We start from the raw sequence: 62,060 nt of genomic DNA, 5'->3' as shown, positions 1-62,060 counted from the left end.
CTATGTTTCGCACCACTTCCCCGCAACAGTCGGACTCCTAAGGAGTCTGGTCTCTTGACCCAAAAGCAGGACAAGAGTTAACTTTTGTGTAAGGAATGTCCTAGGAGTCTCTTCCGATGTAGGATGGGCCTATTGAGATGGTTATCAGGCTTCGGAAATGCAAATTTCTTGAGAAAATAAACTACCCATTAAATTCCCATTGTCTTATCTTGCGGGACCTTAGGATTGTTTCCTCTATAGCCCAACCGGTTGCCGCCTGGGAGACCCAGAGGAAGGGATATAAACAGAATGGTACTGAATTCTCCTAGCCGGATGACCCGTGCCCAGCTGGCACCAAGTGTCTCTAAATTTGTGCAGGAAAGGGAGGACACCACCATACTCGATGCGAGTCTTTGAGAGAGCAACCCCATGAAGGCAGTGCTAAGGAGGAAAGGAAAGCAGGTCTCTGGGGCAGGTGGCAGAAAGACCTGGTGCTTCGTGCTCAGTGGCAGTTTGCTATTCAGGGCTGGGGAAAGGGGGATAAGGGGTGCAGGGGAGAGCACCAAAGCCAGGCCAGATTGTTCCCCTCACCCTGGAAGAAAGTAGCTGGGCCCTGGGTTTTTCTAAAATTCCAGCATCCTCACCCTGTAATTAGTGTTCCAGCTGGTAATGGGGAGAGCCATGATACTGAATTCTCATTTATTTTCCAAGTCATTTTGAGGTAATAATATCTTTTGAGAGTTTTCTCTAGAGCCCCTTCATCTCGTAATAACCCTTTATATGTGTATTATTTAGTTAAACTCACTGTTTTTCAGACATTATGTCATCACTTAGCCTCTAATCCCAAGTGCAATGGACTGGGGCTGTCAGAAAAGGTCAGTCCCTACAAGGCCTGTCCTCAAAATACTGGAAAAAGAATGGGAAACCCACCCAAACAAAAAGTAAAACAAAATACTCAAACACAAGCCCATAAACACCTATTCCAAAGGAGTGCTAATCTCTTCTTAAAACAAGCAGTCCAGTGGTTTTCCAGGCCAGGTGTCAATACTATGCCTGAGAGAGTAAGGATCTGTCAGAGACGCCTCAAAAGTGCAAATGGAGAGGGGAGGAAGGAGGAGACACCCACTACAGGACCTATCCTGGCATTCTCACCTGTTTGCAGTCAGACTAAAGGTGGAGCTGTCAAAGTCCTCACAGGCATAACCAAGGCTGATAAGCTATCAGTAATCCCTGAAAGGACTTCAATTAATTATTAACACAGCTAGAATCAAAGTCTCCAAATTCACTCCCCTACCCCACACAAAATTCTTGCCCTACCCCTACCGTGACTAGAGTCTACCTTGTTACTGATAGTTCGGTCCCCTCACGGGTAGTGCTAGTTAGAGCCCCAGTTCTTTTTCCCCTCCCATTACCCCATATTCACTTATAAGAATTCTAGCTATTCCTCCTCCCTTCCCCAGCAAGCTTCTCTATTGTTCTGAAGTACATGTGATCTACCCTTTCAATTTTTAATTTTTTTTTTTTTTTTTTTTTTTGGAGACAGGATCTCACTTTGTAGCCCAGGCTAGCCTCAAACTTGACATCCTCATACCTCAGTCTCCAGAGTGCTGAGATTGCAGACATGATCTACCACACCAGGCTGCTTTCAATTTTTTTTGACTGTAACCTACATTAAAATATATGTAACACCACAACTGTAATATAAACAATATAGCAAGCAACATTTTCACAAAATAGGGTAGGGGATGTAGCTCAATGATAGAGTGCTTGCCTAGTATTCATGATTGTCTGGATTTGATCCCAACACAAAAGAAGAAAAAAAACCAAAAACACCCACAAAATGCCCTTAATGTATGCAATGCACTGATGGGTTTATGCTACTTTAAAAAGTAGTGACAAACTCACTAAATTGATTTCATGTCTATTACTGGGCTGTGATCTGTAGAATTAATAGGTTTATGGTACTTATTTTTCCTTTCAAAGTATTTCATTTCTATCCCTAACCTTATCAGACCTCAATCTGCATGATTACAAGAAATTTCTGTATGTAGCTGTTTTCCCTAATGTGACATCTTGCACATAACAGAACCTCGATAAATATTTGCTGGATGAATGAAAGGCCAGCTCACTAAAAGTTTGATATTGGGTAATATTTAAGGGAACTGAGCACCAGAAACTGACATTGCTGTTACTGTTTCCCATCCGACACCACACCCAAGTGCCAAAGGTATGTAGACAGATTTCCCTTAGGTGAAGTGAGGGGAACAGCCTTAGGCAGAAGCCAGAGAAATGAAACCCTACCCCCACCCCCTGGAGACTCAGAAAACCACAGCCCCCAGAGTGGTATGTGTTGACAGGGGATGAGCAGGGTGGGCCAACACCCTTCCACTTCTTGGCTGACTGTCAGCTCTAGGCCACACTGGGTTTGGCCAAGTCCATAGCTTTTCTACAGCCTGTCAGGTTAATGACCAATTTCTCTGGAGAAAAATGATTTAAAAAAAAAAAAGTTTTAGCATAGCTTAACAAATTTAAGAGGACTGGCGGGAAGGGGAAGGTGTCCTTCAACCCACAGTCAGGTCCAAGGCTCATGTGGTAGCACCCTATACTGTAAGACAAGGGGTCCTTTAGAACATCCTCAGACACCTCAGTTGAGATTCATTAGTAGGCAGACAACTGAGGAAAAGAACACTTGGCTGGGTAGCAAGTAATCTGTAGGAATGTGTCCATTTTATCTATGTTGTTTAATACATAGCATATAGTTGCTCACAGTGGTCGCCAATAATCCCCTTTCCCCCAGTTTTCATAATTTGAGTCTGTTTATTACTCCCCAGTCTAGTTAAAGGTCTGCCCATTCTGTTAATCTTCTCAAACAGCCAACTTATGGTTTTGTTGATTTGTCTCCACTGTTTTTCTGTTCTCTGTTCCATTAATTTCTTCTGTGATCTTTTTGTTTCTTTTGAGATGGGGCTTCCAATTTGTGGGCCTCCTGCCTCAGCCTCCCAAGTGCTAGGATTACAGGCCTGGGTGAACAGGCCTGGCTTCTAATCATTATTTTAAAAGGATTAGTTAGGTACCATGGTACATACCTAGTCCAGTTATTCAGGAGGCTGGCTCTGGAGGATCACATAAGCCCAGGAAGTCAATAACAGTCTGGGAAACATAAATGACCCACTTCAAAACAATAAAAAACAACAATGCAACTGTGTTGGCTAACATTTCTTTGTCAGAATAGTCAGCTTAGTCTGCCATATTGCAAGAAGTCTCCCTACGTTCCTGTTAAAAAATATTTTATTTTTTAGAGGAGTTTTAGGGTCACAGCAAAACTGAGCAGAATGTACCCATACACCAGGCTCTCCCATATATACAACCTACCCCGCTATCAACTGAAGAACCTACACCAACACATCATTATCACTATCACCCAAGATCCAGGTGTTGGGCATTTTATGGGTTTTGACAAATTCATGACACATATCTGTTATTACACTATCAAAATGAAATTTTATTGCCCTAAAAATCCTCTATGCTCTGCCTATTCATCCTTTACCACCCCAACCTCGGATTCTTACTCCCACACTTTTGCCTTTCCCAAAATGTCATCATACATTATGCAGCCTCTTCAGATTCAATTCTTTCACTCAGTAATATGCAACTAAGCTCCTCCATGTCTTCTCATGACTTCACACCTCATTCCTTGATCAGATACCTGATGTTTAGCTACCATAGGACATCTTGTTGCTTCCAAGTTTTTGGAATTATGAATAAAACTGCTATAAGCATCTGTGAACAGCTGGACTCTGGTGGCTCATGCTTATAATCCTAGCTACTTGGGAGGCAGAAATCAGGAGGATCACAGTCAAGGCTAGTCTGGACAAATAGTTCTCAAGACCCTATCTTGAAAATAACCAATACAAACAAGGGATCACATTTGTAGAGTGGGCTCAAGTGGTAGAGCGCCTGATTAACAAGTGTGAGGCCCTGAATTCAAACCCCAGTATGGCAAAATGAGTAAATAAATAAATAAATAAATCTGTGTACAGACGTTTGTGCAGTTTAAGTTTACACTTCCTATGGGTAAATGTCAAGAAGTATGACGGCTGGGTTGGATTATAAGATTGTGTTAGGTTGGGGTTTTTTAGCTGGTTGTTTTGGTTTGGTTGGAGTTTTTGGTGCTGCAGACTCAATCCAGTACTTAGCTCATGCTAAGTATATACTTTCCATGGAGTTACATTCCCAGCCCTTGTTCCTATTTTTGAGGTAGGGGGAGAGGTACTAAACTCAGGGCCCCATGCTTGCAAGGAAGGTACTCTACCACTTGAGCATTCCACCAGATTTGTTGTTGTTTTGTTTTTTGTTCTGTGCTGAGGATGGGACACCAAGCTACTCGTGCATGACAGGAACATGCTATCACTGAGTTGTATTGTTTGGTGGTGGTTGGGGTTTCTTTTGTGGGACTGGGGTTTGAACTCAGGGCTTTGTGCTTACGCTACCACTCTACCACTTGAGCCACACCTCCATTCCACTTTGCTCTGGTTATTTTGGAGAATGGTGTATTGAGAACTATTTGCTGAGGCTGGCCTCGGAACTGCACTCCTCTTGATCGCAGCCTCCCAAGCTAGGATTACAGAAGTGAGCCACTGGAGCCCGGCTTATGGTTACATTTAAGATTTCTTTGTATTATTTTGGATATGTAGTACTTTATCAGAAATATGTTTTCTAAGTATTTTCTCCAAGTCTGTGGCTTGTCTTCTCAGTCTCTTGATTTTCTTCACTTTTTAAAAAAATAAGGTAAGTACAGACAGACAAAGTTACTAAGAAACTCAGATAAAGCTAGGCATAGAGCCAGAAAAAGAAAATAAGATCTTCTTGAATAATTCCAAATCTGAGAATTTAACTTCAGGCCCCAAACTTTGAAGTGTTCAATATAAAGAGCTAGACATTTCTAAAATTTCTTCACTTTTCACATCACTCACAAAATGCTGCCCAAATAAAAAAAAACAAAAAGGACCCTATACCACACTGTAAGATGAAGTTGTTTCTAGAATGAGTTCAAGAAGCAGAACATCATCTTTGAACAGGTTTCTGAGTAAATACTTCAAAAGAAATACAGTGGTGAAGCCAGCAGCCAGGAGCTTCGGAGGGTGTGTTCAAGGGTTATAAACACACCAGAAAAAAGTATTTAATAAGGTGGAGAAGCTGGGTGCCGGTGGCTCACTTCTGTAATCCTAGCTACTCAGGAGGCAAAGATCACTAGGATTGCAGTTCAAAGCCAGCCCAGGCAAATGGTTCACGAGACCCTATCTTGAAAAACCCTTCACAAAAATAAGGCTAGTGGAGCAGCTCAAGGTGAAGTCCCTGAGTTCAAAGCCCCAGTACTGATAAATAAATAAATAAATAAAGTGTGGAGAGGCCACCGCGGAAGCAAGCTCTCTGGTTCTCTCTCAGGCTACCAGAAACTGGTGGGAAAAGAGACCTAAACACACACACACACACGTCAAGTGCCTCACTTGTACCAGAAGTGAGACTGTCAGCTTCTTCCAGTTAGTCTTCTTGCCATGCTCAGGGCTACTATCAGGACGCTGCATCGTGCATGCAAAAAAATAAATAATTCTAAGTGTCTCAGCTCTCTGAAGAAGACTTATGTCCATATGTCCATCAATGACACTCTTCCAATCACAATTGCACATTTATACAAATATGTTTTTATTTCCCACTATGACCCAATCATTCGGCATTGAAACTGAACAACAAACTTAGAACACCAGGAATAGAAAGGGAAGACATTATGGTATTATAGTCAAGTATTCTGATTATCTAAGAGAAAAAAAGAGTATTTGCAAATTCAACTTCAAAAGGGAAATTCAAAATGCTTCCAAAGAAAATCAGAAAATGGCTCTGTCCAGCCAGAGACCAATGGTTCAATCTGTTTGATTCTGAGGCTTTCAAATTCCAGTTCTTAGCTCCGCCTGTGTCACAGACTCCAAGTCCACACGCTGCACTTGAAGACTATCGACACTTATCTCTCCCCAGCCTCTGGACATTGTAACAAACTAAAAGGTTTTTTTTTTTTTTTTTTTTTTTGGCAGTGCTGGGGATAAAACCCAGGACCTTGCACATGCTGGGCAAGTGCTCTACCACTGAGCTTCCCTCTTCAGAAGAGCTTTAGGCTCTATTCGTCTTCTCACACACATGCATTTAAAGTGAGCCTTCTGCTCTATCTTCTCCCTTCCAGCACACCAAAACATAAATAAATACAAATTTTAAAAGGTTAAATAAAATTGGCTTTTAAAACCCAGTAAAGCAGGATATGATAGAATAAAGCCTGAAAGGACTGGAAGATGTTGAAACAGGAAGGAAAAACCACATAGAAAACCAGTGCTTCCCCAAAACACTGAAATTCACAGGCCTAGTGACAACTTCCTAAAATGTAGTCTGGACTTTGGTGGGAGTGTCAAGTTTTCTCAAGCCAACTTCTGGAAACATTAGCTGGATTCCGAAAACTTCCTGGCTAAGTGAGTCCACAGGGCCAGTGGGCTCAAGAGCCAGAAGAGGTTCTTGTGCAACAGAAATGAGCAATCTCACTTACAGACAGACAACACAGAAGCAAAGGCCAGGCACCTGAAAGGAGGGTCAATAAAAGCACACACCCATCCTGAACTTTCCTAACTGGTGAACTCTTTCCATGTGTTGACTGGTACTTTAAAAAGTGTGTTGTGTGTGTGTATACACATGTGGGCATATGGAGGGGAGAAGAAAAGCAACATGTATACTATAAAGTAACTGAAAGGTACAGAAAAAACTTCAGCTAGACTCTCAAGAAGCCAAGGAATAACTGCAAGCTACTTTTAAGCCAACTCAAGTGACAAGCCTCACACACTCTCTCCCCAGGGACAGTTAGGCAGCAAGGGCCTGCCTATGCTACAAGCTATTTTACTGCATGCCTTCCACAGCTGCCAGAAACAGCAGTATCCTGAAAAACTTTGCTTCACAGGCCTTTAACCTTTTCCAGTTGTCTAAATAAACTAACTCTACTTTAAGACACTTGCAATGACTTTATCACCACCTCTGGCGCCAGAAATGGGTATAGCTCTGTAAGCACAGCTTCTAGGTGTAACTGCTGCTTCTGCAGACTTCTACAGCTCACGTTAGCTTGAGAGGCTCTTTATTTATATATATATATATTCTGGGGGGTGGTGCTAGGGATTGAACTCAGGGTCTTGCATATGCTAAGCACATGCTTATCCCTAGCCTCTTGGGGGGTCTCTTAGTGACTCTCCTGCATTCATCCACTCAGTGCAGCTGCAGTTCTACCACCATTTGCTCTACAAAGGCAGCAAGGCTATTTCAGCTGGGACTTAGAAACCTGCTTCTTGGTGACATCAGGTTTAAAAGAAAAAAAAAAAGAAATCTTATCCTATAGGGTTGGAGAAAGGGAAAATGCCGACACACGAAACCCCACTTCAGTCTATTGATTCTGTGTCACTAAGTTGGAAGTCCAATTTCTCCTCACCAGCCTATGCCCAGGCCCCCAGTCACAGGAAGAACAGGTTCTCACAAAGCTGGATGGCTGGTTCGTGATGCAAGATCTGTCCTGACAGGAAAGCCAGCTTGTGGGCATACTTGCAAGGAGCTGGAACTCTGATGGTTCCAGGCCAATTCCAGTACATGTGGCACAGTTTGAAAGTCAACCTGTAGGACAAGAAGAAAGTGGGATCCTTAACCCTCTCTGCCTCTATTGTGGGATGGGACAACACTCTATGGGGTATGACACGCAGCATACTCACCAGCAAACTGGGGAACTCAGGAATATATGATGCCGCTTTCGGGAATCATTGTTTTTAAGTGGAATTTTCTATTTCCACAATTTGTAAGTCAGAGGAGGGGTATATCCTCTCATTTTAGGCATCCCCCTGTTAATTATTAAAATACGAGGAACAACATGCAGAGAAAACTTTTTTTTTTTTTGGTGGTGCTCAGGTTTGAACTCAGGCCTTGTGTTTGCTAGGCAGGCACCTTATCACTTTGAGCCACACACCAGCCACTTTTTTTATTTTATTTTTGGGACAGAGTCTCACATTTATGGCCAGACCAGCCTGGACCACAATCCTCCTATTTATGCTGCCCATGTAGCTGGGATGACAGGAGAGTACCACCATGCCCAGCTTTTACTGATTGAGATGGGCCCAGGCTGGCCTTGAACCATGATCCTCCCCATCTCCACTTCCTGAGTAGCTAGGATCGAAGGTGTGAAACCAGCATGCCTGGCTAAGACAGAACCTTTTCTGTTCACAGGAAAAGGCTGCAGAAAAGCAGTACCTCAGCGCAGTGCTCATATGATCTGAGCTCAAGGGCAGTGGGTCTCAAACCAGGCTGTACTCTGATCATCTAGAGCTGTTTAAAATAACACAAGTGCTGTTGGGCACAGCAATATGCACCTGCAGTCCAAGCTAAGGGGAACCTAATGAGGGAAGCCTGTACCCTGGGCAACATAGCAAGAAATAAATAGGACTGAGGAAGGCATGACTCAAGTGGTTCAGCATCTGCCTAGCAAATGTTGGGCCCTAAGTTCAAATCCCATTATTGTCAAAAATTAAATAAAATAAAGAAATAAACACAAATGCCTTAGAATGCTCAGGTATGAAATCTAGCATCAGCATTTTTTTCTAAAGCTCTTCAATTAATTTTAATGTAAAATCAGAATTAGCAATCACTCTTCAGAAAACACCATTATTATCAAAGTCTTGAGAAAAGTCAAGGGGTAAATTTATCTTGGGGAGGCAGTTAACCTACCTTAGCTAGCTGGTCCGAATTAATAGTGAGAAAGAGAAAGTTCCTGGTAAACTCACCTCTGCATATGATCGGGGCTCAGATTTGCAGTGTTGAGAACACAGACATAATGGGTAGGAATGCCACAGCCCTGCCGTACATGATGGGCAAGAAGGTAGAAGTCCACCCTGCCAGAAAAACCCCAGTTAGTCAATTACTGAGATAGCTGGATTTGACAAGAGGGAGCAGAAATCTTGGAGATCATTATAGCTCCTTCGCCTAAGGTCAGGAAGGTACAAGCCTGGATTAAGGGCACACAAGAGCCAAGGCAAGATTAAGATTTGGGCTTATTAGGCTATTGAGAAATGATGGTAAGGGAAAGAATGCATATTCAATATTTCATACTGAGCTGGGCATGGTGGTGCGTGACCGTAATTCCAACCACTGGGGAAGCTGAGTGAGCAGCATTCTACCACGGGCTACATCCACAGCCCAAGTTTTACTTCTTCGACAGCAGAATCTCTGAGATTCCATTCCACAGCTAGCCAGGCAATACTCATGAAGCAGGGAACTTCTCCGACCTAATCTTCCTCAAATAAGGAATCACTTACCATTCACAGCTTGTTATCGTATGATCAACCACAGTTCCAGGGGAAGGGGTCACAAAATGCTCAGTGGCAGCAAGGTACAGATTGGTGCTGATTTTCTTCTGAACTACAAACACCACCATCTTGGGCTGGTAATTCTCAAAAGCTTCAAAGCACTTCTGCAGCTGAGGAATCTCGTAGTTGGCAACCGTCTTTAGCTGGCCATCAGACACTCCATCACGATACATCACGATCTTCTCTGGTAGACAGTGGTTCACCTGAAATGACACCTAGATGAGATGACTCATGGGTGAAGGACCCCAGGAGAGATCCACTTAAGAGACCTACCAGTAGGTCCCTCTGACAGTTGGCCCAAGAGCTATGTGTCTGACATGCAGGGAATGAAGCATCTAATAACTTCTAGACTTTGTCAGGATAGCAAAACAGGCCTGGTTCAGCAAGGTGTTATAAAATATGAAAGCAAAACAGGCATGTTATCAGCCGCATGCACAGCTTATCCCCAGAGTGAACAAAGTTAAAAGGAATTGCAGAAAAATTATAGGCTGAGTCAGTCTTCCTTTTACTGAGACTTAATATTAATAACCATCTAGGCAAAGAGCATGGTGAAGTATTCAAGAAATTCTAACAAATGAACACACATGCCACAGATCTACCACCTCAGACTCTGTCATACTTGCAATACCCAAAGCTATTGACAAGTGAGAGGATTCTTTACTAAATGTTATCCTACAATGTGATACAATGTGAAATGTTTTTACTAAAACTAATAAATTAAATGTTGGCTTGAATCAGTTTGAAGGATAACTGTTTCCCCATTCACAGAATATAATTATGTTCTAGTTGTGTTCAACTTCAGTACATCAGTTTAATTCGGTTTTGATTACAGTTGACTGTTCATCCTAAGTTTTTGCCCAAAATTCCCCTCAAAAAACTAAATTATAAATTAGGTTTAAATATTAATTTCAAGTGTATACACTCTTCTTTATAGGTTATTCTACATGAAAATTTCATCTTTAAAAATAATCACCTAGCATCTTTTTGAAGTTTAAGTTCAGTGTTTCAACAATTTTATAAATGCTCCCTTTCTCTGAGAGACCTCCACTACTCCAACATTTACAAACAAGTAATTCATTTTCACCGTCATTGGAGTCAGTGCCCTAGTTTGTAGTGATTTTTTTTTTTTTTTCTTTTTGGCTGCCTAGCATCTCTTTGCCTTTTGGGGAGTAACAGAACTTCAGTTCTCTTCTACCTACAACAACACACAGCCTTGTAAAGAGTGGGACTCAAGGTTTCCTCAGTATGCCAACATTTGGGGTTGTTCTGTGCCCACCAGTCATGACAAAAAAGGATCTTCAGACACTGCCCACTGCAAGGACAAAACTGTCCCTGTTGAGGACCGCCACACTCACCACACGGGGCACAAAAAAGACTCAAGCTATAGCCAAGAAGGCGCCTCCCTTGCACTCAGTCTTGGCTGAGTCTGGTCCCTCCGAGGCAGCATCTGGTCAGGCCTCCCACTCCTGAAGCCCCAGGAGCTGGCCTGGAGAGTGTCCACTTCCAAGTCTGGGGCTCAAGTTCCATGACCTTGACAATTCCCATTCTGCTACAGCTAGCAACTGTCTTGTGTCCCAAGGACCCCTAACAGATATGCTATGCTAAGAGCTAGGTAACTTAGGAGCTCAGGCCTGAAAGAAACTTTATTTTACAGACAAGCAGAGAAAGACATTGCATTTGGGATCAGAAGACCTGGCACTGAGTCTGATTACATGGTTTCTTAACTATGACCTTGAAGACTCAGTTTCCTGCTGAAAAATGATCTCTTTACCTTCTTTACAAGGTTAAGAGGAATAGCCTATATCTCATATACGTACATGAACACATAGGCATGCAGTATATATATAAAAGTTGTAGATACCCAGGCCTGGTAGTGTATGCCTATTATCCCAACACTCAGAAGACACAGGCAGGCTCTCTCACCTTCTGGCTTCCACCTGGGCCCCACCATGCTTCCCTTTGTATTACTCTTCCTTAACTTTTAACAAGTTCCACTTAAACACACCCCCCCCAAAAGAAGAAAAAAAAGAAGACATAGGCAGGAAGATCTTGAGTTCAAAGCCAGCTTAAGCCATGTAGAAAACCCTGTCTCAAAATAAAACAAAGAAGGGGCTGGTGGAGTGGCTCAAGTGGTAAGAGTGCTCCCCTAGCAAGCAGGAGGCCCTGAGGCTAGGATCAAACCCCCAGAGCAGCAAAAAAACAAAATAAAAAATAAACCCCACAAACACCACACCCCTGCTCCCTGGCCAAAAAAAAAAGCTGTAGACAAAGCTGAGACCAAGCAGTTTTTCTGGAGCACAGAGAAAGGACATAATGAAATCAGTGGAATGAAAATCTGGTCAAGTTCTCTTAGAAGTATCCCAGCTGCCAGCTCCTTCTTTAGCATGTGCTGACCAGCCACTGAGTGTCAGGCACCACACTTGGTCCTGTGGCAGCTTCCTACAAAACTGAAAGACCTAGTTCCAGTCATCAAGGAACCACAAAATCTACACATACTCCACAGTGATGAATTCCCCATGTCATCTAGTCTATTCTCATTTCAGAAGTTACAAGACTGTGGTGTAGGGTGGGGTCAGGATACAAGACCAATCACAAGGCTGAAACATGACTGCTAAATGTATGTCATAAAACCACTTTAGTGCTCTGCAGATGCAGGGCACAGTAAGTAACAAGTGCATGGGCTCAGCCCTGTGTTTACCTATCTTGATATTCCCAGTGCTGGGCAAGTGGCGAGGGTCAAGTAGGCAATACATAGTTGCTGAATGTTTGAGATGTTCTTTTCTGTGTGGCTTCGTTCATTCATAGAACAAATACGGACTGTCAACAGACACAAGTTGTGGCACTTGTCTTGGAAAACTACAAAACCATTTTGATACATCCAAATCATCATGGAACTCAAATGAGAACTATGAGACAGACATAAAGCAAACGCCCTCAATATACCACGAATAACATATAATAAAGGTATCAGTACCACACTGGGGGAAGAAAGGAGAGGTTGGCTTCCTGGAGGGAGGAGTGTGTCACGACATGAGGAGGAGACAGTAAGCAGAAAATGCAGGCAGCAAAGAGGGCGAAGAGTTGCAGGAGAGCAGGAGGAACCAGGCCTGGGCTGCGGTGGCTAGACAAGAGGGAGAAGACCCCAAGAAAGTGAATGACCTGTGAGATCATTCCCTGGGGACTGAACCTACGGCATTAGCATACTAGGCAAGCTTTCTACCACTTGAGCCACACCTAGCCCTTTTGTTTTTATTTTCTATTTGAGACAGGGTCTCACAAATTTTGCCTAGACTGGCCTCAAAGTCTTGATCTTCCTGCTTCTGTCTCCTGAGTAGCTGGATTAGAAGCATGAGCCACCACAACTACCTGATCATCCCCACTTCTAAAAGATTACCCTGACAACGGAATACAAAACAGAGTGTAGAAGAGTAAGAAGGCACATCAGGAAATCACTTCAGCTGGGCGCTGGTGGCTCAAGCCTGTAATCCTAGCTACTCAGGAGGCAGAGATCAGGAGGATCAAGGTTCAAAGCCAAACCTAGGCTAATGGTTTTTGAAACCCTGTCTCAAAAACAGCCAGCACAACAAAGGGACTGTTGGAGTGGCTCAAGTAATAGAGCGCCTGCCTAGCAAGTGTGAGGCCCTGAGTTCAAAACCCCAGTAACACCAAAAAACCCAGAACAACAAAAGACCACCAAGGGAGAGGATGTAGCTCAGTGGCAGAATGCTTGCCTACCATGAATCCAAGGCCCAGCACAACAACAACAAAAGATTAAGACTAAAAAGTCTTGGGAACAGCCAAACAAAGATACAAATCTAAACGCAGTTCTTAAATAAAATCACAAGTGAGTTTAACATTGCTTGGAAGGCTTCAGGAGGTAGAGCAGAATTCCTGTAACTCAAGACAACTGGAAAAGTGGGACAAAATAGCAAAAGATCTAAGTGGAGACCTTGGGTGTAGCCAGCATCAGAGGAAGAAGTACAGGGAAGCAGGGAAATTGGCCAAGATCTGAAGCTGTTTTCTCCTCCCACCCCACAGTGTCTGCTGATTGCACTACAACAGTTATAAGGTTACAACAGGGAGTTCTTTTTACTTTGAATAGTTTACCGAGAACTAGTTTGATACACCATTTAACTCACACCACCACCACTACCACCACCACCACCTCATTTGCTATTTGTTTTTTGGAGACAGGGTCTGGCCATGTAGCCTAGGCTAGCCTTGAACTCTTAAATCCTCCTGTCTCCACCTCCCAAGTGCTGGGATTACAGATGTGTTCACCCATTTAAAGAACATAATTCAAGCACATATGAATAAAATAAAAATTAAAAAAATGAACACAATTCAAAGCATTTTGCATTTTCAGAATTTTGAAACCATACCACTATGTAATTGTAGAACATATTCATCAACCCAAAAGACATCTACACCCATGAGTAGTCACTCCCATAGTCTCCTTGCCTCCAACTCCTGGAACCCACTTAATGTATTTTCTGTCTGTATGGGCTGGCCTGTGTGGGCACATAAAATCTTATAATGTGCAGTCTTTGTGTCTGAGCAATAACTTACATGCGATATTCAGTAACAAACACAATGCTGCCTTAGTATGAGGCTGTCCTAGTTCTGCCATGTGACAGTGCACCTCACTCCTTCATTCCATCCCAAGGATGCATCACATTTTGTCTGTCCACTTACCAGTCACTTGGATGTTCATTTGGATTGTTTCCATTTGGAATATTATGAACACCGCTAATTTGTGTACAAATTTATGTGGATGTGTTTTCATTCTCTTGGGATAAATACACCTAGAATTGCTAGGTAATTGGTAAGTCTATGTTTAACTTTCTACAGAGGGATCAGGCATGGTAACACACACCTATGATCCCAGCTACTCAGGAGGCAGAAGCATGGTTTGAAGCTGGTCAGGCAAAAAAAAGTTACTGAGCCCCATCTCAACCAATATGTCAGCAGTGGTGTTTCATGCCTGTAATTCCAGCTATGCAGGAGGCACGGGTGGGTGGGCTGAGGTCCAAGGCTAGATGCATGGGAAAACACAAGACCCTATCTGAAAAATAAGCAAAAAAGGGCTAGAGGTATGGCTCAAGTGGCAGAGTGCCTGCCTAGCAAGTGTGAGACCCTGAGTTCAAACTCCAATACTGCCAAATAAATAAATAAATAAAACTACATGACTGTATTTGTATTGGTCCATTTCTGGGAAGTCCTTTTCCCTTGACTTGGACCCGTTTTTCTATTCTCCCATCAGTATTACACAATCTTAACCTTGGGAGCTGCATTGGTGAGTCTTTAAGTTGGTCTCGTCAGTCCTCTGACTTTGTTCTTCAGTTGGCTATCCTGTACCTTTTGCCCCTTCTTATAAACTTGGAATCAGTCTGCTGATGTCGACAAAATAACTGGCTGAGATTTTTATGGGATTCCATTGAATCTATTAATTAAAGGTGGAAAGAACTGACACTTAGTGACACTGAGTCTATCAATCAACATGGACTACCTCTCCAGTTATTTAAATATCATTTGATTTTTTCATCAGTTTATTGTCTACATGTAAACTTTGTACTTAATTTGTTAGATTTACACCCAAGTATTCCAGATTTTGGTGCTAATGTAACAGCAGAGCTTTTAATTTCAAATTCTAATTCTTTATTGCTGGGGCATAGGGAAACAATTGACTTTCTGTTACTTTTTTGAGATAAGATCATGCTATGTATATAGCCCAGTCAGGTCTCAGCCTCCAAGTGCTGGGTTATAGGGGTGCATTACCATGTCCATTTTTTTGTTGTTTTTAAAGCAAGCAGCGCATATGGTGATGATCTTCTTGCTGGAAGAGCACCAAGGTGGTACAGGGCATCACATAGCAAAAACCAGAAAGGAGCTGGTGGCTCAGGCCTATCATCCTGGCTACTTGGGAGGCTGGGATTGGGAAGATCGAGGTTTCAGGTCAGCCCAGGCAAACAGTTCTTGAAACCCCCATCTCCAAAATAACGAGAACAAAATGAACTGGAGGAATGGTTTAAGTGGTAGAGTATCTGGTTTGCAAGAGCAAAGTTCAAACTCCAGTCTCACCAAAAAAAAAAAACCAATCAAACAACACAAAAAAGACCAACAACAAAAACCAACAGAAAGCATGCATGTGTTTCTTCTGGCTGCTCTCCCTCTTTTTTGTTTGTTTGTTCGTTTGTTTGCACCACATACCCACTGTCTTCTTAACAAAGCCACCAGGATTCAATCATGGGATTTCAGCTAATCTTAGTCACCTCCCAAAAGCCACACCTCTAATCACCATCATCAGATTGTTTCCACTTCAGAGTGGGGACATGATGGGGACACACACAAAGGTATTCAAACCATAGCAACAGATAACACTATCTGCAAACGAAGATAACTTTCTCTCCTCCTCCCCAATCTGCACACCTTTAATTTACTTTTCTTATTTCGTTACTTAGGATTTTCAGTAGGAAGTTGAATAAGAGTACTGAAAGGGATGGCAAAGACAAAGGTCTTGCTCCTGATCAAAGGGACAGCATCTATTTTTTCACAATTAAGTATCATGCTAGCTGCCTTCAGAGAAAGCAGGGCCCAACTGAGATCCTCATTTCAGCCTTCTAATGTTAAAAACTGGGAGAACAAATTTCTGTTGTCTTGAACCACCCAATTTGTAGTACTTCATTACAGCAGTCACAAGTACTTGGGTTTGAACTCAGGGTTGTGCACTTGATAGGCAGACTTTCTACTGCTTTAGCCAGTCCTCCAGTCCATTTTAGTCTGGTTGTTCTGGCGATGGGGTCTAGTGAACTACTTGCTCAGGTTGGCCTCAAACCACAATCTTCCTGATCTCAGCCTCCCAAGTAGCTAGGATTTATAGGCATGAACCACCAGTGCCCAGCTTGTCATTAGCTATTCAGTTAAACAAGGGCAGAACGTCTGTGTGTATCTGTGTGTGTTCCTTTTCCAAAACTGAGTGTCAAAGATAGCATTCTCAATATGCACAAATAGAGAAAATGTGGAGCCTGGAGAAGGTTTTTCTTACAAAGCTTTGGGTTTCTCCCAGCTGCCAGAGTTATATACTGGGGAACATCAGCACCCTGGATCAGCATATCTAATTTGAGAAACAGAGATAATTCACAGCTAAGTTATAATTTACCCTGAGGCCTATAATACCTCTCACTCTTATTCCAAGGATGTATCCTTTTAGGGTCCCAAACCAGAACAGTGGAGGTTCTACCCTCAGTGGGTTTTAGCTGCTAATCACTGCCCTGTAGATCACAGCCGGACTGTCGAGAGTACGCCTCAGGAAGTACTTTAGAAATGGTAGAAGAAAGACCTCAAAAAAGCAACACAGTGGGCAAAATGATCAAAGTCAACGTTTTAGAACTATAGAAACTAACAACAATCTGAAGAGTATTTTTTAAAGAAAATCAGCTGAACTAGGTAAGAACAACCAGCTGTATGGTGTTTCAATTTGCTCCACCGCCTTCCTCTTTCTCCACCTCTGTGATCATGAGACCATGGTAACTGAATCAGAGGCTGAAGGTGTCTGTGGAGTCTATGTCCATTCATTAGCTGCTTGCTGAGCTAAGCAGAGACTTCAGGACTGCACAAGAGTCAGACCAGTGTGACAGACTGTGATCAATCACAAGGGCAACCAGTAATCAATCAACCCTGCCCACATAAGGGATTCCAATGACCGTTGGTCACCAAGGCTCAGGGGAGCAGCCCTGGTTGGTAATTCTCCACAACACTTACCAGGCATCAGTGCCAGAGAACTAGCACAGGAGGCTCATGAAGTTCCATGTGTGGCACTTCTAGCCTCTGTCTGTGTACTTCTTCCCTAGGTTGATTTTAATCTTTTCTTAATGAGATAACCACAAGCTCTCAGTGAGTTCTGTGTCCCTTCACTTCACTGAATTATAAAAACCAAGCGTGGGCTGGGCACAACTGGCTCATGCCTGGAATCTTCGCTAGTTGGGAGGCTGAGATCAGGAGGACTGTGGTTCAATCCAGCCTGGGAAAACAGTTCTCAAGACCCCATCTCCAAATAACAAGAGTAAAATGGACTGGAAGCATGGTTCATGTGGCAGAGTACCTGCTTGGCAAGCTTGTTCAAACCCCAGAGCCACCAAAACAGAAAAACATGAGCATAATTTTGGGAATCACCCAAACATGCAAGTGGTGTTGGAATGAGGGCAATCTTGGGGACTGTTCTCTTTAACTCCATTGTTCGTCCCTAAATTCCTACATCAACAATGAAATCTCTGAAATTAATATTTCCTAGAAGGCACATAAAGTCAAATAAATCACCAAGAAATTAGACTGAAAGACATGAAGAATAGAAATAAAAAATAAAAAACTGGAGACTTTCATCTAGAAAACCAGAAAAATTGAGAAAAAATGAAGAGAGGAAATCATCAAAAGAAATAAATAGCAAAAAATTTCACACACCCTCAGGCTTATTTTCAGATAAAATAGCCCACTAATACCCAGTGCAGTGGTGGTGCATGCCTGAAATCCCAGCTATTCATCGGACAAAGACAGGATGACCCAGACTTGAGGGCAACCCAGGCCTCAAATTAGCAAGACCTGGGCTGGCAGAGTAGCTCATGTGGTAGAGTACCTGTCTAGCAAGCACAACACTCTGAGTTCAAGCCCCAGAACAATACCCCCCACACAAAAAAGTTAGTGAGACCCTATCTCAAAAAAAGCTGTGTGTGGTGGTTCACATCTATAATCTCAGCTACTCAGGACACAGAGGTAGAAGGATCATGGTCCAAGGCTGGTCAGGACATAGACACAGGACTCTTTCTGGAAAACAAACTAAAAGTAAAAGAACTGGGGGTGTAGGTTAAGAGGTGGGGTGCTTGCCTAGCAATTGCAAGGCCCTGAGTTCAATCCCTTGTAACACCAAAAAACAAACAACACAATGAATAAGCCAAGAAGGATAAAGTCATCCGACACAGAAAAGAGAAGACAGTAAGTTCCCAGATATAAAGGGGAGTCTCACGTCAACAGATAAAACGTGATGTCTTGCATCTAACATCTGCTACAGAACGAAGGGTTCTAGGAAGGATCTACCCAAGAAAAAAAAGAGTGTTAGAAGTTAATAAGTTTTAAGTTATTGAATTTGAGTAAAGAATTAGTGATAAGTATTCAGAAAGTATAGAGAAAAATATAAGAATCACTAACTCTAGGAAAAAGCCAGAAGTTATCAAAGAAAGAAACTATACTCGTAATATATTATGTGACTCAGCTGTTATAAACACTACAAATGATTTAACCATACTTTGTAATATAACTATATTGAGTGGAATGAGGTAGACTAGAGGTAGAATTGTCTACAGAACAATGATGTAATGCCTTCAAATTTCTGAAAGAAAATGATTATAGTGCAACTGTATTGGGTATATGATGACATACTTACATGGAATCATGCCATCTAACTACACTGTGCTGAGGTAGAGGATGGGGAGTGCCAGTGCCAGAGTTGTGAGAGCTCCTTTGCCACAGTAGGAAGACTAGAACAGATGTCTCAAACAAAAAGAGCAAAAAATACATATACTGTCTAAGAGTACAAGGACACATACAGAAGAAAAAATAAAACTGTGAAAGTGGTTACTGAGGACGTGTGTGCATGTGCGTGTGTACGTGCATGTGTGTGCATGTGTGTTTTGCTGGGGACAGAACCCAGGTCCTGGTGCATACTACACAAGCACTCTGCCACTGAGCTACATCCCCAGCCCCCAAGCACCAATCTAAATGGGGATAAAAATTTATTAGAAAAGAATTACTTAGAGGTGTTATAACTTCTGCTGCTACCATCACTCTTAGGGGAACACAAATTCCGAAGTCTAGAGGTGGCCAGAACCATTATACCCAAGAGTAAATTTGTTTCCAAGGCCACTGGGGAATTGGGAGAGCTCTGAGAGAGACATGATCAAAGGAGCTTTTCAATAAAGATTCTTTCTGCTAGATACAGAACAGCTGGGAAAACAGCAAAAGCTGGAAAAGATTAAGACAATACTAAGGACTTGAGTTAAGTTATACATCTTAATTCACAGAATATTGAAATGACTAGTTTTATCCTAGATTTAGAATAAACATAGTTTTAGTTTCTCTTGACCTGGCTCAATGGTATTTAATAAATATTATTTAAAGCGGGGTGCCGGTGGCTCATGCCTGTAATCCTAACTTCTAAGGAGGCAGAGATCAGAAGGATCCAGGTTTTGAGCCAGCTCTGGCAAATAGTTTGAAAGACCCTATCTCAAAAATACCCAACACAAAAACAGGGCTGATGGACTGGCTCAAGCAGTAGATCACCTAGCAAGCATGAGGCCTTGAGTTCAAACCCCCGTACTGCCAAAAACAAAACAAAACAACTAATTTCAAATCTTGTGCCATTTATTAAAAAAAAAATTATTTAAAACCTCATAATTCAGGTAAACAAATAAAAATCAAAATAGCAATTTTAGAACAGAGCTGTGGCATTACAAATTCAATGTAATTCATGAAGAATAAGTGTCAGCTACGTACAAGGCCCTGCAAAAGATAAAAAGGTAATCAAGACAGTCCATGTGCTTTCCAAAAACAGCCAGCAATTACCTCCAGTCACACACACTCTGCCACAACACTGCCACCCTTCAGATAAGAGGTAGAACTTATTCCCCTCCCTTTGAACCTGAGCAGGTCTTCTGGCAAACAGAAGGCAGCAAAAGTGATACTGGGGCATGGCTCAAGCAATAGAGTGCCTGCCTAGAGAGCACGGAGCCCTGAGTTCAAACTCCAGTATGAGCAAGCGAGCAAGTGAGAGAGGCAAGGTCTAAATTCCTGGCTATGACTATCATGCATGCTCACTGTATGCCATTAAGTTTGAGAGTGATTATTAGAGAGTCATCAATAACCAAACAGTGCTCGAGTAATTTAAAATCCAATGAAAGGCTAGTGTGGTGGACTTGGGAGTCAAAAGCAGGAGGATCATCAGTTTGAGGCCAACTTGGCCTAAACAAAGAGACCCTGTCTTGAAAACAAAAGAAATAAGCAAACAAACAAATAAAAAAAAAAAAACAATGTAGGTTGGGGGTATAGCTCAGTAGTAGAATGTTTGCCTAACACACACAAGGCTCTGAGTTTGAACTCACCAAAAAAAGAAAAAAAAAAAAAAGACTAATGACAACATTATGGACATAAAAAACTAATAGAATTAACAGGATATGACTACTATATAATATATAAAATAAGGGCCTTGGTAGAGGAACAAAAATTCTAGTTAGGTTTGGAATAGTGAGGGAAAAATGGGAAAGCCTGCATAGAAGTAATCTTGGAGCCAGGTCCTAGAAGACAGGTAACTCTGAAGGGAAATAGCAAGGAAAAGAAAGGTATGATGGAACTTAGTGAGTAGCAAATCATACAGACCGTCTTAGAAACATAAGTTCACAGTCTCCAATACATGGCCTACCCGATGACTTGCAGGGCACTGTGGCAAACATTAGTCCATAAAGAGACAAGATGGAGTTCTAGAGACTGACTTCAATCATGAAGTTCAGTTTCTGGCTCCTTAAGCTCTATGCAAAGGGCTAGCCTACCCCAAGAATGAAAGCCATGATCAGGGCTTCCTTTGATGTACAGGCCAAAGCAAAACTCAGCACTGTCTGTTCACTGTTCCAGGCCCAGTCTCACTTAATAACAGCAATTCTCCATGGTTTGCATTCTTTGAGTTCTAGGAGTGATTTACAGGGAAGCCTTTGTCTTAGACCAAAATAAAGAGAGTCAGCACCTAATGACAGTCATAAAAGGCTGAGTAAATTCATAAGCTGCTTTAATTGCTGAAATTTACCCCAATTCCCATGATAAGGGCATGAAGATTATGTCTGCAGGCATCAGGCTAATAGGGAAGTAATTATTATTTACCAAACCACGTTGAAGCATTAGGCTCTTTGAGCTGATCTGTACAAGCAGAAGCCTGAAAGCAGTAGTCCAACTGCTTGTTGGGCAATGGCTCCTTCAGAGACTCACCTTTGATTTGGAATCCTTCCCACGCTAGCAGACTTCTGTTCAAGGGTTCAGGATTCAGGTGGGTAGTTCTTAAAAACCCAGAAATGTTCTTCCCCAGCAGCCACTGAAGACCAGCAGTCATGACTCTGTGCTTCCCCATGCCCATGAGCCTCAACAAGGGCCACAGATGACCAAGAACGTGAGTAAAACCGAGGCATGGCCAGCACTGCGGTGCCTCATCAAGCGCTCCAAGTTCGTGCAGGACATGATCTTGGAGGAGTGCAGTGCAACATGGAGTTGCAGGGTCTCCAAGGACAAGGAGACCCTCGAGTGCATCAAGAAAAGGGTGGAGATGTACATGCGTCCCAAGAAGAAGCAGAAGGAGTTGAGGATGTGTGGGCCATCATGAGGAAGGCACTGGTCAAGGAGGACTGAGGTCGCCCACCCGCTGTCCACGCAATAAACATCTATGTTCCCAAATAAACAAAAAACCCAGAAATGTTAGGAATTCTGTTCTCCTCACCTCATAGTACTTTTTCAAGGAGCCTACCAGGCATAGCTTCAGGCTGTCCACAATCTCCTGATGAGGCATCTGGAACACCACTCTCGAATACCACTTAGTGAGAGTCCTGGGCAGGTTGGTGAGGAGTGAGACAGAGAAAGAAAGGAAGATGAATGGATACCATGCCTGCTGTCAGCACACATGAGCTTCTCTCTGAATCAACCCAACAATAAATATCTAGAAACTACACTTATGTTGTACATGAGAACGTGGACTGAGACAGGAAAGTAGATGTATAAAAAATATGGGGTATCCTACAAAACTGCTTCCAATAGAAAAATTTAACAACTAAATAGCTACCAACAGAGAATTATTTAAATAAATAGTGACAGAGCATACAATAAATTCTGTGCAATAACTAAAAAGAACTGGCTGAGATGGATTTGTACTGACATGGGAAAACATGCAGTGTACATATCCCACCTGTGTAAACAAATACATATACATATGTGTGGATGTCACACACACATATGTATTTATACATATATAGTCACGTACCACATGCCAATGTTTCAGTCAAGGACAAGCTGCAGACAGTGGTCCTGTAAGATTCTATCGCCTACTGATGTCATGCCATCTTACTCTGTGGAAGTGCACACTACAACCCTCACACAAGGACATCTGAGTGTGTATGTCACACGTGTGTGGGGAATGTATGTGTAAGAGAGAATCTGAGAGTATGCACACATCAAATGTTTGGTGGTGGTAAGTAAAAGATGAACCATGATGTACTTTCACTTTCTAAATTTTTGCAGCTATCTGGAATGAGCATACCTTATTTTTGTCATTAGAACAACAGACAAAGCTTCCTCACTTCTGGGAGAGCCAACAATGTGAGACATAGTCATTACCCTTGCAAAAAGGTGCCCAGCAGCAGAGCAAACTCATGCCTAAGGTAAGTGCAGTAAACAGTCTGCATACACAGCATCACCGGAGGACAGAGGAGGAAGGTTAGAGCCCTGCACTGTTGTACAGAGTGCTGCATTTATAGGGACATCAGGCACCAAAATGAGGTCATCAAGTGTTATAGAGCGGACATGTACTTACAGATTGATGCTTGCTACAAAGCCAACCACAGAGCGCATGCCTCTACTGGGATCGTGGTAAACATCCATTCCGATTACCATCAATTGTTTCTAGATTAGAAAACAAAAACAAAAAGCAAACCCCAAATCCAGGCAATCCATCACTCCATCTTTAATTATTATCTGAACCCCCAAACAAACTCCCTCCCTTCTGTTTATACATGAAAACAAGTTCTGGGAAAGAAAGAAAAAGATTACAGTATCAACTTGACTTTTTCTAAACAAATGAACAAAGTCAGATCAGACCAGGATAAGCAAAAATAGCCTGTGAAAGGACTAATGAGTGAATATACTGGGCTTTGTAAGCTGTCCAGTCTTTGCAAACTGGAGACAGCATGTAAACCAGTGCACTGGGCTCTAATGAAACTGTATTTAAGGAAAAGGAAAAGTGAATTTCATATAATTTTCACGTTATGAAATATTAGTCTTATTTTTATTTTTTTCACCATTTAAAAAGGTAAAGACCAGAGGTAGGTGTGGCAGTGCATGCCATAATCCCAGCTACTCAGGAGGTAGAGGTAGGCAGATCGTGATCCTAGGTGGACTCCAGGCAAAAAGCACAAGATCCAACCTGAAAAATATACTAAAGCAAAAAGGGCTGGGGGAGTAGCTCAAGTGGTAGAGTGCTTGCTTAGCAAGCACAAGGCCCTGAATTCAAACCCCAGAACTGCCAAAAATAAAAAAGTAAAGACCATTCTTAGCGAGTGGGCTGTCCAAAAGCAGGCAGCCAGCCACTTAGACTCATGGGTCAGACTGAGAACAGAAAGGACAAATGGAAGAGGAGGACTAGAGAGAGGTGGGGTCTCTGGAAAGCTGAACTGAAGGAAGACACATCTAGCATCACTCACCAGAGGAATATCCACTCCCCAGAGCTCACCACCCAATTTGCAGTTAATCTGAAGTAAAATTTTCTGAGCCACACTCCGAAGCCTGGTGGGCTGACCAATGGTTCGGACATTGATGACCTACAGTGACAAGACCAAAAGATACAAGGCAGGACATTGTCAACCTCTCAGAAAATGTGAGCAGTCATCCCCTGGCTCCAGGGCCACCCCCTCAGCGCACAAACCTACCAAATCTGAAGATGCTCCACTCCCTTTTACAATGGCACAGTGCTTGCACACGTCACCTCACACATCTTCCCGTATACTCTAAGTCATTTCCATGTTATTTATAGTACTAATATAACATAATGACTACATGAATAGTTATATACTGTATTGTTTAGGAAATAATCACAAGAGAAAAAAGTCTGCTATGCATTCTGCCCAGATGTAATTTCTCTTCCCTTTTTTGTTTTTGGAGATACTGGGGCTTTAACTTGTTGAGCAGGTGCCCTTCCATTTGTGCCATGCTCCAGCTCTTTTTACTTTAGTTATTGTTCAGACAGGGTCTCAGATCTTTACCTAGGGCCAGCCTTGGACCATGATCCTCATACAGACATGCACCACCAGGTCCAGTTTATTGGTTGGGATGGGGTCTTGCTAACTTGTCTGGGCTGGCTTTGAAATGTGATCCTTTTCATCTCTGCTTCCCTAGTAGTTGGGATTATGGAAGTGTACCACCATGCCCAGTCCAAATATAATTTTTCTTTCTGAATATTTTCAGTCTGTAGATGGTGAATCTATTCATATGGAACCCATAGATACAGAGGATATTACATTTGTTTAAGATACTCGAGTTAGTGGATAATATGTTTGACATAAATAATTCTAATTCTAAGGTTTTTAGTCAAGAGCAGGCGCACATGCATACACGATATACACATACCACAAACCACATGAATATCTCATGCACAGTGGAATTTTTTTAATCCCTGAGGTAAAATGGCCTTCCTCTCTTAAGAGTGAAGTCTATACTCTCAGACCAAATTAGATCACCCTCTGATCAAGCAGAACAGCTCAGGGAGGGAGCAGGACCACTCAGGAGAAGCTCCCTGCTGTTTGTCCTAACAGGGCCCTTCCAGCACAAGGCTCTCTCACAGTTACTTTAGTCCATTTGGACACAGTGCCCTCTTCTCTGCCTCCCACCCCTCACCACTCACCTGAGAGGGCACCGGGGACTGCACACAGCACAGTTTCTTGATGGCCCCATAGAGATCGTCACGGGTGCCCATGATGATGCACACCACCATCTGTAGCTTCCCCTTGAGAGACAAAGCGTACACAGTCAGGCTTTGGAGCTCCAGGACCTTCATGGGACTGAGTCTGCAGAGCCACAGGACTTCTAGGGAACTGAATCAAAGGGGGTCGACCCAGAAAAAGGCCCCTGAATCTGAATTAGCACTTGTTTGTCTCAGGACTGCTCTGTACAGAGTGACAGTCTATTGCCATTAACCTACCCAACAACTGGCCCTGATCACCACAGATTTATTTACTGGGAGACTTTAGATCTTGGAAAAGGACTAGAATTAAAGATGCACAAGGGTTATATTTTACTTGATGCCTTCAATTCCTTTGATGTTGAGCACCCTTTTCAGTCAACTAAACAACAAATGCAATACTACAAGAAAGGGTTCAGAGACAAATGCACAGGAAAGAAACTATGGCCAAGTCCCCAGGAGTTCTTCCTTACTTTCTGGTCAGGGAGAAATGAGACTGCCTGCAACATCCCCCCGCGTTCTCCTCATCCCTCATTCCAGGGGAGCCCATGTAAAAGACAGGATCTTCTCAAGTCCGCAGCACTCAAGTGCAACAGGGTTGCCAACCCTTTATCCAGACACTGCACAATATGGAAAATGAACAGTACACGAGTCCCAGTCAAGACGGAAGTTAAGACTTCTCAGAGAACAACAGTTCAGCAATACGTCCTAGAATTTCCAAAGTCATTTGGAACCCAGGCTATGCACTGGGAGCCAGTGGGATGGATACAACAAACAGATGTGTTATTTTAGCTTCTATGATTTACAAAATTGATTGGCTGATTGATTCATGCAGTGGAACCAGGGGACTGAACTCAGGGCACTTGTTAGGCCAGTGCTCTACCACTTAAGCCACACCCCCAGTCCTGTTTGTTTTTAAACTTAACATTTAAATACAAGGAGGCACACATATGCCAATCCAGATTTGAACAAATTAAAAATCAACTTTTTGTTTTTGCTAGTACTGGGGTTTAAACTTAGGGCTTCACACCTGTAAAGCAGGTGCTCTACCAATTGAGCCACACCTCCAGTCCATAAAAAATCAATTTGACAATAGTGGGTTTATATCTTTGGTTCACTGCAGTCCCCTCCTGGCTCACTTCATTCATTTGTGTTACTTATGTGGCCTCTGTACACATCTGAGCTTGTGATCTCTCCCAAAGAGCAGTAAACAGAATGCCTGGACCATGAGAGATTGCAGGACCAATGAGAGGTAAGTGTGGTAACAGTGTGAATGGAACTAATATCCATTCACATGAAAATTGCTGGCTGTGTACTCTCATACACGGAATCTGAGAAGTTCTGAATCAGGGAAGTAGATGTACTCAGCTGGGCTATTCCTTTGAAAGCAGAGCAGAACTTATCACTGACCAGGCCAAAGACAGTCAGGAGGGAGGAAATTATGAAGGTAACATGAAAAAGACAGGACGTGAAAGTCAGGCACTGGCACATGCTTGTAGCCTCTGCTACTAGGGAGGGCTGAGTGGTAAGATCACTTGAGCCGAAGGAGTTTGAGAACAGCCTAGGCAACACAGCCAGATCCTGTCTTAAAAAAAAAAAAAAAAAAGAGAGAGAGAGATGTGGGGGAGGACATGAGTGTGCTATGAACAACACACCAAGAGAGGTGTGTCAAAAGAGAAAACTGAGTCTTTGTTCCTATTTCCTGCCTGGGGAACACAGGAAATGTTCCGCTCACTTTCTCCCCTCCCCCACCTTGTCCATACTTCATCCTGTTATACTAAAATAAATCCTTACTAAAAAAAAATAGAGCAAGAAAGCTATCATGCAGCAATAATTCACTTCATCAGTCTTCAATCTAGTCCTCATCTACTTTATTTACAAACAGATGAGAAGTAGAAGCCTAAAAGCAGTAGTGAGTGCCTAGATCCAGTGTCCTGATCAGTTGTCAGCAATTGGTTAATGGGCCAAAGGCCAAGGTCACCAGAGCAATTTACATCTTAAGCCAAAGCAGTGACAGCTCAGTACTGAGTGGTGCAAGAGGGCACAGGGCCCAGGCGGTTGTTTTCTAAGCACAACATGTTCTATAGATAATGAGCTAAAGTTAAGCCAGCTATTCTCTCAGCTAATTACGTGAGAAAAGGGAGGCTAGATTGAGTGAATGAGTGAGCGAGCCAGCACAGACTGAGAGAAACAAAACTAACCAAAGGGCATAGAAATTAGTTTCTTGGCTCAGTATTTCATAAGAATGCAAATGAGTAAAACATCCTTAATAACAGACTGGTAACCTAGATAATTTAAAAATTAAATATTCAAGTATTTTAAAAGACAGAGTCAGCTAGGCACCTCTGGCTCACGCCTACAATCGCCTATAATTGTAGTTACTTAGGAGGCTGAAACTGAGAAACTGAGGTGTGAGGTCAGCCCAGGCAAATAGTTCTCAAGACCCCCATCTCCAAAATAACAAGAGCAAAATGAGCCAGAAGTGTGGCTCAAATGGGAGAGTATCTGACTAGCAAGTGTGAGACCCTGAGTTCAAACCCCAGCCCCACCAAAAAAAAATCCTATAAATGAAGGATTACTTCAACTTTATTACCTCAACTCCCAGCATGGATTGGATGGTTCTGACATAGGTCTCTATCCGGTCATCTTTCAGTTCAACCCAGGCAGGTGGGCTCATACGTATGCCAATGGGGCCAGCCACCTTTTCCAACATGTTAACAAGTTCTCGTGCCTGATCCATTGCTCTCTTTGGGTAAAAAAGGGCCCAAAAATGCATGGGGACCTAGGAATAACCACATGCTATTTTTAGTACTTCTTCCAACTTAAATATTTCAAACTTACACTCCAGAGATTTCATTATAGAGAATAAATGCCTTTTCACTCCTACTGCTTGAGCCCTATGTCATCTAATTCCTCATTCACATGGATTCACAAGTAAACTGTGCCCAGTCTCACAGAGGAAGACTATACAACAATGAGGATGGAACGTCCATAATCATATCCAACAATACAGATAAAACCATAAATGCAAAGTTGAAGAAAAGAAGCTAGACATAAAAGAATATACATTCTATGATTCTATGAATATAAAGTACAAAAACAGTTGAAATGAATCTCTGCTATTAAGTCACCACAGTGATTCCGTGGGGGGAGGGGCTGGGCGGGGCTGAGAGAGGCAGGTTACAGTACCTAGAAGCAAGGAGGAAGGAGCTTCTAGGTTGTCTGGATGCTTCTGCTTCTTAACCCTTCGTGTTGATTATCCTATGCAGTATTTGTGAAAATTCATCAAGCTATGCATTTAAATGTTTGCTTTTTCTTTAAATAGCTTTCAACAGTAAGTTTTAAAAACCAATGTATGTATTTCATACATGGCCACAAAGACTAGTTTGTTCAAAAACACTTAGAAATAACTGTGTGCTACTTTTGTTTTTTGATACAAATAGTTAATGTACTAGGGAGGTACTGTTGAATTAGACATCTTTAATGGATAAAAAACATCCTCTGGGAGCCCTCAGGGAAAAAAGAGTGGGAAAGAGAGAAGGAAGAAAGAAGGGAATGTGGGTGGGTAGTGAGCTGACATTAGATGAATTACCATGGCAACACATTTCCGGCTATTCAGTCAGTGGTCTGGCAGAGACCTACCCTCTAACAACTACTCCACTGCTCTGCTGGAAGGACCTTGGTTAGCAGGTAATGCAAAATGAAAACCCTTTCAAAAAGACGAAACCCTATCATTCCTGTTCCCTAACTTCCACACTTTGGGGAATACTTCTCTTTAACACTTCAAAAATCACTCACAGTCAAGATGGAAATGTCTCTGGTTACTTCCTTAATCCAATTCAGGTCTTGAGATGTGATAAAAGAAGTATTTCTTAAGTTAATTCTTTCCATTGGCAGAACACGTCCTTCAATCTACATGGAAAATAAAGTACCTATGACATTACTTAGGAAAACATCAGTACTATTTGTTGTCTCTGAGGCCTGGTTAGCTGTACCACTTAGACTTAACACTGCCATAACTTTTAAAGAATGGCAGAAAACCAAAACTTCTAGCAACGAGAGTCCATGTCAGTCAAGGCCTGGACACACAGGAGTAAAATCTTGTATGTACTACTCTGTCATTACTGACTTTCAAACATGGTATCCCAAGAAAGGCATTCAAAAACATTCTCTTTAGAACCGATGAATGAAAGAATACAATCTTTGAAAAATATTTTAAGGAAAACACTGAAAAGAAAAAAATGAAAGGCAGATTTCTTCTTTGCTGTTTTTCTGTTTGTTTGTGGTACTGGAGTTTGAACTCAGGGCCCCATGCTTGCTAAGCAAGCGTTCTACCACTTGAGCCGCTCCACAAGCCCTGTTCTGTGTTGGGTATTTTCAAAATAGGGCCTTATGATCTGGTTGGCTTCAAATTGCAATCCTCCTGATCTCTGCTTCCTGAGTAGGAAGGATTACAGGTGTGAGCTACCTGCACCCAGCTTCTTTATTGTTGTTTTGAGACAGGGTCTTGTAGTGTCACCCAGGATAGCTTTGAACTCACGATTCTCTCTCAGCCTACCAAATACTGAGATTACAAGTATGTACCACAATGCTCATCTAAGGCAAAAGTTCTTTTTTTTTAATCATGGGTTTTTTTTTTTCTTTTTTCTTTTATTATTCATATGTGCATACAAGGCTTGGGTCATTTCTCCCCCCTGCCCCCACCCCCTCCCTTACCACCCACTCCGCCCCCTCCCTCTCCCCCCCCTCAATACCCAGCAGAAACTATTTTGCCCTTATTTCTAATTTTGTTGTAGAGAGAGTATAAGCAATAATAGGAAGGAACAAGGGTTTTTGCTGGTTGAGATAAGGATAGCTATACAGGGCATCGACTCACATTGATTTCCTGTGCGTGGGTGTTACCTTCTAGGTTAATTCTTTTTGATCTAACCTTTTCTCTAGTACCTGTTCCCCTTTTCCTATTGGCCTCAGTTGCTTTAAGGTATCTGCTTTAGTTTCTCTGCGTTAAGGGCAACAAATGCTAGCTAGTTTTTTAGGTGTCTTACCTATCCTCACCCCTCCCTTGTGTGCTCTCGCTTTTATCATGTAAGGCAAAAGTTCTTAACAAAGCTAAACATAGGTCTACTTAATTTTTTTGTTCCTTCTTCCTTTTTCTTTTTCAGTGTTGGGAATGAAACCCAGAGCCTCATGAATGTTAGGCAAGTGCTTTATCACTGAGCTACATCCTTAGGTCTTGGTTTTTGAGGTATAGTCTCAATAAGCAGAAATTACTTGCTTAAAGTAACCAAGATGACAAATAGTAGAACTGGGATTTAAAGCCAAAACAGCTAGTAGCAAAGTCAGAGGACTTTACCAACACCCATGCTTCCTTTGCACTGTGGATCAAGCCTGAACAAAATACAACAGTCAACACAGGCGATCTTCAGGTGCAAAGGACCATAAGAAATGAGATCACACAAGTCAGATACTCTTATGCCTACAGAAAGAACAACAGAATTACAATCAAGAAAATAAAAATTATTAGAAAGAAAAAAACTTGGGGGGGGTGAAGAACAAAAAGAAAAGAAACACATAACTTTTAGAATAATTTGGTATGGACACCCATGGCTCACGCCTATAATCCTAACTACTTGGGAGGCTGATATTAGGAGGATTGCAGTTTGAGGCCAGCCCTGGTATATACAAGACTTCATGTCCAAAATAACCAGAGCAAAATGGACCACATGTCCAAAACCAGAGGCTTGGCTCAAGTGGTAGAGCACTTGCTTCCCAAGTGTGAAGCCCTGAGTTCAAACTCTAGCCCCACCAAAAAAAAAAAAAAAAAAAGAAGAAGAAGAATTGGATAGGCCAGGCACAGTGGCTCAAGCCTGTAACCTAGCTACTCTGGAGGTAGAGATCAGAAGAATCATGTTTCAAGGCCAGCTTGAGCAAAAAATTTGTGAGACCCCATTTCAACCAACGGCTTGGCATAGTAGTGTCATGTCTGTCATCCCAGCTATACAAGAAGTATGAATAGAAGGATTGAGGTCCAGGCTGGCCTGGGCATAAAGCAAGATCCATCTCCAAAATAATCAAAGTAAAAAAGACTGTGAGTGTAGCCCAACTGCTAGAGTGTCTGCCTAGCAAGTGCAAGGCCCTGAGTTCACACACACACTCACAAAAGTCAAATTAGAAAGTGACCATGTAGTCTCACAAACCTCACAGCCCTCAGCTCATGCTGTATGCTGTCCCATCACGTCTTTGGGTTTACCTTGTGTACATCCTTTTGCAGACAGAGCCCCCAACGTGTCAGCTCACTGTTGGCTGTCTCATTCTCTGAAATCCTCTGCAGCAAGCATCCCAAAGCATTATGGTGCTGTTTGGGGCTCAGGTTGATCTGTTGGGTCAAATCCTAAATGGAATTAAAATGAAGATAGCATTACTTCCTCCAATATGAAGTTAAATAAACCCCAATGTGTGTGAAATGTTTCCACAAAAACCTCCTCCCCATTAAAATCAGTACCAATATTCTCTTAGGAATGTGAGCAAGGTATAAGGTTAAAAATGTAGTAACAAAAATTATATATATATATTATATATTATATATATAGGTGTGTACAAAGTTTCTAAATCATGTTGGGGAGTTCTTTATTCTTCTGGAACTAATGAACTGTACAGAGTTATATAGATAGCTCTGTGATTCATAAAATCATTAGGCAACTGAGAGCTGGGAGCTGTAAAGAAGGGGACTTGACCTACATAATCAAAGCATAAGTATCAAAAGATAAGGATGAAAGAAAAAAAAAACCCCTAGGGATTTTCAGCTTCACTTCAGGCGCTTTACGATGTTATTAAAAATTCTACATTGCTTGTGGGTCTGGGACAGCCCAGGAAAGCCAGGTTTGCAGAGAGCAACTCAAGAATGGATAGCCAGCAGGGTGCCACTGGCTCACGCCTGTAATCCTAGCAATTCAGGAGGCAAAGATGAGGAGGATCATGTGTCAATGCCAGCCCAGGTAAATAGTTTGAGAGATCCTATCTCAAAGAAACCCATCACAAAAAAGGGCTGGTGGAGTGACTCAAGGCATAGGCTCTGAGTTCAAACCCCAGCAGCACAAAAAAAAAAAAAAAGAAAAGAGAAAGGATAGATAGCCCCAGATTGGCAAGCAGCAGTGGAAGTTTATCACATACTGCATGAGGGCTGCTGCGCCCATCTCTGCCTCTCAGCTAGTTTGCTAGGGCTGAGTCCACTGCTCCTAGGACTGTAGAGTCCTGCTGGATAAATGTCTCTCATCATCTTCCCACTTGCTGAGATTCTGCCTTGCTGCCTCCTCCACATCTTCAAATAAACTGAGGCTTTATAGAAATGGGACCATGACTTAAGTGCTCTCAAGGAACTTCATTTGGTCATGTGAACAATTAAGCATTACCCACCTGACTAGTAGTGATGAGAACAGGGCTCTTTTTCCTTATAATCCAGAGCCTCTCCTGTTCTAACAACCTTCACAGAGAAACTGGGACATGCCTTTTAATATTGAATGTGGGAAGGGACATGGGTCATGTATCACAGAGAGGAAAATTGGAGCCAGGAAGAAAGGACTTGCCCAGATGACAATGCAAGGCAGAGTCAGAACCTGGCCACATTCTAACGAAACTATCCAAACAGGTCACGTTCACAGCAGGTGTTTCCCATTGAAAACAGCAGGACTCCAACCTTCATGGCTCTGAAATCCTTCTTCATCTTCTCTGGGATCCCAGTCATAAAGGAAAGTTCAGGTAGCAGTAGGATTTCGCCTTTCAGCAGCTGTAACAGAGAAGAGAGGGAAAGTGAAGCAGTAAAGAGGATGGCGTCCCCTGGCCGCACAAAGGGGCTACAGTGACTTTGCCTTTATGGAACATAAAACCCCTTGGGGTGGGGGGGGCAGGGAACCATTTTACTCTCCCCCCCCCCCCGCCCAGTCATCCCACACAGATGACTACAGTATTAAGTAAAGGGAAAAACTGTCAAAAGGAGAGGAAAAACTAGAAAAACAAAACCCAATTCTGTCCCTCTGGGTTCTCAAGACAATGGTAGTAAGACAATAATATATCCTGCTGATTCTCAGTCTTCATGTTTAAGACAGGAGTCAGGTAACAGCGTACTTCTCTGGGCCCTTCTCCTGCTAAAATAAATGTCTATACCAGAATTTTAATCTCCATGCATAGGAACTTCTCCTTATTCCTTTAACCTAAACTATTCGCATGGATATTTAGCTCCTCCTTGTGGAGACTTCAAAATTCAAGTCCTAGAAATGTGACGTGGCACCTCTAGCTAGATGAGAGGAAACCTCGCCCAGTTTCCCACCATGTGGTAATCACAGCCTCATAGATCCCACCAAGCCTGAGGAAGACTTCAAGCGGTGGACAGAAGACTTCACTGGATGTGTAAGCTGGATACCACCACTCACTGTGCCATGGTTGTTCTGTCTCTCACTGGGCCTGTGGATGAGCAATGGCTGGTCTTCTTCCTTCACTGTGATCCCATAGTTTTTGCTAGAGCAGAGCAGAGGCAGGAGACATTTCAGAAGTAGAACCACACTTCACAGCAACACACACTGTGTCTTTTATGACTTGTGTGATATCCTTGTCAAAGACCCATTGGAAATAATATAGTTACAACTGGAAAAAGCAAGCTCAAGTTGCACTGCAATTAAATAAAGAACTAAAGCTAAAACTCCAAGCAAGAATATGGTAAAAACAGGCTAAAGGGCACAGGCAATCAAAGGTGAAATGACAGTCGAATGGTTTATGACTTGAAATTAATCTCTCCTACCAGACTTCTAAGAAAATCTGAAAAAGAAACACAATCCATAGCCCTGCTCAGTGGCTGACTGCTTGCCCAGTATGTACAAAGCCCTGGGTTTGATTCCCAGTACTGCAACAAAACAAAACCAAAAGAACCCTCATAGCTCACACCTGTAATCCTAGGTACTTGGGAGGCAGAGATTGGGAGGATCGTGGTTCAAGGCCAGCCCTAGCAAAATAGTTCACATGACCCTATCTCGGAAATACTCAACACAAAAAACGGCTGGTAGAGTTGCTCAAATAGTAGAGCACCTGCCTAAAAAAAAAAAAAAAAAAGAACCTCAAAGCCCTGACACAAATTTAGTAGTAACTTCCCAAAGTACCAAAAGAACTGAAGCTGTGAGGGTAGCACATTCAGGTCAAATCCCACAAATGAGGCCATTCAAATGCTGGACATGTTACCAATGTAGTTATTTTTAAAGTGTCAGGTTGTATGCTGTAATGGAGCTCAGTATTCTCTTGAGAATGAGAGAGGACATACCACCCCATCCACAGGCCCTTCCCCCATCTCTCCTTTTCACCTGTAGTATTCCAGGAACGTGATGTCCTTCCCATCAGACATGGTGAAGCTGTCTTTTGGGGTCTTATTCCAGTCCACATCATCGATACGGTATGTGCGATTGTTGTACCGGGTGATAACAATATTGCCAACCAGAAGTTTACTGCACTCATCCTGGAAGTTTTCTTTGTTCTGCTGATACATTGCATGCCTTTGGAAAGAGGCAAAAGACTTTTGGATTACATTTGTACATAGAGTAATATGAAAGGGACAAGGGACTCAAACAAGGAGTTTAGCAGTCTAATGATATAATCACAGCTAACTACTACCAGAAGGCTTCAGTGTACCATTTATTTATTTGTTTGTTTATTTATGTTTGGTGGGACTAGGGTTTGAACTCAGGGTTTCACACATGCAAAGCAGGTGTTATGCTGCTCGAGTCACACCTCTAGTCCATTTTACTCTGGTTGTTTTGGAGATGGGGGCTTGAGAACCATTTGCCCAGGCTGGCCTCAAACTGTGATCCTCTCAATCTCAGCCTCCCAAATAGCTAGGATTACAGGTGTGAGCCAGCAGCACCTAGATATTATTATTATTATTAGGGCAGTTCTGGGTTCTGTTTTGCTTTTTTAAAACTTGAACTATATCCCTAGCCCTTTTTACTTCAATTACTTTTCAGATAGAGTCTTGAATTTTTGTCTGGAGCTGGCCTCAGACTGTGGTCTTCCTACCTATGCCTATTTTGTAGCTGGAATTATAGGCCTGTACCACCACACTCAGCTCTTTTGTTGTTGTTGTTGTTTTTGAGAGATGGGAGTAGCTAACTTTTTTGCATGGGCTGGCCTTGAACAGTGATCCTTCCATTTCTACCTCCTGTGTAGCCAGGATTAAAGAAGTGGTCCATAACACCTGGCTCAGTTGTGTCTTTTTTTTTTTTTTTTTAAAGGACTTTCATCTCTTTTCTAACATTACAAAAAAAAATTAAAAACTAGTGAAAACCATATTAAAGGCAGCAACAAGTCAATAAATTTCACTCTGTTCTGTAAAATAAGGTACTTTTATCATTAATTCAATTATTATTGTGTATGGTCATTACTAGAATATAGTCTACAAGGGGCTCAGGAAAAGCATTCTTTAAATTGCATTTGCCCTTTCTTAGCTGAAGGAAGAAGTTATTTCCAAGCACCCATCAGCAGGAAGACAATGGTTGTTATGCTAAAGATACAGAGATAAAAAGGCCCTCGAATGACAAACATTCTTTCTGATAACCTGTGTACAAGGCCATGACCAAAGCAGCAAAACAAAGTCACAGATACCATGTGTAAGGACACCCAGGCAGTCCAAGGATATTACAGAGCAGCAGCCACTGGGAGAAGAATGAGCTACAGAAACTGCTGGGCAGAAGCACAAACACACTCTAGACAGAGAAAGGGTGGGGACAATCAGGAGTAGGAGTAGAGGCTAGAGCAGAGGTGGGGCAGGTGTCTGCACCGTATATTCCTCAGGAACCACAGTGTTCGAGAACCTTGAGGCTTGTAAGGGGTGAAAAAGGCTCCACAACCAAACAATTGAGGCCCACTGGGCTTAAGACAAACCCTTCTCAGAGAAGCGCAACACACATTATCACGTGAGCTTCTGAAAAATGCTGAAGTAGACAAATATATTCAGCTTATTGACCTCCGATTTACTTAGCCACAGACTCCTCCCCATGCTATTAATTTTCACCTCACTGAGTATCTATTACCATTCTGGAATTAGAATTCTGCAGAAATTTCCTTAAGGAAGAATGCAGAAGCCAGGCACTGGTCGTTCATCCTATAATCCAAATTACTCAGGAGGCAGAGATCAACAGGAACAAGGTTGGAAGATAACCCTGGGCAAGTAGGTTGAGAGACGCTATCTCAAAAAAAAAAAAAAAAAATCACAAAAAAAGGGCTGCCTGATGTTGGAGTAGCTCAAGTGGTAAAAGCGCCTACCTAGCAAGCATGAGGCCATGAGTTCAAACCCCAGTACTGTCAAAAGAAAGAAAAATTTAAAGGACTGGGATGTGGTTCAAGCAGTAGAGGGCTTGCCTAGAATGCATGGGGCTCTGAGTTCAATCCTCAGAACAGCAAGAAGAAAAAAAGCAACCCCCATATTTAATATTTACACAGGATTTAAGTTAATTTATTCTCATAACTCAAATCCATTCCCCGTAATTATCGAAGGGGAAGATGGACTTGGGGGTGAGGAGGATAGGCAAGAAAATGCTAAAAAGGGACTGAGAAGGAAATAAAGAATGTAGGATGATTCCAAAACTCCAATACTGAAGAGTGTGGCAGCCTGCAATCCCAGTACTTCGAGGCTGAGGTAAGAGGAATCCAAGTTCAAGGCCAGCATGAGCCACATAGAAAGAGACCTCAGAATCGGGGCTTTTTTGGCAAAATGTTACTTCTTTAAACATCTTGTGCTTAAATTTTTCATTGAAGGAATGGCAAAACATAAAGATAAACCAAACATCAATGTTTTTTCCTGAGTGATAGGATTATGGATAACTTATTTTAATCTTTGGACTTCTTTGCAATTGAAAAAAAATTTGTTTCTGGTGGTACTGGGGTTTGAACTTAGGACCTCATGCTTGCTAGACAAGTGCTCTACCACTTGAGCCATGCCCCTAGCCCTAAAAATTTCTATAATAAACACATGTATTTATGTTAAAGTAAGGAAATTATTGAAATAGACATGACCAGCATTCACTGTATAATGGACACAGTTTTTGGTGGAGATGATGGAAAGTCCTGGGTGACTTTGTGGCCCAACATGGTGAGCGCACTTAATCCACTGTGCTGTGCACTTTAAAACAGTTGAAATGATAAGCTTTGTGCTACACTGATAAATTTTATGTTACATATATAATGTACCTTAAAATTTTTTAAATTTACAAATACATAGTGGGCTAGGGGATGTGCTCAGAAGCAGAGCTCTTGCCTAGCATGCTCATGTCCTGGGGTTCATGCCCAGCACTGAACAAACAAAATTCACAGCAAGCTAAAAATTATAGTAACAGATATATCTGGCAGAAAGGATTTTTCAAAAAAAAAAGATTAAATGGAGTGTTATATGTAACTTGTCAAAAATGTTTTCTGCAGGCAGTGGGGATGCAAGCCTATGATCTCAAATATGCAGGAGGCACAATTACAATATGAGCCTGGACCTGAGGAAAAATACAAGATCCTAATGAAAAATAACTAAAGCAAAAAAGGGCTGGGAGCATGGCTCAAGTGGTACAGCACCTGCCTAGTTGCAAGCACAAGGCCCTGAGTTCAACTATCAGTACTGCAAAAAAAGCTTTCTGAATCAGTCATGCAGTATTCATTTTTCCTGCCAATAATTGTACGTATTAAAATTATGACATAAGATAATTATTATAGAACACCCAAGGTGAAAAAAAATTAAACACAACTGGGAGAAATACTCAATATACACAGAGGTGCCGGTGGCTCACGCCTGTAAATGTAGCTGCTCAGGAGGCAGAGATCAGGAGGACTGTGGTTCGAAGTTAGCCTCTGGCAAATAGTTCAAGACACACTATCTCGAAAAAACCCATCACAAAAAAGGGCTGGTGGAGTGGCTCAAGGTATAGACCCCGAGTTCAAACCCCAGTACAAAAAAAAAACCAGAACAAACAGGTAGTAATAAGGAAGTAAAGATTGTTTTAAATGAAGTTAGAGATTTTATTCCAGATCTTCTTATGAATTTTAGCTTCCTATTTATATAGTTTCGATCATCTATCTATCTATATATATCCATATATATATATATATTTTTTTTTTTCTTTTTTTAGTAGGACTGGGCTTTGAACTCAAGCCTTTGTGCTTGTGAAGCAGGTGCTCTATTACTTGAGCCACACCTCCAATCCATTCTGCTCTGGTTATTTTGGAGAAGAGGGTCCTCAAGAAATATTTACTCAGACCAGCCTCAAACCATCATCCTCTTGATCTTAGCCTCCCAAGTAGCTAGGATTACAGGCGAAGTACATATGGGTTTGTTTGTTTGTTTTGCAGTGCTGGGGATCTAACCCAGGGCCTCACTCATAGTAGGGAAGTGCTCTACCACTGAATGACACTCTCCCCTCCTCTATTTAATCAATCATTGTGTATAAAATGCAAACAACAGTGTAGAAAATAAATTAAAATGTTTTACTAACCCCTTCAATAATATTAATGGTTGCATAACACTTTTCATTAAGCAGAGGGTACTTTAATTTACTATTACTTTTTGTTTTAATTTCCCTCTTTCAATACTTTTTATTACTTTTTGAGTAACAATTCTATTGTTTCTTACTTCCAAATAATTCTGCATGGCCATCTTTTATAAAGATTCTTCTATACTTACAATTACTTCTTTGAGAAAAGTGGAATTACTAAATTAACAGGCTAGAACTTTAAGGTTCTTAAAATTTAATGTCTAACTATGTGAAAATATATTTTTTAAAGTTCTTTGAAATAATCACAGTAGCATATGAAGTTGTAAAATTTGTACATAGAATCCTACATATAAAACTGTCATTATAGGGCAGGGGTTTAGTTAGTGGTACAGCATGTGCTTAGCCTGGGCAAGGCCCTGGGTTTACCCCGCACCAGAAAAAAAAAATAATAAAAAAAAAAAGATAGAATAATTTATAATTTGCTAGCCATTCAAAAAATAAGTTCCTTGTGAATTTAAGATTAATATGTAAGAAACTGACTAAAAATGGATGAAACATCAACATTGATGTATTCCTGAAAATTAAGTAAATTTTAGAAGCCTTAGTATTCTATAACAATGGTACAAGTAGCCACAAGAACTGGTTTTAAAATAGTTTAATCAATTTATGTCAAGTCACCGAAACAAAGCACTGTTTACAAGCCAATGTCATTCTGTTTTTGTAAATCAGCAATCAAAATGACTTGATCCAACAGCATGACAACAACAGTCCCACCTAACGATCACTGGCCACACAGATGTGGACAGACTTGCATGTATCCAATGTCCTGCGTAAGATCAACAGTCTCTTGCTGTAGGAAGCAATCAATTCAGCTTCTCTTATTCCAGACAGAACATATGTCTCAGCATCCTTTGACAATTCTGGAAGTCTCACATGATAATTTTGAAAACCAACAGACACTCACAGGGCCCATGTGTCTGACCCACTTATCCTTGAGATCTGCTGCCAGTGAGTCAACCCTGACAACCAACTGAGGTCTGGCTAGTTTCATTAGGTTCTGGTTGATGAGTTTATAGTTTTATTAGGTTCTGGTTGATGAGTTTATTTTCCTACCCTAGGATTTAAAACTGCCATCTGCCTTAGGTCTTTATATAGAGCAATTAGTCCTTTCTTTTTTTTCTTGTTTTTTTTAGCAAGCACATTCTTTAGTATATAGCTAAACCCAGGCTTCTGTGTTAGGTGATTAGGCTATTCATTTTAAAGCTATACAGTTTGAAATTATTTTTGTTGTCTGTGGTGCTGAGGATTGATCCCAGGGCATGAGGTCTGCTAGGCAGGTGCTCTACTACTGAACTAACTACATCCATGAGGTTATTTTCCACTTGCTTGCTTTGCTTCCGCTGTTCTCCATACATATAAAGCCTTCTTTCATGTATTTTTGTTTTATCATGGATTGTCTTGATTCTGCTCAATGTAAAAAGAAGTGTTCTACAGGAAAGAAGCCAGATAAATCTTTGAACCAATCCAGCCACTCCTGGGAGCTAATGGTTGGAGGCCAATTAGACCAGCAACTAAACTATAAATCTGGTCAAACTTCATGAAAGCACTCCCTTGTCTTGTCAATTTGTAAAAGGTCACTTCATATGCTGTATAGTTCACTAATGATATCTATCTTAGTGGCTGGAATCTGAGTTACAGCTCACAAATTTTTGGATGAACGAGTACTTTTCTTTCTTGTTTGTCATGAGTTTGCCTAAGTCAAAGTCTCAATTTCCCCTGGAAGAACATCTACTCTATATTAAGGCACCACCATAATTTTAACTCCTGTACTCCTTCACACTGGCAAAAAAAATTTTTTTTTTGACTTAAAATTACCATGGCCAGAGCTGGGCATGACATGAGTCCCAGCACTTACTAGACTGAGGTAGGAAGGTCACTTGAGCCATGAGTTAGCAATCAGCCTGGGCTACATAGTGAGACCCTATCTCAAAAAAAATTACAATGGCCAAAGTGTATATGGATAATTCTTTAATATAGACCGTGTAGATCATAAAACAAACCTCAATACACTTAAAAGGATAACAATACTACAAAGTGTGTCTGCTGTCCACAATGGAGTAAAATTGGAAATCAGCAAGAGTACTGATTTAAAATTACAAAGAAATTTGGGAAACTCAAAAATAATGTGGAAATTAAACAATACTCCTAAATAACCAACATTTCAAAGAAAATATTACAAAAAGAATTAGAAAATACTGTGAGTTAGTTGAAAATGAAGACACAATATTCCAAAACATATGGGATACAGCTAAAGCAATGCTTAGAAGGAAATTTATAGGTCTAAATGACCATCTGACAAAAAAAATCTCAAATAATCTAAGTTTCCACCTTAAGACACTGGGAAAAGGAGCAAACTAAACCTAAAGCAAGCAGAAGGAAGGAAATAATACAGATCAGACTGGAAATTAATAAAATTGAGAGTTTAAAAATAGGGAAAAAAATCAACAAAAACAAACTGATTCTCCAAAAAGGTCAACAAAATTGACAAATATTTAGCCAAACCACCCATGAAAAAGTGGAAGATTCAGATTACTAAAACCAAGAGTGAAGAAGAAAGCACAACTTACCTGACAGAAATAAAAAGGATTACAAGGGAATTCTGTGGAAAACAGTAGGCAACAATTCAGACAACATGGATGAAGTGGACAGATTCCTAGAAGTATACACACTACACAGACCAACCAAAAAGAAACTGAAAACCTGAATAAGTCTGCAACAAGTAAAGGGACTCAATCATTTAAAAACTGCTCACAATGACCCAGGCACTGGTGGCTCAAGCCTGTAATCTTAGCTACTCAGGAGGCAGAGATAAGGAGGACTGAGGCTCAAAACCAGCCTGGGCAAACAGTTCAAGACCCTATCTCAAAAAAACCCATTACAAAAAAGGGCTGGTGGAGTGGCTCAAGGTGTAAGCCCTCAGTTCAAGCCCCAGTACTTCTAAAACAAACAAATAAATAATTAAATACTGCTCACAATGAAAAGAAAAAGCCAAGATGGCTTCACTGCTGAACTTTACCAAATAAATAAAGAAAAATTATCAATCCTTCACAAATTCTTCCAAAAAACTGGAGAGAGGAGAGTATTTTCCAACTCTTTCTATAAGGCCAGTACTAGATAAATGCGAAAACCACACAAACACATCACAAGGGCTGGTGGAGTGGCTCAAGTGAGAGTACCTGACTAGCAAGCATGAGGCTCTGAGTTCAAACCCCAGTACCACCAAAAAAAAAAAAAAGAAAAAAAACCACATCACAAGAAAATAAAGACTAATATTTCTTATAAATGTAATGTGAAATTCCTCAAATAAAAATACAAGCAAACCAAATGTGGCAACATATAAAAAGAATTATGTACCATGACCAAGTGGGATTATTCCAGGAATGCAAGGTTGGTTTAACATTCAAAAATCAGTGCAAACTTATACCTTATTTTTTGGACTTAAAAAATCATCTTAGACACAGAAAAAACATTTAGCAAAATACAGTAACCTTTCATGATTAAAAACACGTAATAACTGGGTGCCAGTGACTCACACCTGTAATCCTACCTAAAGGATTACAGGAAGCAGAGATCAGGAGGATTGCTGTTCAAAGCCAGCCCAGGCAAATAGTTAGTAAGATCCTATCTCAAAAAACCCATCACAAAAAAGGGCTGGTAGAATGGCTCAAGGTATAGGCCCTGGGTTTAAACTCCAGTACCATAAAAAAAACAAAACAAAACAAAAAAACACCACTCAACAGGGCTGGGGGCATGGCTCAAGAGGTAGAGCTCTTTTTTTTCTTTTTTGCTGTACTGGGGTTTGAACTCAGGGCCTATACCTTGAACCACTCCACCAGCCCTTCTTTGTGATGTTTTTTTCCAAAGTAGGGTCTCATGAATTATTTGCCCAGGCTGGCTTCAAACAGGAATCCTCCTGATCTCTGCCTCCTGAGAAGCTAGGATTGCAGGCATGAGCCACTGGTGCCTGTCCTGTTGTAGAGCTCTTGCTAGCATCTGTGAGGCCTTTGGTTCATCACCAGTACTACAAACAACAACAACAACAACACAAAAACACTCAACAAACCAGGAAAAGAAAGGAACTTTCTCAACTTGATAAAGGGCATCTGTACGAAAAAGCTAACATTGTATTTTATGGTGAAAGACTATGCTTTCTCTCTGAGATTAAAAAAGAAAAGACAAGGAGTTCGATGTTGCCATATATTCAATACTATATTAGAGGTCTTTGTCTTGCAAGTAGGCAAGACAAAGAAAGAAAAGCATCCAACTTGGAAGGAAAAAGTAAAACTACCTGTTTGTAGATTATATGATCTTCTATATACAAAGCCTTAAGGAATTCTCAAAAAATATTACAATTAATAAAGAAGTTGGGTGTAGTGAAGCACATCTGTAATCACAGCTACTCAGTAGGTGACAATGGGGAGGATCATGGTTTGAAGCCAAAAGGGAGAAAAGGTTAGTGATACCCCATCTCAATCAACAAGTTGGGTGTGATGGTGAGTGCATGTGATCCCAGCTATGCAGGAAGCATAGGAGGACAATGGTCTGAGGCTGCCCTGGGCAAAAACATTAAGACCCTACCTGAAAAATAACTAAAGCATAAAAGGGCTTGGGAACATGGCTCAAGAGGTAGAGTGCCTGCCTAGCAAGCTCAAAACCCTGAGTTCAATCCCTAGTACCAACACACACACATAGTAAGCTGACAAGGATTACAGGACATAATACCAATACAAAAATCAATATTCTGATGTGAGGGCAAGCTGGCTGCGACATCTGTCACCCCACTGATTGCCAGGGTTGATTCAGCTGATCTGGCTGGCTAGGTGGGTGTCCCCTTCCTCCCTCACCGCCCCATGTGCGCCCCTCCCAAAGCTGCACACTCAGTCGAAGAGGATGACCATCCCCAATAGAGGAAGACTGTTCTTTGGTCAAGGGTATATGAGTAGCTGTGCTCCCCTGCTAGAACCTCCAAACAAGCTCTCAAAAATCAATATTCTTTCTATACACTTGCAACCAAAAATGTGAAAATGAAACTAAGAAAACAATCCATTAATAATAGCATCCAAAACATTAAAACACTTAGGCATAAATGCAAAACATGTATTGTTAAAGTCATAAACTATTACTGAAGGAAATTAGAGATCATCCAAATAAATGAAAAGATCTTGTGCTCATGATTAAGGCGGCAATACTCCCGAATTTTACATGGAGTTGCAAAGGATCCAGGGTAGCTAAAAAAATCTTGAGAAAAGGAACAAGGTGGAAGATTCATATGTCCCAATTTTAAAACTTACTACAAAGCAGTTTTTCATTGTTGTGGTAAATACCTGAATGAAACAGTTTAAGGAGGAAGAACTTGTTTTGGCTCACAGTTCCACAAATTTTAGGCCATGTGCTTGCTTGGCCCCATCACTGTGGGCCTATAGTGAGGCAAAGGATTATGGCAGAAGGTGCAGTGGAACATAGCTGTTTACCTCATGACAGCTGGGAAACAAAGAAAGGCAGAAGTCTAGGACAAGATACAGCCCCTAAGAACATGCCCCAGTTACCTACTTCCTCCAACAAAATCCCAATTCAAAAAGTTTCCACCACCTCTCAATAATGCCATGAAATTATGAATCCATCTATGGATTAAACCATTGATAAACACAGAGTCCTCATGGTCTAATCACTGCTCAATGACAGGATCCACCAGCTGAGGACCAAATCTTCAATACATGAGCCTGTGGGAGACATTTCATACCCAAACCTTAACAAGTGAGCAGGGCTAGGGATGTAGCTCAGTGGTTGAGTGTTTGCCTGGCATGCCTGAGGTCCTGAGTTTGATCCCCATTACTGCAAAAAACAATCAAGTAGTGATCATTCTACAACTTAGGGGAGTAAAGAAGGAACTAGGAAGGGATGGTAAGGGGTGTGAGGCTTCTTTCTTGAGGTGATGAAAATGTTCTAAAGCTGGTTGTAGTGATGCATGTACAGTGTTGTGAATATACTAAAAGTTATCCAGTTATACCTTTTAAATGAGTGAGTTTTATAGTGTGAATATCTCAGTAAAGCTGTTTAAAAAGATCACATAAGTGCTGGGGATGTAGCTTAGTGGTAAGCACTTGCCTAGCATGCATGAGGCCCTGGGTTCAATCTCCAGCACCACAAAAAAATTTTTAACACACATATTTATATACTGTCTTATTTACATATTTCTAGACATTATCTCTGTTTCTATGGGTCAAGAATCTGAGTGTGATCTAGCTGAGTGCCTCCCCCAAGGCACAGGTGAGGTTTCACCTGGGGCCACAGCCATCTCTAGGCTGGACTGTGAAGCAGGAAGCACTTCTGACCACTCTATGGTCACTCCACAGAGTTGCTCCCCCTTACCCACCCCCGCCCCCCGCCCCGTGGCAGCTGGCTTCCCCGAGGGCGAGTGACCCACAAGACAGAAAGAGAGCACTCAAGACAGAAGGCATAATCTTTTCCTAAGCTACTTCGAAGGGACATTCCTCACTGCTGGCATGTTCTAGTCAATAAGACAGGTCAGGAAGGCCAGTGCACACTCAAGGGGAGAGGATTACACAAGGACCTAGCAGTATAAACACTAGGAAATGATCAAGATTTTCCCTTGACCAAATTCTAGTCAGGCTCTTCTGAATCCTCTTCCTAACCAGGCTCTAACTTCTGGGCTTCCATTTTTATCAATGCATTGTTCAGGCTTTCAGAAGAATCCTACCAGGTCAGTTAAGGCAGAATCCTCACCCTTGATATCTGCTCATCCTCCATATCTGATCAAAGTCCTCATTCTCCCCCCCCCCCGCCCCCAGGTAATAACTGACCTGGAAAGGCAGGCCTGCCTGCACTAAGAATCCTGTTAGGTTTATTTAGCCAGAACCCCTCCCCCCAAGACCCTTGATGTTTCCTGTTAGATATTTTTCACCCACTGACTCCTTGGCTATAAATTGCCACTTTCAAGTCAGGTGTAATGGTTCACACCTGTAGTCCCAGATACCGAGGGGGATAGGGTAGAGGCCTGAGGCAAGAGGATCATTTGAGCCCAGGTGTTTGAGACCAGCCTAGGAAACACAGTAAGACCCAGTCCAAAAAAAAAAAAAAATCCCCCTTTTCCATGTTGTGTTTGGAGTTGCATTCATTTTCTCTCCTCTGCTACAAAACCCACTGCAGTTGTCCCTATGTAATGGTCCTGAACAAAGTCTGCCTTTCCAGGTTTTAGCAAGTGTCCACAACTAGATAGATTATAGTAAAACCCCTGAAAGTGAAGATTAAAATTTAAAACAATTTAAAAGGTAACGGTAACACTGGGAGTCATTTCTCATAGAAACAGTACAAGCCAGAAAAAAGGGGATTCTTTCAAAGCATTAAAAGAAAACATCTACCAAACTCAGTATCTTAGTTTTAAGGCAAAATATAAAAGACACTTTTGGATAAAATCTGAAAGAATTTGTTATCAGCAGATTCCACACTAAATGACACACTGCAGGGAGTTCCTTCAGACAAAAGGAAACTCATCCCAGATAGAATCCTAAAATGTACAGAAAAGAATACAGAACAAATAACATTTCAGGACACTGCAGTAAAGAAAATTTGCAAAGAGTCCACAGGGGCAGGAAGAGCAAGGAAGACATACAAAGACTCTGGAATCAGAAATCAAAATGGTATTATGTACTGATGTATAAAAATGGAAAAATGAGACCTCTTGAAACTATTCTAAGAATGGGTGGAAGGAGAATAAAGGAAAATGGTGGAGGGGGTGAATTTAGCTAAGATATATTGTAAGCACTTTTGAAAATGTCACATTGTACCACCAGAACAGCAATAATACAATAATTAAAAAAAGAAATCAAGTGGCTCTTATCTTCCAATAGCAAATCTAAACACAAAGAACTAGTGGGTGTAGTGGCATGGACCTATATAATTCAGAGGCTGAGGCTGGAGGCTTGTGAGTTTGAGGCCAGCCTGAGTTACATAGAGAGACCCTGTCTCAAAAACGAAACATAAAACCAAAGAGCTGGAAAGCAACGCTTTCGCAATTCTGAGGGAAAAGGGTCTTGGATCTAGAACATTACACCCAACATAACTAAGATGAATTAAAGACCGTTTCAAACACATAAATCCTCAAAATCATTTTCTCCCATGTACCCTTCTTCAGGAAAATCCTGGAGGACATGCTGTGCACCAGAGCAAAGGAGCAGCTATGGAGACAGCAGCATGGGATCTGAGGAAGGGCGAGGGATCTTCAAGCCAGCCGAGCTGAATCCAGGACTTATCAGACATTCTGAGATGGCCCTGAAGTCGTGGGAATGAGTCATTAAATGAACTACTGGTTGCTTAATAGCTACAGGTGATGTTTAACCTTAGCTGTCTGACTACCATTTTAAAGTACATACACCATTCCTGCAGAATGAGGGAAACTACTGTTTCTAAAGACAGCTCCTCTGACCTCCAGGAAAATAACTGCTCCTTTGCCATCTCCAGGGGTCCAGAAAAAAAAAACGGGCACAGGTGCAGGCGAAGGTGACCATGTCAGTTGCAGGAGTCCCCTCGCAGCCATGGACATGCTCAGGGGCTTAATGCCTGGCCACCAAAGTCACACTAGTGACTAGAGTCACACACACCTCATGCTGTGAGTGACACATGAGGCTCAAAGCAGGTCTAGATTGATTTAACCCACCCAAGAAACAGAATTCCTCAAAGCACATCTATTCAGATGCCCATCTCAGGTGTGACTTAGGGACAAGGGCACATTTACTCAGTTCTCTGAATTCATTCAATTAAAAACACAAACACAACAGTGCGGAGTCTGTATTATGACCAGCTATTACCCAGCTTTTCAAAGTCAGCAGCATGCGAAAGGTAGATCCCACCATTTACTTACATGACATCCAGCACAGAATCATTCCGAATGACCTTATGGGAGACATCAGCAAGCAGGAAAAGACCTCCATCTGTCCTCCGGATGCTAGCTGCATAGCCAGGCCAGATCTGCAGTCTAAGAGAGAGGTGGTCTTTACCATGGTCGTGTCCATCACCACATCTGAAATAGTACTCTGAGCTAATTTTGTTCTTAGAATTTCACCCCAATTGTAGTAATCACTACGAAATTTTTCTTTCTAGAACAATCAAAAGTGAAGGGAAAAAAAAAAAAACAACCAACCTGTGTTGCTGAAGTACCATAGCACTTGTAGGGTCATAGAAGTTTCTCCCCACAAGCTTCATATCTAAAAGTTTCATTACCCTGGGGAGGGAAAAAATTAAAATTAAAATTAAAAGTTTCACTACCCTGAAATAAAGAGTAAAAAATGGGATTTCTTTTCTTTTCTCTTTGTCAGTGCTGGAGCTAGAACCCAGGACACTGACACATGCTTGGCAAGTGGTCAAACCACTGAGCAACACCCCACTCCCAGCCCTAAAATGGATTTTCTAATAGAACAATGTTAAAAAGTAAGCTCCAATTGTCTTAGCTATGGTTTCCTTTGGAGGGCTAAAGGATCAGGAATGTTTGCGTCCTTTGTACAACATGGCAATCTTGCTAAAAGAAAAATAAAAATTTCCAAAGCATTTACCCTGGTGTATGTGCAACTGCAGCCTTTCCTATGAACTAGCTAACCAAACACTGAGTTATTTCCCAGGCTCAATTTACATTACTTTCCACAGTTAATTAAGAGAATGCAAGAGAACCAGTTTCCAAGTCTGTGAATAACAGCCTAGCAAAGGGAACTACGTATGCTCCTGGCAGTTCGGTTTACTAGATACACATTAATTCAGTTTCATTAAATGTGAGGAAGTTTGGGAATGGCAGCTGTGAAAAAATTAGGGAGTCTCAAAAGAAATTAAGCAACTGTGTGTTGCCTGCAATCCAAAAATTCAAAGGAATGGAAAAATTATCCCAGGAATTATTGTTTGTACTCTTCAAGTAGTTCTCCAATATGATTACATACATAATATGAACTGCTCTGAAAGTTCTTGTATGAATCCAAAGGAACCTATTCCTCTACCCAACTACCTTGAAAACTATTTAATACACCCCAAACTAGCCTATGACTTGAAAGACAATTTTTGAGTAAGTTAGCATCAAGATTACCCACTTGTTTACTAAATATTTCCAAACCCATCTATAGCTATCTCTACTATATGCAATGTCCCCCAATCTGCTTGAAGAGTATTGCAAATATACGACAAAAGTTAAAGCCCCAAAAGACACAGCTTGTCTTCTCACCGCCGAAAAACAACATTGTAGAAGGGAATGCACAAGTCAGAGCAGGGCTCCAGGATCTTTGTCAACTGAATCTTAATGCTGATCTCCGCATTGTCAGTTTTTCTTTGACTTTTTAACTCAAGAACCTAACAAATAAATATACACAAGTAAAAACAAATGACAAAACTACCAAGCCATAATCTAATCCAACTGTATTCTACAGAACACCAGATATCTCAAAATGTGTTTTCTACTTCTGTCTCACTTTGCTGCCCAAACTGGCAAATTCACAGCAGGACAGCTAGGATTTGAGAAATTATTTGGTAAGAGAAACTCATAAAGTTTCAGGTTGAAATGTTAAGCCATTCTTTATCACTGAAGCTAAAAGCTTCCAATCACTCCTCTTGTGTGAGAAGATACTTCTTAAGAACTCAACTGGAAAAATCTCTCCTATGTCTGCCTTCTCTCTAAGAATAGGAAGATAGAACTCAAATGTACAAGAACGCTATGATTTCTCAATACTCAAAACACCAGAGCACTCTTGGGTTTCATCCAAAATACAATTTCCATTTGGTCTCACTTGTTGAAGCTTAACAGGCAGATAGAGAATAGACCCATCAAAAGCAGTGACATTTCCAGTGACAGAACGATGGTCCTTCAACATGCCAAATCTCATGCTTTTGCACTCCACGTTGGGGCTGGAAAATAATAAAGAGGATTTTACTTCAATTTGGCTCAAACAGTTATCTTTTACCATGGCTGTGCTATAAGTTGTGGTAGAGTAGTCATTTGTAACTGTGCTCCATCTAGTGGTCATGTTAAAATTACACCACTGACTAAAAAGTGGACTCAGATACCTGCTCACTGCATAAGCAGAAAATATAGTAAACAGTAGTGGCACATGCTACTTGGGAGAATGAAACAGGAAGATGAGAGTTCAAGACCAACCAGGGCAACATAGGAAAGAGGGAGGGAGAGATGGCAGAGGGAGGGAATAGGTAGTAAGTTAAAAAAAAATCTCACCCATAATTCCAACACCCAAGGACAACTGCCTTTAATATGTCAGTGTATATTCTTTGAGATTTTAGATCAGGGATCAGAAAACATTTTACTTACGGAGCCATACAGTAAATATTTTAGACTTTGTGGGGCCTGTGGTCTTGGAACCCTGCTATCAGAGCACAGAGTCGGGCACAGATAATAAGTAAATAGTGAGTGTAGCTATGTACCAATAAAACTTTGTAACAAAGACAGGCTGAGGTCAGGTCAGACCTCTGAATTAACTCCGGCTTTTCAAGCCCTGCTATGAGTCTTCAAAAATACACACTTTTAAAAAGTGCTTTGTTTTTTAAAATGGGATTTCAATCATTTTCACTTGGGGCAATTTTGACTTTATTGTCACAATCTTACAGCTTTTAAAAACTCCAATAAGCTACTTTATACGATTATGATTGTCTTATTATATCATAGTAAGATACAACCTTCTTCTACAACTGCAAAGTTTAAACAAATCCAAGCCTAAAAATGGTCATGTATGTTCAAGTACATGAAGAAAGACTAGGGGAAAAATGAAGTATGTTGATCCCTAAAATTAAACATTTGCATGCTAACATCATATTCCCTCAAAAAAAAAAAATCACACAGACATGGAAATGTCACAGTGAAATCCTCTGTATAGATATCTTAAACGTACAAAAATGTCTTTTTTCAAAAATGAAGGATGGGAAGGTAAAACAGGTCCTGTCTGGGGATTGGTACCAGTGGGAGGGAGGAGGGCATACAGAAAGGGTGAAGGAGGGTAAATACGGTGGAAATACTAATACTCATACATGTACTCATGTATGAAAAAGGAACAATGAGACCTGTTGAAACTGCTCTAAGAAAAGGGGAGGAAGGATAAAAAAAAATGATGGAGGGGTGAATCTAACTAAGATATGTAAGCATTTTTTTAAATGTCACATGTAACAAAAATGTAAGAACAATGCTGAGAGAAAAAAAAAGAATGAATCTATATGGATACTTTCATGAAAGCAAAGAAAAAGTCTTCTGTGGCAGGCAAGAAATATTTCTTCATATAACACAAAATTAGTGTACTGTAATATTACTATTATTTAACATGTACTATTAACACGACAGGGAAGGTGAAATTAATGGAATAGAAATGATAATGTATACTTGAAACATATAAACATGCACACGTAAAAATATAGCTATCACAAATAAAGTGAATTTTTTGTACTTACTTAAAAAAATCTCACATACCTTATGCAAAATTCTTTGGACCAAAAGTGTTTCTAATTTTGGAATATTTGCATTACATAAGAAGATATCTTGGGGATGGGACCCAAGTCTAAACACATATATGTTACGCACACAGCCCAAAGGTAATTTTACTCAGTATTTTAGATAATTTTGTATACAAAATAAAGTTTCATGGCATGGCATCTTTCACTAAGACATGTCAGTGCTCAAAAGGTTTCAGATTTTAGAGCACTTTAAATTTGGGATTTTCAGATTAGGGTGCTCAACCTGAATACACTTAGAGCAATGCTCTGAACACAATATTTAAGTTTGTCTTCCTAGACCCACTATGTGCACTACAAGGCAGCCAGAGTATGACCAGAACACTAATCCACCTGCTCAGCATTCCCTCGGTGGCCTGGCATCACTTTCACAGTGTAGCCTGAAAGATCCAGATGTATAACCTCCAGTCTTATAAACCCATATCTTCTCCATGGCCCACTCAATACGAGAAATTCTTCAGTTTAATGAACACTTGTCAATCCGTTCTCAGACAGCATTGTCCCCTCTTTAACACTTAACTCCTCCCCTTAGTTTCACATCAGGTCTACTTCCTGGGACTCAACTTTGCCCTCTTCTCTGACTCCTTTCCTTCCCCTGCTTGGCTCTGCTTCCTTACCCCTGGTAAAGCACTCCTTTGCCCTCTGTAATTATCATTCCTTTCTCATTACTCTTAGAAACTTTTGAAATGAGTGGTTGATTATCTGTTATTTCTCATGGCCTATGATCTTCCTCTTTCCTTTAATCTTTCAGTGTTTTTTCTGTGATTCTAACAAAGCTACTGGAAGATCCCAAGAGTACCCTCCCAAAGAAATCCATTAACTTTTTTTCCCCTGTGATCAAAGTCAACCACTTCCTCTTCATTCAAATGGGTCCTTCCTTTGGTCTTCAGGGTACTTTCCCTCTAGCTGTCCCTTTCTTCTCTCTTTCACTCAACTTCTAACTCTTCTACCACCAATTACTAGCCATCCTTCTAATATTTAGACTTCCTGGCTGGCCCAGGTGGCTCACAGCTATAATCCCAGCTACTAGGGAGGCAGAGATCAGGGAAATCTTGGGTCAAAGAGAGAGGATGAAGAATTGTGTTGAGGCCAGCTCAGACAAAAAGTTAGTGAGACCCATCAATAAACAAGCCAAACATGGTGGTATGAGCCTGTCATTCCAGCTACACAGGAGGCCAACCCTGGGAAAAAAAAAACACTACCCAAAAAAAATAACTAAAGCAGAAAAGGGCTGGGTGTGTGGCTCAAGTGGTAGTGTGTCTGTCTAGCAAGCATGAAGCCCTAAGTTCAACCCTAAATTCTGTCAAAAGAAACCAAGAATCAGACTTTCTAATATAGCCGTTTTGGAAAACAGTATGGAGGTTTCTCAAAAAAAATTAAAAATAGAATTAGCATATGATCCAGCAATTCCACTTATGGGGATATGTCCAAAGGATCTACAATCAGTTATTTCAAATAAGTATCTATACACCGCTTAGACCTCAATGGCTCATACCAATAATCAAAATTCCTAGCTACGTGGGAGACTGAGATTGGGAGGATTGAGGGTGGAGGCCAACTGGGGCAAAAAGTTAGCAAGATCTCATCTCCACCAATAGCTGGGTATGGTAGCATGTGCCTGTTACCCCAAGCTATGAGGGAGGCTGAGATTGGAGTAATTCCAGTTCCAGGGCAGTCTGAACAAAAAAGTTTACAGGACCCCCATTTCAATGAAAAAAAGCCGGGTGTGGTGGCATGTACGTCACCTCAGCTTCAGTGGGAAGCATAAAATAGGATGACAGTCCAGGTCATCCTGGGCAAAAAGGGAGACTCTGCTGCTAAAACAGGGCAAAAAGGACCAGAGGTGTAGTTCAAGTGGTAAGGCACTTGCCTTGCAAGTAAGAAACCCTGAGTTTAAACCTCAGTACCACAAAGACAGTGAGTGGGTGCATGCAGGTGCTGAGCACTGGTGGCTCACATCTGTAACCCTAGCTACTTGGAAGGCTGAGATTGGTAGGACAAAGGTTCAAGACCAGACCAGGTAAATAGTTCACAAGACCCCCGTCTCCAAAATAACCAGAGTAAAATGGGCTGGAGGTATGGCTCAATCAGTGAAGAGCCTGCTTTGCAAGTGCAAAGCCCTAAGTTCAAACTCCAGTCCCACCAAAAAAAAAAAAAAGAGAGGTGTTATTTTTAAATTGCTGAAGATACCTTAAATGTGCTCACCACAAAAAACAGGTAGGTTAGAAATATGTTAATTGGCTTGATTTGATATTTCTATGGTGTGTGTGTGTGTGTATACATATATCAAAACATATTGTACTCATAAACATATACAATAACTGCCAATTCAGACTTCCATTTTATTTCCTCCACAGATATTTCAAGACTCTCATTCACTTTCATAATTCCAGCTAATAATCTCTAACTAAAGGCTCCCCTAAGCTCTTACAAACAGTGTAAAAACCAATATAATTCTTAATTTTAAAAAAGTATGATAAATCTAAGTTGTTGATATAAAATTAAAGTTCTTTTCCTTGATGTTTTTCATGCGCAGGTTTATCCTCCACTGTCACTGAACAGACATCAAATGATGATATGCAGGGGAGGATCTGGTTTGTGGGATGTGATCTTATACCACTGGGGAGGGGGTTTAAAGAAGGAATATACTGGAGTCTCTACTCCCATTTCCTGCTTGGGGAGCAGGAAATGTTTCTCCCTTTTTTCCCCCCATTTCTCCCCACTTTTATCCTGTTATACTAAATTCTTTTCCTAATAAACTTTACTCGCCAGGTGCCAGTGGCTCACGCCTGCAATCCTAGCTACTCTGGAAGCAGAGATCAGGAGGATCATGGTTTGAAGTCAGCCTCAGGCAAATAGTTTGAGAGACCCTATCTCGGAAAAACCCATCACAGAAAAGGGCTGGTGGAGTGGTGCAAGCAGTTGAGTACCTGCTTAATAAGTGTGAGGCCCTGAGTTCAAACAAACAAAAAAAAAAACCTTGACTATTATTTTTACTACAAAAAAACCCAAAAAGGAATACAGGCTGGATGCTAATGGCTCAGGCCTATAATCCTGATATACTGAGGAGGACTCCGTTCAAGGCCAGCCTGAGAAAAAAAATGAGACCCTACCTTGAAAAATACCTTCACAAAAAAGGGCTGGTGGAGTGACTCAAAGTGTAGGCCCTGAGTTCAAACTCCAGTACTACAAAAAAACAAAACAAAACAAATATAAATGTATATATACACACATGCGTATGTGTACATATAGGTATGTGTATATATACATACATATGTGTATGTGTATATATATATATATATATATATATATATATATATATATATCCAACACAAAAAAAGGGCTGCTGAGATGCCTAAAGCACTAGAGTGCCTGCCTAGCAAGTATGAGACTCTTGAGTTAAAAACCCCCAAATAAAGAGGAATATAGGGCTAGCTGTGTTGACTCATGCCTATAATCCCAGCTACTCAGGAGGCGGTGATCAGAGAGAGAGAATGGTGGAGGCCAGCTGGGACAGAGTTAGCAAGACCCCATCGCATCAAACAAACTGAATGTGGTGGTACACTGCTGTAATCCCAACTCCTGTGGAGGCCACAGGTAGGCAGATTATAGTCTGAGGACAGCCTTAGGCAAAAAGCGAGGAACCCTTTCTGAAAAATTACTAAAGCAAAAAAGGTTAGGGATGTGGCTAAAATGACAGGGCACTTGCCTAGCAGGTGTGAGGCCCCAAGTTCAAACGCTCAGAAAATAAAGGCATGAGGTCATGGGGGCCCAAGGTCATGGGGGCAGGAGGTCATGGGGGCACAAGGTCATGGGGGCCATCCAAGTAAAAGGCCTTGAACTTTAGCTTCGTTAGTTTCACATTGAATCCACTTCTAGCATCACAAATAAGCCTGTGCCTGTTAGATGAAGATCTGAGTTGATAATATAGCTAAAAACATAATGCACAGATAGTTAACCTTCCTGCCAGAATCTGAGCACAGGCACTACTGTGTGGGAGCTTTGTCCGGAATTATATGAAGCAGTATTGTTATTCCAGTCATTCCCGCCCAGAATTAAGTGAATAGAGAGGAAAACAGCTGCAAATACCTGAAAGTCACATGGTATTGATAAACCGCTTCGTTATGACACTGTATTTTGATGAGGTTCAGTCCCAAAGACTGAGACGTTCCTTTTGATCCTTGCTTCACAAAAAGCTCTCTGGAAAATAAAAATGAGAAACGAAAGCACCAGCAGAGTGCAGTGTACGCACCTATAGTTCCAGCTACTAGGCAGGCTAAGGCAGGAAGATCTCTTGAGCTCAGGAGTTCAAGGACAGCCTGCACCACATTAAAAAAAGCACCTACATACCTGAATATACCAAAATCAAAAAACTTATCATCCCACATCATCAACAACAAAAAGAATGGATGAATTAATGTTTTTTCACACTTCAGTTACAGATAAACAAACCAAGAGCCATGATATACAGACACTAGCTTTAAAGGCTAGAAGATCAATCCTCCAAAGGGTCTAATTAGATAAGCAAGGCCACCCTGCCCATCCTAGTGATAGTACTGGAGTTCCCAAGACCAGCTGAGAACAAAGAGTTGGCTCTGTAGAAGGATGAAGTGCTGATGACACTGTTTCTAAATGACGTATCATCAACACGCCAGAGAACCATTTGAATTGGAAAGCGAAAGACAGGTTTTGAGTCTCCTCTCTGGTACACACTACCACGTATTTTCACTGTTAAACCCAATGCACTTCATTAGGAATTGTTTCATGTTTGTCTACCAAATCATTGGCAAAAGAAACATCCTGCAGTCCCTATCATCTAAGGAAAACTCTGGACACAGAAGTAGAGTTCACATTACTACACAGCAGCCCAGTACAGAGACTCAGGAGGCGCCTCTTCCTCCACCATCCCGCCACAGAGCAGGTTGTGTTCCTGACTTACTTTTCCTTTCCTTCCAGAGTCAGGTGATCCGCTGAATGTAGTGAGGGTGGGGATAGAGTTGGGGGTTGTGACAGACGTAGGGGATTCCTGGCTGTTAGGCCAAATGCACTGGGAGGCTTGTCCACTCCTCTGCCTATACCACTGGCTGCTCTGCCCAGTGGTAATATAGAGGCATCCGAACTCCCTCTTCCAAGTACTCTGAAATGGGGAAAAGAGAAGCAAAGGAGGGCTTTCCTAGTCACGCTTCTATTTGTGCTGCCTCTAGATCATACCTGCGAGTCTGCATTCTCTTTTTGCAGGGGTCCCCGAAGGAGCCCAAGCACCACTATGGAGTTCTCTCAAAACAATGACACATTTACCAACTGCTCCTGATATCCACTCTCAGAGCACAACTGCAGAGAGTGAGTCATTCAGACTAAAAGAACATCCACAATCAGGATAGCTTGTTAAGGGGGCAAATGAAGTTGTAGCCACCAACGGCTGCCTGGAGCAGCAGCAGTAAATGGCTCCCAGAAAAGGTCTGCCTTGGATATGCTTGTTCAAGAGGAAACAGGCCCTCCCAGGACTCTCTCTCCACCTGAACCTGCTCGTCACACAAAATGGTGACTGTACTCACCTACTCCAACCTACAGAGGCCTCTGCCAGCTTGCTATCTCCAGCTGTCAACATGGAATGATCAGGAAAAGCAGAATGGGGTTCTTTTTTGTCCTTTCGGGCTGTGTTAGCAGATAAGCCTCGACCTAAAATGCCTCTACCTGAATGAAAGAACCAAACCTCAGCTGTAACTGTGAGCTGAGCATGTTACATGGTTATTTCTCTAAAGATAAACAGTATGGATTTAAGAACAAAGCGACGTACATGCCTCCACATTTCTCAAGTTAGTTTTCCACATACCTAAAGGAGGCACCTCCCGTTGTGGGGGGGTCGGGGGCGCTGTCTCAAGGCCCATGCCTCGGAACATGGATACCAAACCTGTAGACTCCTAGGGAAAATTGATGAGTAAAGTTATTTTAGGACATAGTTTAAAACCCTGACACAATGACTTTCTTAAAGTCTTGGTAAATAATAAAAATTAACTTCTCCAAATTCTATAAGTGTTTTAAGATTTAAAGATAAGGCTATTTTATAAAATATAACAAAATGCAACATTTTTCTAGTTTATTTCCCGTACACCCAAGGTAAAAGGGAATAGTACACTGGTTAATAAATTTCCAAAAATATCTAGGTCATTTAAGGGTATCAGAAGTTTTGTTTTCATTGTTTTTATTTTTTTCTGACAACATCCAACAAAATATGCTACTGTTTTCCTGTAGCAGTCTTGAAAGTTTACTGTTACATCAGTCAGAGCTGCTACATGAACAAAAGCCACATACAAACCCAAGCGACTCACAAGTAAACATGCAGGATTTCTATTGTAGTTTTCTTCTTACAAAGAATTACATTTGACAATGTCAACACTACTTAAAATGACAAAATGACTGTAACTGCATTTATTAGGTTCTTCCTCTACGTGCTTTTTATCTTTGACATATATCAATTACTGCTCTATAATCACTACATCATTTGGAGATTAAGAACACATATGTGCTCACACTTCAGCAGCAACAGCCAAAGATCCTGTCTTCAAGATTTGACCAAGGAGCTTTGGAAAGGAGCACATCTAACAATTACTACCTTAGAGACAGGAGATTGCCAATATCACACAGCCCAACCAAAGTAAAAATATTAACATTCAGGAAAAAACAACAGGCTGTATCTTTTTTTTTTTTTAAACTTTGCTTCTGCCTCAATTCTTGTTTTGGTGATACTGGGGTTTGAACACAGGGCCTCATGCTTACTAAGCAGGTAATCTATCACGTGAGCCACTCCACCAGCCCTTTTTTTTTTGAGACAGGGTAGCCCAGATCTGGAACATGCAATCCTTCTGCCTAAGTCTCCCAAGTGCTAAGATTACAGGTATGCACTACCATGCCAAACTGTCTTTTCTTTAAAAACTGGCACATATTAACAGGCTGTATCTTTAAACCTCTCAATTATGAATGGATGGATAAATGGGTGATAAATGCATGGATGGACAGAATAACTAAAGCTAGAGGACTGGCCTAAAGCACTTACCCAAGGCTGTCTGGTGTTTACTATGAGGCAATTTTTCTAGACCTGCAACTTTGGGATTTGAACTCAATGCCCAGAAGATCAAAAGATGAAACTACTTGTTGGAAAAAAAGAAACCCTCTCCCCATTCCCCACTAAAACACACACACACACAAAAAAAAAAACAAACAAAAACAAAACAAAAGAAACAAAAACAAAAACCTCTTGGCTTTTCAGTTTCCTAAGTACTTTGAAATCCATCCTTTCCTCTCATCCCACAGGCAAGCTGTAGGCTACTTCAGGACATCCAGACATATTCTTACCCTTTGTGCTGGCCATCTCTGGTTGCTGAATTCCTCTGTCTTTCTAAACACATGGCCTCTGCCTGTAGGTGCTGCCCTACCAAGAGGTGTGTCCAAAGACCTAGGAGACTGTGGCCAACAGCCTGGCATCCGCACATACTGAGATGAGTGGACAGAGGCAGAGCCCCTGAATGGTGGCTGCACAGGATCCATCAAAGAGCTGTGGACACAGGTGTAGATATTGTTCTGGTTAATTACCTGTGAGCATTTTTAAAACATGAAAAATTCTCCACACACAAAGCATGGGAGAAAATAGTGACTTTGATAGTTACAGTAATTACCACCAGACTTCTGTAGCATGTTCATTTCAAAAGCTTCTATTTTTTTGTTGTTTGAGACAAGGTCTCCCCATGTAACCCATACTGGCCTCAAACTCTCCATCTGCCCTTCCTGAGCTTCCTGAGTGCTGGAATTATAGATCTACGACACTATGCCTAGGCAAAGCTTCTATTTGAGTCCAGAAAATTCTAAGTGCCCTCCATCAGCAATCTCTTAGAGGTCGAAGCACTCTGAATCTATGCAAGTTTTCTACCTAAGTGTATTCTCAGTCCTATAAGTTAATCACTTATTGTAGAAGGAAGCAATTTTTATGTCTGGGGATGATTCTGGTTTATAAGTAAATTTATAGTTAACATGATGACATCGTAAAATTATTCTTTCAACTAACATTTATGAGTTTTTGCTTTGCTTTTGGCCTCTCCTATACCAGAGTCTTACTTTTTCCAGTCTGTAATTGCATTAAACCCATCTTTTTTTTTTTTCAATTATTGTTGTGCTTGGTGGGGGTACATTGTGGCATTTACAAAAGTTCTCAAAATATATGAAATATATTATACTTGATAAACTCATCTCCTTGATCACCTGAGTGACTTCTCTGACTCTTTATCCAATTCCTTTCTGAAAAACTTCTTTCAACCACCACCAGAACTGAGGTCTCCAGGGTACATAGCCTTTCTGCATTGAGCCTATAATACTTGCTGGATCTCATGGGGTTCCATTTAATGCCCCCTCTCAGGAATGAGGCTCTTCTCCCTAAAACCCACCCCAAAATCTAAGATCCAGCAGGCCTCTTCAAAATTACTTCAGGACTCCCACTGTAAGGGACTCCTTTCATTGTCCCAACCTGCCCCTGATCCCTGATAAATCTTTTCTTTCTTTTTTAAGTCTGCAATACTCAGATTCTAACAAATGGCCTTGCACATGTTATAAGCATGCACTCTACCACTAAGCTACAACCACAACTTCAAGAATCTTTTGTAACTGGAAACTAAATAAGTCTTTTCTTAATTTTTTTGAAAACCTACCTGCAGTATTAGCTACAGAGAAATCAGGCCATGCCTATAAAGAAAAAACTGAAACACAATTCCTAAATCGCTAGTATAGGTGACAGTACTTCAAGAATTTGCAAAATTTGGGCTGGAGGCATAGCTCAAGTGGTGTAACTTCAAACCCCAGTACCACCAAAAGAAAAAGAAAAAAAAAGAATTTGCAAAATTCTTTGAACTGAACTACCTTTTTTTACACTATAAAAACTAGCTATAGCCTGGGCAAATAGTTCCTGAGACCCTATCTTGAAAAAACCCATCACAAAATAGGACTGGTGCAGTGGCTCAAAGTGCAGGCCCTGAGTTCAAACCCCAGTACCGCAAAAAAAATGCTGGCTAAACCTCCCTTTCTCAGAGATTACAACAGCTCTCCTCTTTCATTGCTAAAATTGCTTCTTAGTGAGCTTGCACTCTTGATCACACCACTCTTAAGAATCCATAAGTCAGATACCTAACTGGTACACACAGGCTAACCACAGGATCTCTGTAATCCTCTCTTCAGCCTTCCCTCACTCCATGGGCACATCTACAGATTCACCCCTCCTCCAGGAGGTCCTCCCTTAAAAGTAAATTTCCTCACTGACTAGTTAGCAGTTGACTAAAGAGTTCAACTCTTTAGCCTGGCCTGGGGCCCATCCCTACCTTCTCCACTCTGCAAGCACGTGCTCTAGGCTGGGGCACTAGGCCTCTGGCCTACCCAAAGAGAGGCCCATGAAGGCATATCCCAGTCCCTTTTCACCTGTCCAACAGCCTTGCTGGGGTGGGGGGGTGTCTTACCCAAATTCCCTTCCAAATTATCACGCCACTCAACCCTAAGTGAGTATCCTCCCAACACTGGCCACCACTTTCCCTACTTTTGGAGTTCTCCCCCCACACTCGGCCTCGAATAACGACTTCCCGCCCCGCCCCCACTGCCGCCCCACCTCGCGCCAAGGGGGAAGGGGCGGATAGCGTGGGAGGAGGTCCGCATTCCCCACCATGTGCTTGGATTGGGCTAAAGATCACCTGGTGTGTATCTTGGCGCTCCTGGCCTTCCACACCTGCGTCCCTTCCTCTCACCTGAGGCTCGAGGCAGGAGGTCACTTCTCTCACCCACCTGCCAGGCAGCCGGACACAAGTGCTCCAGTCCCAATCTCCGGCGTGTGGCGGAAAGGACCCCCCCAAGGCTGAGTTCATTGGCCCAAAGACATGTCAGTCACAAAATTCAGCCATCTCATTGGTTAGTCTGCAAACTAGGCTTGCCCCTTTTATGCAGCCTCGCCCTACAAAGAGGTTCACCTCAGAGGGATTCTAGAAGTTATGAGGAACCCCAAGCAATAAAGTATGTTACCTCCCTAAGATCCCAGCTCCCATTCGGAGGGCAATCCTGTAAACAGACGTAGCTTACACACTCATGCTGAAATTGAGTGACTCAAGTGGTAGAGCTCATGCCTAGCAAGAGCAAGGTCCTGAGTACCCAGTACCACCAAAAGAAAGAAATTGACTTACCTTGTCCCTCCTAGTTGGACTATATAGGGGTGTAAGTGGCTTAAAAAAAAACAAACAAAAAACCACAACAAGCTTGGAGGTGGGAATGTAGCTCAGTGGTACAGTGCTTGCCTAGCATGCATAAGGCCCTGGGTCTACCCCCAGCATCCCATCCCCCCCCCCCAAGTGAGCTTCAGTTCACATCCAAACACCCAATTATGTGATTAATGCACATCGTTTTTCTTATATAAAATGGGCGGGGATGTAGCTCAGTGGTAGCTGACCTTTTCGGAACTCTGGCCAAACCTTACATGAAAGATTCATTCATCATATATGCAATCATACTTTATCTACAGGACTCAGCAAGTCTTCTGGTTGATGTAAGACAACAGTAATTCTCAGATGATTTTCTTATCACCTCTGTTTTGCAATCTGAAACAAAAGCACCATTACAAAGTGGATAAATTGAGTTCCCTAGATTTTTATACTGCATTCATGCAAGAGAAGTTGGCTTCTGTATAATATTTCTAACCAATCCATACATCATGAATACTGCTTATTTCACCAAAGGAAAATCCATACAATCTTGGTGTTACAAAGATAAAGACGGTTGAAGCTGAGGGCACTGGTGGACCACACCTATAATCCTAGC

General features: G+C 41.5%; 1 protein-coding gene across 1 annotated transcript; it reads right to left on the bottom strand.

Annotated features, from left to right (window-relative positions):
• Positions 1–7,148: 7,148 nt before the first annotated feature.
• Piwil2 (piwi like RNA-mediated gene silencing 2) lies at positions 7,149–61,835 on the bottom strand. Its single transcript, XM_074055148.1, has 23 exons — positions 61,430–61,835; positions 58,578–58,776; positions 57,058–57,145; positions 56,780–56,918; positions 56,164–56,361; positions 55,314–55,424; positions 49,502–49,619; positions 48,943–49,067; positions 47,881–47,961; positions 47,602–47,715; positions 34,500–34,688; positions 33,582–33,666; positions 32,849–32,938; positions 31,406–31,546; positions 28,954–29,067; positions 27,749–27,937; positions 25,099–25,200; positions 23,903–24,019; positions 23,017–23,105; positions 21,931–22,036; positions 9,357–9,610; positions 8,826–8,933; positions 7,149–7,668 (listed from the first exon to the last, which is right to left on the bottom strand). The coding sequence occupies exons 2-23, from the start codon at positions 58,767–58,769 to the stop codon at positions 7,512–7,514; spliced, it is 2,907 nt and encodes a 968-aa protein (XP_073911249.1). The 5' UTR covers positions 58,770–58,776; positions 61,430–61,835; the 3' UTR covers positions 7,149–7,511.
• Between the last annotated feature and the right edge of the window lie 225 nt (positions 61,836–62,060).

This window comes from Castor canadensis, chromosome 14 (genome assembly GCF_047511655.1).
Source record: "Castor canadensis chromosome 14, mCasCan1.hap1v2, whole genome shotgun sequence".
NCBI classification, from domain to species: domain Eukaryota; kingdom Metazoa; phylum Chordata; class Mammalia; order Rodentia; family Castoridae; genus Castor; species Castor canadensis.
This window is presented reverse-complemented; position numbering and strand designations above follow the sequence as displayed.

Bases quoted from the DNA above. Each gene is read 5' to 3' on its own strand.
- Piwil2 (XM_074055148.1), bottom strand. From the start codon at position 58,769: ATGGATCCTGTGCAGCCACCATTCAGGGGCTCTGCCTCTGTCCACTCA. The intron at 33,667-34,499 runs GTGAAAAGGAGA...GCTCTGCTCTAG, and splicing joins ACGTTCCTGGAATACTACAG to CAAAAACTATGGGATCACAG. The intron at 22,037-23,016 runs GTAAGTACATGT...CAACCTGCCCAG, and splicing joins TTTGTAGCAAGCATCAATCT to GACTCTCACTAAGTGGTATT.